Consider the following 72,089-nt stretch of genomic DNA (forward strand, 5'->3'; position numbering starts at 1 on the left):
ATCCAGCCTAATGCTTTGTTTGGTGCAAGACACTGTCAAGTGTGTGTATCCATGCCAATAATGGGCAAAATATGTAGAAAAAAGCATATTGGAGATCTTGAACTATTATAAGCAAACATGTTGCAACATGTGCTAAGCTTTGTGCTGCAGAGTTTTGTTACTTCTACATGGTGAATGGATCTATATGTTCTGAACAGTGGGGGGGGATGGTAGTGATCTGAAGGCCTCTAAACTGAAGACTCCACAAATAATATTTCATAGTTGTTAAGTTTCAAGGTTTTGCAAGGAAGTAGATGTTTCCTTTAATCTTCCTCTCCCCATTACCATTCAGTAGAATGGCAGCCTGCTGGCAACCATTACCAGGTCATATATAGAAATACTTTAGCAGCTGGGCCTAAATCTGCACAGTTCTTTGCCATTCATCCTTGTGTGGCTACTGAGATGCATAGGACTGGATGATGGTGAGAGTGGGGTTGCCATATTCCAGTCCCACAAATCCGGGCAGGCTAATTTGTGTATTATGCAAATTATATGCTAATTATGCAAATTAAGCATAATAATAGTTGCATTATCCAGTTGATTTGTTTTTGTACCTAGTAATTACCAACAAAAACTAAAGGTAAGATGTGAGTTTTTTTTTAATGTACATTTTAAGCCTTAAATGCCTAGGCTCTAGTTTCCAACACAATGGAACATATATTTATGTATTAAGAAGATTTATATCCTGCCCTTCCACTGTTAAAAGCAGAGCTCAGCGCAGCTTACAAATGTAATAAAACCGATAAAAGTATAACTGAAACACTTGGGAATCCCTGGTGTAATGCATTTGCCTATGTTCCTATGCTGCTCTCACCCCTCATATAGGTGCCTGGAATGCACACATGTGGACATACCTCTTTGCAGTTATGGAAAGTGATTCTTAATAATGTGTTATCTGCTGTAGGTCTCCAGACACAAGGTTGCATAGGTGTTTATGGACGTGACCATAAAATATTTTGTGAAGTTCAAGTCTATATGACATCATTTAGTAAATGTGCTTAGGATCGCACCAGTAGCATTTCCAAATATGTACTTTCACACAGATTTTGGTTTTCCATAACACAGTGTTTGTCCAGGCCTTTACACTTGGGGGGGGGCACTACTTGCACACTGTGATGTTCCTAAATTAGTGTAAATGTAAGGGTTAATGGACGCCATTAGCAAAGAAGGATTCAGCACGTAGACCAGAAGGAGGCGCAAGCGCAGAGGATTGTTCTAGGAATGGAAAATTACCAGCTATACAGTTATGTTTTGTGCAACACACTCACCAATGTATCTTTTCTGTTGTCTGTAACCCAATAAAAGAGCTGTGCCTCAACTGTCAGGAGACACAGTTTGGAGGACAAATTCCCCTGTGTCTCTGCTAGCAATAAAAGTCATCTGATGAACCGAACTTGGGCCTAAGACTAAAATTCTTACCTTAACATTTGGCGCCCGAACAGGGACATAAGGTCAAGGGTATTCCCCCTTGTCCTACAGCGGAGTTCTCGGTCAGGGATATTTCCCCTGCACCTTCCTTGGGCCGCACGGTTCCCCGGATCGCTTCACTACTCTGCAGGGAGCGCGCCTTCAGCAGTTGCTGATGCCCGGCTGGGCTAGGGAGGAGGCCGGGGAGCGATGCGGAACCAACGGAGGCCTTCCAGAAGTTCGGTCCAGATCGCTTTAAACCAGTACTGGAGGTGTTCACCATCAGGCGAGTATTAAGGGATCCCTTTCTGTTCTGTCCTGTTTCTGCCTGCCAGCCGATCCCAGTGGATCGAAGGGGGGTCTGATCAACCTCCATTTCTGTTTCTCTGTCAGGAGGTTTGGGAAGGGGGGTTTCTTGTCGTGTGCTTGGTGAGTGTGTGACTGACCGCTCGATTTCCACGTCTGGCCGTTGGACGTACTAGTCCTGGGACGCCTTTGGGTGTCTTGAAAGTCCGGGGGACGTGGGCAGCGAAGCGTGCCTGTAACCTTTACCTCAGCAAGTCGCTTCCCCCAATTCCTATAAGCGACTTGTGTCCTGTGCCCCCTCCCTTCTCTGTGTGTTATCCACTATCCTGAATTGATTAGGTTAGGAAGGTCAGGATGGGGGGAGGCTCTTCAACCCCTTTGGCTCTCATGGTCAAACACTTTCCTGAAGTCTTTGATACCAGTATCTGCAATGTGCAGACCATGAAGACTAAATGTTCCTGGGACTGGCCTAGACTTGGGCCCTTAGTAGACTGGCCAGCAGAGGGCACTTTCTATGGCCCCATCATTTCCCGCCTTTGGAATGTAGTTACAGTAGAAGGCAATCCCGGATGCCCTGAAGATATTCCTTATGTGAAAGGATGGAGGAAAGTGGCAAGTAATCCGCCACCTTGGGCAAAGAAGTGGGTGGAGAACGCCACCACGATTATGTTAACTCAGGTCAAGAAGACTTCTAAGACAGGCCATGAAATAAGCCAGAAGGCCAAGATGCAGCCTGATCTTGATTATACTGTCACCTGGAAACAGAAGGCTGCCTCAGAAGGCCAGGCTGAGAAACCAGAAAAACCTGTTCTACAAAATCAACCTGAAGAATCACCCCCACCATAAGTGTGTCCTTGCCCACCTTCGGCACCGTTAACTCCGTTACCCCTTATAACTGAGACGCCAGAAAAATCCTTGTACCAGCCCTTACCCAGAGAAGAAAGCCAAGGAAGCCCGTTAGAGGAGGGCATTGAGAATCTCCGAAGGTCCGTTCGGCTAATAGAAAAGGAACTAGGGAAACCCAATCCCGAGAGTATTCATGAAAGAAATTCCGAAAGCTCTAGAATCCTGCCTGTTTGTACGGTCCCAGCTATGATCCCTGCCCCAGACCCAATTGATCCCGGCAAAGTAGCCTATAAATCAGTCAATACTTTCACGTATGTGCCATTTAGTTCCTCCGATTTACTTAACTGGAAAAATCATGGACCATCATATGAGGAGGAACCGGAGAAATTTGTGGACATGGTTGAAGGCATAGTGTCAGCCCAGAACCCCACCTGGTCTGATATACAACAGTTACAGGGATATTTGATGACTACTGAGCAAAGAATGCAAATTCAGGTCAACTTAGAAGAGGCTGCAGGCAAGATTGCCAAGCAGGAAGGAGCGAGAGATGAAGATCGAACAATGTATATAGCCAGATATGCTCCGACTGTGAACCCTCGATGGGACCTTTCTAGTGGAGCGGAATGCACCGCTATGCGTCAGTATCAACAAGCCTTTGTGGAGGCAGTGAAGAAAGGGCGAAAGCGAATGATGAACATGCAAAAGATCCACGATGTAGTCCAGGAAAAGGATGAAAGCCCTGGGGCTTTTCTTGAACGACTTTTTAAGGCATACCGGAGATACACCCCCATTGACCCTGAGGATGAAAGGAACCGACAGACAGTGGCGCTGGCCTTCGTGTCCCAATCAGCACCAGACATCAGAAAGAAGTTACAGAAGGCCGAGGGCTTCAAAGGAATGCCCCTCAGCCAGTTGAAGGTTCTAGCAGATAAAGTATTTCTCAATCGAGATGTGGAAGAAAAACGGGAACAAGCGAAACGGATGAAGGAAAAAGCTAATCTTGCAGCTGTCCTGAGGCCCCAGGAGTCACGGGAACAATTCCCACACCCTCGTCCATCTTTAGGACGTAATCAATGTGCATATTGTAAAAAAGAAGGCCATTGGAAAAATGAATGTTCAGAAAGACCCCGGGAACAGTGGAGAAGTTATGGCCGAGGCATTAGACCCGGCAGGGGCCGAGGTCATGAAAGGGGACGAGGAGGGCTCAACCATCAGGCATTATCATCTTCCCAGACGCAGCAGCCTGCTCGGACCATGACTGCAGAGGACTATTATACAGAAGACTGAGGATGCCTACGGGGCATTCTGCCTCCCGACCCCGTACTGGAAATCACTGTGGGAGGCAGGAAAATCAAGGGCCTTCTGGACTCCGGAGCTCAGCGTTCGGTCCTCAACGTGCTGCCTGCTGAGTTGTCCATTAAGAAGAAAACCTGTATACCTGTCATAGGGGCGGGAGGATGAATTCTTCAATCCCCCAGTTGAACTAGTGTATAAACAGCATCACAGTCAATCAGAGATGCTCCTCTGGTTTCTCTAAATTAATTTATAAATTGTGGATGGTAGTAAAGCATTTTACTTCCCCAATGAAAATTCTTTCTGGACATTATCGTCTTTGTTACTGTAATTAGGAGCCCCCCCCCCCAATTTCACGCATTCTCTGTTTTGGGACAGATCTTGTACGAATGAATAAGTCCTTCATCACAGTGAAATCACCTCGCTTTTGTCAGTTATCCCTGTAAGGTAACAGAGCTTAAGAATAAGCTTTGCTGGATCTGTCATGACACCCCAGACCCTTAAATTGCACCTCGGGAAAATGTGTGCTGAAACAAAGACTAAATGGATCCAGATGCTGCCGGTGGCTTTGTTACACATGAGATGTACACCTGGAGCTAACGGTCTCACCCCATATGAACTGGTTTACGGGAGGCCACCACCTTTGCCTGTGGCAGTGGATACCCTGGCACTAAGGGGGGAAATAAACCTGAAGCGCATTTTAAGAGAGTTAAACCGAACCGTCCTAGAGATAGGTCAATACACAGAACAGAGCCCCTTGGGACTCACTACCCCTGTCCACGGATTCCGTCCTAGAGATACAGTATGGGTCAAAAGTTACAAGGAAGATGCATTGGGAAAAGTTTGGGAAGGGCCTTTTATTGTCTTATTAACTACCCCTACTGCCTTAAAGGTTGAAGGGAACCCTACCTGGATCCACTGGAGTCGTGCTAAAATAGCCTCTCCGAAAGGATGGACGATTGCCAACCAGAGAGGCCTAAAGATGACCCTGAGAAGGGATGCCACCACGCGGGACGCGACGGGAGAAGCCTCCTCGGGACCGGCAACCGAGAGAGCGAAATAGCTGGGGGCGCTGCATCCCCTACCGTCCTGGATAGAGTAGTGGGACACCGCCCGAAGATTCAGATTTGCCCAACTTCAACTAGAATGCCCTGTTGTAAATTATCTTATTTGATTATACTGTTCCAGTTTGGGGTTATTCTAATGCTGCTGTTGTTTCCTCCCCACTGTGTAACGGCTACCCTTCCATCCTGCAGGATTTGTATTAAGACTGTTAGGAACCATAACAATATCCAGGACACTCTAGTTTATCAGAGTAAATTCAGTTGCAAAGGGACAGCTGTCACATGCCAGTTTCGTAATGTTAGTTACTCAGCCTGTATTCAGGGAAACCAGACAACTTGTTATGACCCCAAAGAAAGTCCTGACCAATGGTGGCTTCAGGTGAGGGAAGGCACGCAGAGTGGACGAGTACTGTTCCAGACCAGATTAGCAACCCCTAATACTACAGCATGGGTTAAAAATCGAACCTTGTGAGATTTCAAAATGGCCTGACCAATGTGGAAATCATGATTGGGAAAAGTCTTATACGTGGGATGATAAATACATTTGTCCTGAAAAGGGTATCAGTACTGAATGTACAAATCAATGTCCTTATTGGAACTGTGTAGGCTGGGCCACTTGGCAAACTACTGGGATAAGTGCTCACCTGTCCAAAGTCACAGTACAAAGTGACTGCGGGCCCCGGAAATGTAATTACGTAAATTTTACTATTAATAATCCACGGGCCTTTTTGAGTAAATTTGGGCAACACTTTGGGTTACGCATTCATGGAACAGGCAGAGATCCGTTAGGATTGTTCTATCTGAAACTTGTTCAACTAACAGAGACAGGCCATACCTTGCAGCAAACCTTCTTCTCTGATTTCTGGGAGGAGATGAATACTTCTTTCCAGGTACCTGAAGTGGCCAGAAATTTGTTTATTGCTTTTGCAGAAACTGTGGCCACCGCTTTAAACGTCAGTAAATGTTATGTTTGTGGGGGGACTCAGATTGGAGATCACTGGCCCTGGGAAGCTGCCGAATTGAATGTTAGTCAGCTTTATAATACCACCAATATCACAAACCCCCATAGTCAATGGATGTTGAAGGCTACTCTTGTTGGTCGTTGGTGTGTACAAAGGATCTCCCCCGGTGCCCCACAGATAGGTCAGATGCCTTGTGAAACCATGACCATTTTGAATCAGTCTGCAATTAGTTATTGGCCCAATGCCTCTGTGATTCCAGTTAATCTGTTGTGGACAGCAGAGTTAAAGTTAAGGTTAAATTTGTCAGTTATTAATAATAAGTCTTGGAAAGCGTTACCAGGGTTTTACTGGGTTTGTGGGAAATATGCTTATTCAGAATTACCCGAACCCTGGGAGGGAACTTGTACTTTAGGAGAGGTCAGACCATCCTTCTTTCTCATTCCCCTCAGTGCAGGAATTCGGTTAGGACATCCTTTGTATGGTAGGAAAAAGAGGATGACAGTTAAGATTGGTGACTGGAAGGATGATGAGTGGCCCCCTGAAAGGATAGTTCAGTACTATGGACCTGCAACCTGGGCCCAGGATGGGTTATATGGATATAGAACCCCAATCTACATGTTAAATAGAATAATTCGGTTACAGGCAGTGCTTGAACTTATAACAAATGAAACTGCGAGGGCTTTGACTGCTCTGTCTAAAACACAAACCCAACTTAGAAATGCTGTGTACCAAAATAGACTCGCCCTTGACTACCTGTTGGCAACGGAAGGAGGGGTTTGTGGGAAGTTCAATTTGACTAATTGTTGCTTACATATTGATGACAATGGAAAAGTAATAGAAGATATAACAGATAAAATAATTAAGCTTGCACATGTGCCGGTACAAACATGGAAAGGATTTGAGTGGGCAGAAGGGCTGGGTCCGTGGTTCCAATGGATAGGAGGGATACGAGGTATTATTGGAACATTAATTGTAGGAATTCTGATGTGTGTCTTGTTACCCTGTATTCTACCTCTGATAATGCGAGGGTTAAGGAACATGATGGAGAGCATAGTGGACAGGAGAACAGCAGTGCAGCTAATGGCGTTGTATGAATATAGGTCCATACCTACCTGTAAGAATGATACTCCCCAAACCTCTTAGCGAGGTCAGTGAAGTATCAAAGGGGGGGTTGTAAGGGTTAATGGACGCCATTAGCAAAGAAGGATTCAGCACGCAGACCAGAAGGAGGCGCAAGCGCAGAGGATTGTTCTAGGAATGGAAAATTACCAGCTATACAGTTATGTTTTGTGCAACACACTCACCAATGTATCTTTTCTGTTGTCTGTAACCCAATAAAAGAGCTGTGCCTCAACTGTCAGGAGACACAGTTTGGAGGACAAATTCCCCTGTGTCTCTGCTAGCAATAAAAGTCATCTGATGAACTGAACTTGGGCCTGAGACTCAAATTCTTACCTTAACATAAATAGGGTAAGTGCTGTTTGTTTAGAAGATACATGGTAAGTAGAATGAAAGAGGAAGGGGGAGTGAATGGGCAGTAGAATGCTGGATGATTGGCTGAATGTTTAAAATGGCTGACAGTATAAAAGGAAGAATGTCAGGTAAATCTGGGTGAATGTGGTGTGGACGTTGGTGGACGTTGGTGGACTTGAGAGGGTTGTTTTGGTGGGTTTTGAGAGGAGATTGTGTGGAGAGTTGGTGGATGTGAGGAGAGGGTGGAGTTTGGATTAATACTAAGACCAGTACCTCAGGAATAGATGTAACCATATGCTTAAGTGCCTTTTAAAGAAATCTTGTTATCTTTGTTATTTAATAAATATATTTGGTTTACCAAAGGCCTGATCCTTGGCTGGGGTTTCACAGACCAGAAGGGAGGGTAAGGTAAATACCAAGGCTGAAGGGAAACAAATGGTGGCAGCGGTGAAGAGAATAACACCACAAGCAGTCTGAGTAAATCAAAGGGATTGGGACAGCTTTAGCACTCAGTCACAGAGGTAACCAGATAGAGAGACTCAGGCAGAGTCTCTGGGAATACTGGTTATAGGACGTGACTGGTGGTGCTGCCTAGCAGGGGGATCTGTTGAGATCTGTGCTAGAGCGGGGAGAGAAACCATATAAAAGGACAGTCCGGACTGGTGGAGTCCCTGGTGGTGCCTGGAGACAGGCAGTAACCACGAGCAGGTAGGAACCTGACAGGGAGAGCCAGGGAAGGGCATCACACACACACCTTCCATAAGCACATCAAGGTTGGATACACACCTTAACCAAGACACAGACAACAGGGCACTCAAAACAAAAACAAAAAAGTGTGTTTTATTTTCTGAGGAGGAAGCTCTTCCTTGGGAAAATTTATTAGTAGTAGTAGTAGTAGTAGTAGTAGTAGTAGTAGTAGCAGTAGCAGCAGCAGCAGCAGCAGCAGCATGTAAATGCCACCTTTTCTCCAAGGAGCTCAAAGTGCTGCCCTGGGATCCTGCTGGGAGGAAAGGTGGGATATAAATCAAATAATAAATAAAATAAATAATAAAATAAATAAAAGTGGAGTACACAGTTCTAGCCCTTCTCATTTAATCGTCACAACAACCCTGTGAGATTGGTTAGGCAGATGGGCAGCGACTGGCCCAGGATCATCCAGCAAGCTTCATGGCTGAGTAGGGAGTCAAACCCTAGTTTCCCAGGTCTTGGTCCAACACTCTAACCACTATGCCACACTGGCTCTCTATTTTGAAAAGTCACAACCCCCCCCCCATTTCAAAGAAAGCAAGACCTGCAGACAACAGGCGATCCATTTACAGGTCTGACCTGGCCAAGTCCCTGCGCTTCCAAAGGCTGCCTTCACCCAAGACACAAAGAGAGACTTTATTACCACCAGCAGCCTCCTGGGAAGAGCGAGGGGGTTGAATCAGGCAGAGGGGAAAAAAGGAGAAGAAGGGAAACCATGCCTCCAACTTGCTGGGCAGGCCAGAGGAGGGGGAAAGTGGGCGGAAGCTGCAGACTCTTTAAAGCAAAGGTTGCTGCTACTGCTGCTGCTTTGCTCTGGAGGTGACTCCCCCATCCCCGGTTGCTTGGTTGGGGGCTGCGGTCTGCCAAGGCACGGAGCTCAGTGTGCACCTGCGCACACACAGACACAGAGTGTCAGCAGGAAGGGAGCAAAGAAGGGGCAGCTGCGCCAGAACAACGTCACTGCTGCTGGATGCCCCCTCCCCCTGTTGCATGCTTGGGGAGGGGGTGATTATATGCAGGCGCAGTAGTTCCCTCTCTGCGGCTTGGCACCCACCCAAAAAATCTAGGCCACCTAATGGGCCAAGCGGGCGCCAGGTAGCAGGGCTATAATCCAGGTAAAACCCAGCTAACCAGGCAATATGGCAACCCTAGGTGAGAGGCCCAAAGGAAACCTTGCCACTGTATCTGAAAGCTACAGGGAGATACTAGAGACTTTTGTGAACAGGAAGCAGAAGATGACTATGAAGAAGTCATTTCAGGTGCTTCCTAACGCACTCTTCAGGCCTTCTAAAACCACCACCTGAGTGAGGATGAGCATGCTAATTTCCACCTCTCACTGCAGTCCCCATTGCCCTCCATGAATTGGACTCTGAACTTCTGGAATGGGTGGGCCAACATATTTAAAGCCTTCATAATTAATAAGCAAGTGTGGACAAACCGTGAAAGATGATGGGCGTGGTTGGAAGCAAGGATAAAGTGTCTTCTCTGTGGTCTATCATATGTCTGGGCATCGAAAGAGACATTAAAACCTGCCTGTTATCTACATCCCTACTTACTTTCATGGCTGAATTCACAGGATGGGAAGCCCAAAAATGTGCATCCAGAGCTGGCTTTATTACAAGGTGATGTATGGGCTCTTGGTGTTCCTTTTTATAGGACCCCACTCTCTCTTTTTTTGTTCAACTCTTGGGAGTAGTAGTAGTAGTAATAGTAGTAGTAGTGCAATAGAATGAACTCCACCACCACACCTTTCCCATACTATTCCAGTTGGCCCTTGACTGTTTATTCATTTAGGTTTCCCTGCTTATATTAGTACCTAGCCTTCACTGGAGGCTTAATAGCAGTACAACACTGTTTTGAGGGGCATACTAAGAAAATATGCAATGGAAAAGTTGTTGACTTTTCATGGCCTTTCATCTGCAATATTTTGTTGAAAATTTTATTCATTGTGACTGGTTGGTGTTGGTGTTCATAAGAACACGAGAGCCCTGGTCACTCAGACCAAAGACTAGTCTAGTCCAGCATCCAGTTTCCCACAATGGCCAGTCAAATGTCTGTTAGAAGCCCACAGACAGGTCATGAAAACAATAGCACTTTCCTGCTACTGTTGTCCAGCAACTGTTATGCAGAACCATCAGATCCTCAAGATAGCATGCCACCGTAGATTTGTAGAAAGACAACCAGAACTGGGGACCGTATTTCAAATGTGGTCATAGATTTTTATAAAGGTGTTACAATAGTGGCGGTTTTATTTTTGTTCCCTTTCCAAATGATCCCTAACATGAAATTTACCTTTTTCACAGCTGCCACATACTGCATCAATGTTTTCATTGAGCTATCTGATCCCAAGATCCCTTTCCTGGTCAGTCACTGCCAGTTAAGCCCCCATCTGTGTATATGAGAAGTTAATTCCCCCCCCCCAATATGCATCACTTCACTTACATTAAACCACATTGGTCACTTTAATGTCCATTCACCCAGTTTAGAGAGATCCTTTTGGAACTCTTCTCAATCCCTGGGCTTCATTTGGAAGTAAAAATGTATTTTTTTTACTGTCCTGAATAATTTGGTGCCATCAGCAACCTTGGCCATCTCATTGCTAACCCTGAAATCCAGCTCATTTTTTCAACAAGGGAAAAAGCACCTATCTTGGTGCAAATCCTTGGAGAAATCTTACTTCTTAGATTCCTCCATAAATCCCTCCATTTATTCCTACTCTCTGCTTCCTGTTCTGGTGTACAGTTCACTGCATTTCATTTTAACCATCAAAACTATAATAGCTTCTAAGTGTTTTCATGGTTGTTCTGGACCACAAAGATCATTGTTTGCCAGCAATGGGAAAGAGCCACTTTGGCCTCTTCCGTCCATATTTTGATATTATAAGCAACTGACAAGTAGTGTTCATGTTTACAAAGCGTAATAGCCACCTTAGTCCAAATAAAGAGAGGAACTTGCTGCAGCCATTTGATAACTTATCCCACAGTGAGCCTTAATGTGAATCTCCACTGATTCATTGTTCAGTACCAAAGAGTTTGCTGTATAATTCTCTTGTACGCATCCTACTGACTTACTGTAAAATGTACCAATGATTATGCTAGAGCTTTGCTGCAAGACTTTCTCTCACTCCTAAGGTCATGAAACTGGACTACATAACTTTGCCATGAAACACTCAGATTTAGTGAGGAGCACCAGGGGAAGGGGGTATTTCATTGTGCAATTCTGTACTGACTCTCTAATTTACTATGGTGCTCTTAGCAAGTCCTCCAGCTTGACTTTAACAGCCTGCTGATGGAAGCAGCAATGAAGTATCTATATGAAAACTTCCTGAGCACATTGTGGCTTTTTGCCATATTTATTACCAATTCCCCCGATATTCATGGGTCAGATTTTTAAAAGTCATAATTCAACCTGTAGTTTTTAAAGCCCTATAGCTGCATCCTAAATGCACATACTTGGAGGCAAATCTTATTGATCTCAGTGAACTTCCATGATCTGCTTAACTGAATGAGCCTGAGCTGGATCTGATCCTCATGGCATCACTGTAGTACTGTTTCTTACTGCTGTGTATATGTGGCTGCACAGTGTACATGTGAGGTCATGTTATGACATGGAGTCACATGCACTGCCTATGTACACTGCCACTTCAGTTGTGGATTATACGTGCAGCATAATTACGATGTACTCATTGTTTAAGAGTCACAGTGCTATTTTCACAGTAAGATCCCAGGTTAGAGGTGGGGGAAGAGGACTTGCCATCATTGCCATCCCAAGCATTTCCCTTTTGCTGCTGTTGGTCCCCTCTGGAAGAGAGAAGAGGGAACCAGCTGTAAGTTATCTAGCCTAGTGAGAGGACCCCTTCCCTCTGAACTGTATTTAAGCCAAGCTGCTGAGGCTCCTGGGAGTACAGCAAGATAAACACCTGGAGCTCTATTGTCTTCATTTGCTTTTTGCATTGTACTTGTGTATTTAAGTTTAGAGTATTTCTTTTCTAATATTGAATTTATTCTCTGTTTGATAAATTGTTTCCCCCCCATTTGAATTTATTATGTTCTGTAGACTGACTTCTCTCCCCTTCCCCAATATTTTGATATTTTGAATGTTTGCTGTCAGCCACTTTGGGCACAGCTCACTGTGGAAAGGCGGCATATAAATACAATAAACCAATCAATAAAGAAGTGTCTGCTGATATCTGGGAGGAGGGCGAGTGGAGCTTTTTGTTGGATGGCTTTAACAGATGATTAGACAAATTCATGGAGGATAAGGCTATCAGTGGCTACTAGCCATGCTGGATATGTTCTGCTTCCATGGTCGGAGACAGCATGCTTCCAAATATCAGTTGCTAGAAACTGCTTCTGTGCTCAGTTCCTGCATGCAGGCTTCCCATATGCATCTGGTTGGCTACTATGAGAACAGGATGCTGGACTAGATGGGCCACTGGCCCAATCCAGCAGGCTCTTCTTATGTCCTTATTGCTATTTCTAATCTTCAGCCCTGCTCTCATGTCACAGCACAAGCAAAGTTTAAATTCCACTGAACTGAAATAGTTACTTGCAATGGGGCATACAAAGGCATTTGGTTCAGGAATTTCAAGTAAAAAGCTCCACTGTTTAAGTACAAGCCCATGAGCATGGCTGGCTCAAGCAGTATTGCTGCCGCAAGCAAAAAAATCAGTTTTGGTTTTTCTCATCTCACCCTTTATCAGTGGTTCCCAAACTTTTTCCCCATAGACCACTTGAAAATTGCTAATGGACTTGGCAGACCTCTTAATGATTTTTGTGCCTGTTGTAGCAACTGCAGTGCACTGCGCTAGAGACTGTATGATTTTGAATTCCATAGAATTCAAATTGCAGTACAACAAAATGCAATATAAGAAATAAAAGGAGCAATAAAAATACAATTAAAAATCAATATGAATATTTATTGTGGTCATGCCATGGACCACCTGAAGTGAGCTTGCAGACTACTGGTGGTCCATAGACCACAATTTGGGAACCGTGCCCTTTATCAAGTGTGATAAAAGGAAGGACATACACTCCTTCTTGAAGGGCTTTCCTGATTTTCATGCCTTTCTTTTACTCCAACAACAGTGGAGGCAGAGAGAGAAAGGAAGTAGAGAAATTATGGAGCTTGGGACACATACCTGCCCTTTGCTCCTGTTACTGTCGCGGCATGTGGGAGCAACTGCAGTGTGAATTACAACCCCCTGCTTTTAGTCTCTTACCAAAGTTGGATTTTCTAACACTTTGCTGGGCTTGTGCCAGCAGGGCATAAGAGAAGTGGTGTCCTGCTCCTCTGGTGCATTCACTATAGCTGCCCAATTTCCCTGCTTTTTAAAATTTGATAGAAATAGCTGTGGGCTATAGCTACGTCCTTAAACCACAAGGGTTTTTGCCTATTAGTGAATTTAATTACAGTTTTCATAACAATAAAACTTTCGGCGCCATTAGAATCTTGATGCTTACTTCTTACCAATGCATTACAAGACTCCATTCCTACATGCAATGATATTGCTTAAATCCCATTAACTTCAATAGGATTTAAGATGCTAATATGATTACCGTACAGCCCAAAATTTTAAGCATTAACAGGACCTAGTATCAAAGCCAATAAATTATGGCTGTCAATGGATGCATCCATTCATCTCCTCAAAATCTATCTATCTCATACATCTTCAAACACGGAAGCTAAAAAAACCTATATCTGTATAATATATATTTATAAAGAATAATATCTATTGGTCTATGCATAGTTAATGCCAGTGTGGCTAATGGAAGTGAAGAACCATGTGATCCACACTGTTATAACAAATTGCTTTGAGAACCAGCCTATAGCCTTCTGTTCTCCCCTCACTCATCCTCAAAGCAGAATAATCAAGCACACCTATAACATTCTGTACAATATACAAACCATCTCTGACCCAGCCACGTCTTTACCTGCCCCACACCTGATGTCATTTATGAGGTGTGGGGCAGGTGGGCATGGCTTGACCAAAATAGCCTTGTGGGCCAAATGAGGAAGCCTGATGGGCTTAATGGTGGTATATATGAAACACAATCTGTTTGCACGTTAAAATATTTCATCCTCTTGTTGTGACCTCCTTTGGATTCTTTACAACCATTTATTTATTTATATCCCACCCTTCCTCCCCAAACTTGCAGTCATTTATATCAGACTCGTAACCCAGTGGGGATTGCATGAAGCCACCTGTTATATGAACCAGCAGGGCCTATACATATATCTGTTCTGGTACACACAGGGCTTATACCTATACCTGTCCTGATTTGCATGATTGCAAATATCCTACTTCAAGCTGCTATGATGGGGGCAAATTGCAGTAGCCCCATTTATTATTAGAATTCAAACAGATGTGCAGCTTTTTGCATAGAGTACAAGGCCTGGCAGATGGTGAGCCCACTAGTGTCCTTTCTCACTCAAACAAGTGATCACATGGCAGATGCCAAGAAAATAGGCTGAACTATGCCTGTGTGTGTCTCACACTCTGTCTGACCAACACGCTTACAAACATTCTCCTATTAATGCAGGGATGAGGAACCTCTTGTCAGAATCCAACCCATTATTCCTGACCATTGCCATCCTGGCAGGGACTGGTGACAGTTGTTAGAGTATCCCATACCAGTTTGGAAAATAGACATTGCCACTACTTTTATACTGGGGATGTGGGTACCCAACTTTAATCTATCTCACACACCTTTATTCCAAATCATTATAATAATGCGGTGGGAACCTTATATATTATTTTGCATGTTACAGACCATGAAAAGGTTACAAAAACTCAACAACAAATTAATCAAATGTCAAGGGGAAAAAGATGCATAGTACCTGTGGGCATTCATGTTACCCTTAAAAAAAAAGGTCTTTTTTAAAAAAAATGTTGCATTTTACTAGGCTCAAAACCTATGATGATTTCAGAGTAAGTGGGGAACAGCGTCTGTTCTATGGCATGCTGCTGCCCTCTGCCTTGCTTCTGGGGAAGAACCGCTACTGCTCAGGGTGTTCATGACAGACAGCATCAGGAGCCATTCTTTACAAATCAAATCCCATTTTCATAACTCAGGAATCTAAAGCTGTCATTAGACAGAGGGGACTGCAAGTAATGCTGAGCTCTGTATCTTTTTTCTTTCTTTTTCTTTTTTAAATAAAGGCCTGTCTTACTGCATCTCAAAATACATCTCCACAGACATAATAAGCAGGTACAAGGTATCATTACTGTTCACTGCACAACAGCAGACTGGCTGTGCAGTCATCACATAGTCATTCAATACTCTTGCAGCGTGTCCTTGCATTTTGGCACTTGACATCTCTGTTCTTTAGTCTGGCTTTCATCAGTTGCTTTTACCTTTTCTTTTTTTTGTCATTTATTCTAATCTCTCTCTTCTTTCCATCTTCCTCTTCTCCTTTATTTTAATTGCTGGTTCAAATGCCTCCCTGACCCACAAAAGGAACATGGGGGGGGTCATACTGGCTAGCTCTGTGCAGGCCCCTGCAAAGCTTGGAAGCCATACCCTCCACCATCCACTTGGCACATGTGAGAAGTGGCTCTAACATGTGCACATAATCCTCCATGTGAGTGGGGCATCCTGGTCTAGTCATGATTCCCCATGGGTGGAGGATCTCTACACATGTGTACCAGTATGTGCCTGAATCTCCTATTGACACATGCCAAATGCCAAACACATGGCTGCTAGGCAGCCTCACAAACACTTCCTCCACTTGTCAGCATTTGACTCCATGAATACAATAAAATATAAATTGGTTATTGAGACATAAATCAGTTTAGAACAATTTAAGTAGAGAAGGGCTTAATGTGAACAGTTTCATTGCCATCCAAATCCAATAGCTCAAAATCAGTCAGTATTTATACTCAGTAAAACAATATACTTCTGCCTCACTTTTTTATAAACAGCATTGAAACAAATCTCACACAGATACATGCAAATTAAGATCACAACCATAATTTGTTCAAACGTTTCACTGTTAAAAAAATCTTTAAAAACACAGTCCGTTTATTGTTATCTCCTAAAAGTACTGTTTCACTTTCATCACTGTGAGAGTTTTTAGATGCTTCTTCATGCATAGAAATGTTGGGTAGAAACACACTTACTGTTCTGCCGGTTTCAGTGCATCTCCACCTCTCTCCTCTGAAAATGGGGGCATATGACGCTAGTCAAACTTGGTCCCTTTTTACTGTAAAACCTGGTGGGAGCCGCTTGTGTGTGTGTGTTTTTAATTCACTTTGAAGAGATTTCACAACTAATCGGCAGATCAACCCGTTCCCCTTCCAAGTGAAAACGCTTTTCTGTAAGTGACTAGTGTGTTCACAGCTGTTATTAAAAGGAGTGTTTCAAGGACTTAAGAAGCAATAGGACTTGCCTCCAATTAAACAATATGGATTGATGAAAACAATACTTCAGTATCTCAGATTTAAGCCTGATTCATACATGGAAAACTACTTCAGGACCACTTGAAGCTACAGATGAGGAATAACATTTCTGAATGTTCCCCTACATGATAAACTCCTGCAACAAAAAAATCTAGTAAATCTGAGGTAATTGTTCTACATTGGTTTGGTCAATTGCTAAGAAAAGTATCAGCTGCAGAAGATGTGGTTTCCAGTAGGTGATGCTATGATGGATAGCATTTTGCAGCTTAAATAATAAATGCAGAATCATTCATCCCTTGTAGTATCTCCAATGACCTCTTACAAAATGTATCAAACCAACTTTACACTTTAAACCAATCCAGGGCCATAAAATATTTACATTTTTCAATAAAAAAATCATTAGCATCACACAGTGGTAACCTTCCTGCAGTATGCATGTTAGATGAGAAAAGGGAGAGACGATATCTAGTATGTAAACCAAGGCATGCATCTGCAGGTCTTTCATGCTTGCTTATGGATCATTGATCAAATCAGTATTCTCCTTCATAGACACAAAGGCCTGGAGGGAGCCTGCGTTCCTTTCCACTGGCAGGAGTTTCCTGTGAGCAGAGGTCCATTAACACTCCCATGAGTGGAAAGAGACAGTTTTTGCCATTTCTCCTTTCCTGTTGATGCTGCCACCTAAAATCTGCTCCAGATGGTTGGGGGACCTTCTAAGGTGGCGAATGGGAGGACTGGTAAAAATCACCTCCATCTGTGATATCCTTTGATGGATTGCACATCCCTTTGTGAACAGAATGAGTCCTTCTATTTACAGAAGGGAACTCAGGATCCATACCACAGTTTTGCAATTATTGTACTAAGTATAACACTTTTAACCTTTAACCTAAAATAAAGCCTCTCCCTGATTAACAGGGTTTCACTTGGATAGAACTTATCTTTTGTGAATAATTCCCTGTCACTGTATACCAATGTGAAGAAAACATCATTGGATTTACAAGGGTTTTTTATTGATTACTAGTCAGAGGTATCTTCACACTGGAGCTTTCCACAACCTCTGCTCAGCACTTTAGTAAAAAAAACTGGTATTGAAGGAAACAATCCTGGAAAGAGTATGTGCAATGTTGCATAGGATTTCATTCACCAACATTGGCCTTTCCTTGTATATATTGTGCCACCCATAGTCAGATCTTTGGGGCAAAGGAGTAAGTATGGTCCATGTGCCAATGTTGTGCAGCTTTGGGGAACTGAAAAAGCCTTAAGCAAGAGTTCCTACATACACTGCAAAGCTATAGAAAGAGATCTTTCTACTAAGAAACTATCATAATATTTTTCAAGTGTACAAAGTAATTATTTAGGTGTAATCCTTACAACAACCCTGTAAAGTAGGTCAGTGTTGTTATCTCCCATTCTGCAGGTGGGGGTACTGAGGCTGAGAGGGAGCAGCTTTCTTAAGGCTACCTAGTGCTTTCATGGGAGGAGTGGTATTCGAACCAGGGACTTCTGAATTTGTAGCTCAGGTTCTTAGCCATTACACTACACTACACTGACTCTCAAAACATAATGTACATGCTAGATGAAGTATTCCAAAAATTTATTCCTTTCCACATCCAACTCTTCAGTTCCCATCTTGTACTGTTACATGGCAGCAAAATATCAGACAAAGGTGTTGCCTACCGCTTCCCGGATACATTCATCTTCCTGAAGTGCAACAAGAGCCTCTTCCAGTTTCAGAGGGATTGTCGCAGCTTTGAACTGAGCAGTGCTCTGGATCTTCTCTGATGCCTCCTGGAAGCTGAGCCCTCTCCTTACGCCATCTAGACCTGCTGCAATGGTAGCAAAGAGCACCAAGTAAGGATTCGCCATTGCTGAACTGAGCCTGCTTTCGATCCGAGTTAATTTCTCGCCATGACTTTTGATGTTAAATGCACAGCTGTTATCCTTACATGCCCACTTTGCAGTCACAGTCTCCTTTGAATCCTTGCTGTAGGCATTGTAGTGTTTATGACAGCCAATGGTCGGAGCCATCGGGCAGCTGAGAGCTGCAGAATGCACCAATAATCCAGCAAGACAGTTCTTCCCTAGGTCGGTGAACTCAGGGGCTCAAGAACCAAAAGAAAACACATTATTCTGTCCAGTACTATCCCAAAGATAGATAGTATGGGAGAGAATGCCCGAGTTGCAAAATCCATTCTTGGTGAAAAAGCTGGCAGTGTAATTGTACTTTTTGCCCACTTCTTTAATGCCTTTCCAGAAGGTAAAGGCACTGTCAGCTGCACTGAGGCCAAACTCTGGATGAAAAGTGATCTCCATTTGCCCAGGTCCGTGGAAGACGAGAAGCTCTCAATGTTTGCCCCAGCATGATACATCCTGTCAATGAGTTCCTGAATGAAAGATTGGTTGTGGTTATTTAGTATGGCTGCAATGGGGAAATATATTGACTTTGAATTTGCAATTTCAGAAATGCTGTAAATGCAGAACTCATAAGTGAAGGAAGAATATGGTGCAAAGCCATTGTCCTGGAGTTGGCTCAGCTGTTGCTTAGCAATATGCCTGGGTGAAGGCAAGAGAGGTCTGACAGTTACAGTGAAGGAATCGCATATCACCCTTGCAGCTTCTTCAGTCCAAGGATTATGTCACAGTTGAAATTGCTTGCACTTATGTGGTTGATTTCATTATCCTTTGGATTCAGAGTCAGTTCGAGATAACCTCTGGGCATTGCAACACTGTAGATTGCTTTGGCCTAAAGACAGGAAAGAAAAATGTGGGGCTGTGCTTTAGACACTTGAACACTGCAGTTATAATGTATGATTACAACAGTGATAAATGACATGCTTGTATGGATTCAAATTCTGAGAAAGGGTGGTGATGTATCCTACTTTATAGAGGACACTCTTCTGTTTGAAGGCTTCTATTTCAAAAAGTTCCCTATTTGAAAGGCTGTCTGGTTCAAGTCTGGTTTAAAGTTACAGAACCTTAAGAAGGGAGAGCAGGGCCTTGAGGCTCCCCATCAGCAGTTGGCACCTGTCGAGACCCAAGGGACCCAGACAGGCCTGGATCCAGGGCTGGGGGAGCCACAGAATCCCTTCCCAGCTCAGAGTGACTCTGGGGGGGAGTGCACACCCCCAGCTCCACAGATGGGAGATGTCAGATGGGGAGGATGCTCCTGAAGATCTGGGGGGAGGAGACATGCCCAACTGCTCTCCAATTCCCACGGGAATGTTGCTCGCTCACGCAGAGACTCCTCCTTTGCCGAGCATCCCAGGAGAGCCGTTGGAGCAAAACCTCACACGCGGCAACCCCCCCCCCGGAGTCCTTGGCTGGCCCTTCAAACACCTCCCTGCCAGAAATGTCTCCTCCCCCTTCAATGGAGCCAGCACCTGAGGAGTCTATACTATCTGATGAGCAGACGTGTGCACGCCCTCTGTCACCCTGTGAGCGACGCCAAGAAAAGAGGCTTGGTCAGAAGGAGGCGCTGCACAGGAGTCAGAGGTTGCAAGTGAAAACCTTTCCTATATAAGCCCACGCCCCCCTGTTGTGGGTGCTGAGTCAACTTCCCTTACATGCTGCAGAGTAAGCCTGAGTAGTTAGTTAGGGATTACAGTGAGCTAGTTAGTGACCTCTATGAAGGCCTTGCCTTCGATGCTACTTTAATAAAACGAGAATTGATTCCAGTCTCGCCTCTGTTTCATGATTCTAACTCTGGGTAGGACAGCACCAGGGCAACAGACTAAGCAGAAACAATCTACTCCACTATAGTGAGAGATATTGTATTTCTATTTCAGCTACAGAATATTTCTAAATTAGCATCTCTACATATAAATTATAACAAGCAAATATGATTCAAATATGTGTCCTCTTTTGTCCTTTTATTTTGATGATGCATTTCCTCTTTTCTGGTGATGCTTAAGTGGGAGGAAGACTTCAAAAGCAGAGATCTCAGTTTGCCCCATGAAAAAGTTGTGCATTGTGTATTATGAGTCAGAACGTTCCTTTAGGTATATCCAAGGATTTATAAGTGCCCAGTGGGACCTGTAGCATCTTTTCTTTGAATAGATACACACACAGTACATTAGGGGCTGCCAGTGTGTGTGGGGAGTCATAAGGGTTACTGAGCATGTATCACTGATTGCATGGTTTTCCAGATTGTGGTTTACTTCATTAATGCTTCAAAAAACAACCTCTATGGAAGGTGGTAACCAATTTGGACATAAATTGTACAGAAGGCACCTTCAACAGACCACTCTTGATTGACTATGATGGATATCATGATGGAGTATAGGAAGAAGGAGCTAAGTAGGGCAATCTTTAGAGTTTTGTGAACTAAACCCATCACTGTGAATTATACCTAGAACATGATAGGAAGCCTGTAACGCTGGAGCATTTGGCCTCACCACTGCCAAAATGTGGGCCACTGTATCTCTCAGAAGATGAAGCTTTCAAGGGTAGTCCTTGTGCAAAGCGCATTGGGAGTAGGAAAACATAAAATTCAGCTGCAAAGTCTGGAAATAAACATTTAGGAGATAGTGAATATCTATGTGGACTTTTTGGCACACATACAAAATATTTGGAGCATGCAAAACAGTATATGTAACAGCAGACTAGTACCTTGAGGCTTTGAGTTTTGTAGTCCAAGCCACAATCCAGTTAAAACAGGATGCTTTACAAAGGAACATAGCATGCTGCCAATGGCCAAGTCAGGCCATTGGTCCATCTAGCTCAGTATACTAAATGGCAGCAGCTCTCCAGGATTTCATACTGGGACAATCCCAGTCCTACTTGGAGACACGGGAATGAACCTGGTACCTTCCTCATGCAAAACTGATGCCGTGTCACTGAGCTACAACCCTTCCCCCAGTTTGTTTAAAATTATTGGCACTATAATCATACATGTACAATGCAGAACTAACCTGCATTACTTCAGACTAAAGCACTCTGAAGCACATAATTCTGTTCTGCAGGTGACATTAGGTACACATCCTGCAATCAATATCAAAAACATGTCGGTTGCAGAGAGAACAGACAACAAACCAGAGAAGGATGAGGCCTGGAGAGAGGGAGCCCTGTACAAAGGTGCATACCCAGAACCTTTCAAAAGTGATTCTTTTTATTAGCAGTTTCCATCCATAAAAATACAAAACTGTATGCAATATAATAAACATAAAACAGGAGATGTGATTCCATCAGTGAGGCAGATTCCAAATTAAAAATTCACCATAGGTCTGAAATAAAACTGTCCTGTACTTTTTTATAAAAACCAGGAAGTTAAACTTAAGCTGGTTCCCTAGTGTTGGAAGTCTGGAAAGCCTAGGGACATATTTGAAAAAACTCTGCTATGCTTTCTTATGGATGGGGAATCTGCCTGCAGCTCCCAGGCGATGTGTGAGTTCTTATGATGTCCAGTCCACCACATGTGCTCTAACTCAGTAGTTTGCATGGTTGACCTGGGAAGGGGAGGCATAAAGTTTGCTTTCAAAACTAGTTAGGAACATAAGAAGAGCCAAAGGTTCATCTAGCCCAGCACTGTGTTCTCACAGTGGCCAATGAGAAGCCCATAGGAAGCCCACAAGCAGAACCTAAACAGAACAGCATTCTCCTTACCTGCAATTCACAGCAGCTGGTATTCAGAGGCATATTGTCTCTGACAGTGGAGGTGGAACATAACCATCATGACAAGGAGCGATTAATAGCCTTATCCTCCATGAATTTGTCTAACCCTCTTTTAAAGCAATCCAAGTTGGTAGCTATCACTACCTCTTGTGGGCATCAGCTCCATAGTTTAATTATGCACTGTATGACGACGTACTTTTCTTTTGTCTGTCCTGAGTCCTCCAACATTAGATGTCCCCAGTTAGGATTATGAGAGAAGGAGAAAAACTTTTCTCTATCCACTTTCTCAACACCATACATCATTTTAATACTTCAGTTAATCCTGATTTCTTAAACTGAAGACCATCTTCTTGACTTTAATAGATTTTAAAATTCTAGTACACTAGCCAAACTGGATTCATGACCATTTTGAAAATTTGTAGGGTTGTTACCTGATATAAGAAATCTTTGCTAACGCTGTTAACTGCCTTGTCCATCAAAGAGTATTGGAAAGGTGGGATACAATTGTAAATAAATAGCTGATTAATTGTGTGAGTTTTAGACACCTGATGGACAAAAATTTCTTCTATTTTTGTCTTTGAATGTTTATTATGTTTGTCATTAACTGATATATTTTAATTGATTGATTGTTTTATGATGACTTTAAATGTTATAAAATGATTCAGTATTTGATTTTTACTCATGTAGTAATTTGCATTTTTGTTCTGTTGTGAGCCGTTTTGAGCATATTTATATGGACAAGCGGCATACAAATTTCAGTAATAATATCTCCATAATCTTGCAAATGAGAAAAAAACCCCAGTAATTCTGAAGGAAAAAAAAAACTTTGTGTTTACATGATGCACATATGGCATCATTTTAGAAGAGGCATCCCCCCACCTTCTCTGACACAGATGAGGCAATGCAATGGGATCACATGGTGAAGTGCAAGCTATAAAATGCCTATAAATAAATAAATGCATATTGAGAGGGTTCTTGCCACCTGATTTTTTTTTTGCAATGCTAAATTTACAACCTGGCTATCTAATTAATCAGGACATCTTTTTAGTTGATCAAAGTTTTTTAATGGGTCAACCTAATCAATTCATCAAAAATGCCACAGCTTTAGAATTTAGATTCCTGCACCTTAGTAGGCAGCTTGCCCACCTCTGTCCCTGGATGCCTGCCAAATCTCTCCACCTGACCCTCATCCTTCTTATGATGTTCTGTGTCCCCTGAGTCCTGCCCGCCCCTTAGTGCACATCATCATAAGGAAAGCATAACAGCCACTGGGCACAGCCCATGCGTAGGACAGCCAATGACCACAGGGCTATATGTTGACAGGTAGTGTTGGTCAACCCAGCCATGGGTAGAATCCAGTTGGTACCTTTGGGTTCATGGAAGGGTTTTGATCCTGCAGACACCTTTGCAAATAGGGGAAGAGAGGATGTGATTTTGGCTGATTAGTTCTTCCCTCTGCAGGCTCCCACCTGACATTCCACCCAGTTCTGGATGGTATACCAACTCCCTCAAGCTGATTTTGGAGGGTTCTGGGGGCTGCAGTGGGGAAATGGAATTGACAATAATTGCTTCCCCTCTCCTTCTATTAGCAGAGGCATCCACTAGTACAAAAGCCCGTTCCATGAACCCAACAGCACCGGTAGGATTCCACCCTATATCAGGACTTGGGTAACCTTGATTTCAGTTGTACACATGGTAAAGCCTAGCTTTAAACATCTGTGCTCACCTTACGTTCTCACATATTTTTATTTTTAAGAAAGCCAAGTGATTTATACTTTCAAGTTTAATCTGAGCTTAGGTTGGAGATAAATCAAGCATGTTCAGGTTTATGAAAATGGTGATCTGGGGTTCCTACTCTTTGAATTGAGTGACTGGAAAGAAGATGATCTTATTGCCCCATCATCTTTCAAGAGCATTAAACTCCCTGGAAGAGAGTTTGTTTCTGCTAATAACCTAAATGGCATCAGTGAAAGAAAATTGGATCTAAGCCCCTTGCTTTACAACTACAGCAAGACCTAAGAACAAAACTAAGGGGAAATTGCCTTTTGGGCTTCAAAGAAGTTTAGAATGAAAGCAAGATTTTACTAGATTTCCAGTCACACTGGTATATTTTTCATATATTTTTTCACTCAGTGAAACCTGAAATATTCATGACAAGATTATAGCTAAAATGCAGCATATATAAACCATGAATGCTGAGTGCTGCATAAACAATACACCAGAAGGCCCTTAGAGGTCACTATTTTCTATATACCTGCTACCAAATACTTCATAATAATATGACTCATATTTATTGGATCACCAGCATAGCCAATATTATTATTAAGCCGTCATGCATTCAACAGTATTTTCTTATCTGATTTAATAATTGAAAAGGGAATTCTTCAGAACAAAATGATTCCCATGCAATGATTCAGTGCCTTTTATTAGTTGCTCTTGTCATCCTCCTGCAATTTGCTGATGTCAAATAAAACAGAATCACTGCAGATGTAGCAAATGTAAAAAAAAAGATATATCTAGGGAAGGCAAGTCTTGGATGTGGAAAGAACCAACATTGACAAGCTCCCTTAATTAAATTTGCATTTCTTCAGGGCTGAGAAATGACTGCTTTATGGGGGGAGATGAAATAAGCCAAACTCCTTATGGGATACTGATGAACAAAGGAGAAAATACATGTTGTAAACTTGAACTCTTTGTGGAGTAGCAAGTTGTCTCTGTACAACCAGGAAACATAGAAGGCTTGCAAAAAGGGATGTATAAACGTACCCGGAAAAAGCGAGAAGGGATGCTGTTTGATCTTGACACCCCATGAAGGTCTGTTGCTTCAAACCTGACAAAATGTATGTTGTCTCTGTACATCTGTTCTTTAGTGTGTTCAGTCTCAGAGAGAAAATGAAGAGGAATGTGAATGCCAGGGATCTTTACACTGGGGTCTTGGCTGTGCTCTTAAAAAAAATGAAAATACACTTGATCGCTATTAGAATTTTGCCATCAACATATCCATGCTGGCATATCTTTTCAACAGTGCACAATCCAACACAGAGATAGTCACATTTAAGTACATTGATCGCAAGAGTTTGAAGAATACTGAAGCCTCTGTGGTAGAAGTGGCGTGACATGGCTTAAGGCAGAACAAGACACGTTATACAAATATTAATTTAGCAATACACAGAAATCATCTCTGTGTTGATATGTGACTTCCAAATTGGTGAGAGAAGAACTAGGAATATGTTATTTAAGTATGCTAAATGCATTATAAAAATGTGGAGGAGAAGTAGGGAAAATATAGCAAATGGAAAAGTCAGGAAGACAAACTGCAAACCTATTATGCACTACAGATTTCAAATAGGCCTCTGCTGAATTGGTTTCAGGCAACCGGTTTTTAATTCAGTATTGACATTGGCAGTCACTAAGCAGTGGGAAGCAAATGCAACTAGTTATCTGAAGGGGTTCTAATTATGATATAGTCTGGATAAGATAGGGTTGCCATATTGCCCGGTTAGCCGGGTTTTACCCAGATTTTATGCATGCCACCCGGCGCCCGGCTAGCCCCTCAGGTGGCCCGGGTCCTCAGCTTTAATTTTTTAAAAAATTAAGTTTCTAGGTGTTCCGGTTCTTGAGATATGCATAAAAACGTCAGCCCCCCCAACTGTTAAATCTTTCTTTAAACAGAACTGTACAGCACTTCCTAGCTTTAACCCTGCCCGTTCAGGATTGCAGCCAATCAGGGATTGTGTTTCAGTTTCATTGACCTGAGGCAGCCTCTAGAAAACAAAAAGGTGGTTTCACCCCGTTTATCTGAAAATCTCATAAATTGGGTAAGTATATACATTTCAGTTTTTTTTCCTCTTGTGTGCTGGAGTCAGATCTTGGGCAGTGTTTTGAAAACCTTCCCAATGCTTGCTTTTTGTAAAAGCAATGCTAATTCCATATGCCCAGAGTAAATCCCATTGAATTCAATAGGATTTACTTTTGAGTAGACATGGTTATGAATGTGCTCAAAATCAATGGGACTTTGGAGTGAATGTAAAAAAGAATTGTGTTTGTGTTCTAACTCTTTCTGCCCCCTTCTCCAGTCCTATTTTAAAGCAAGTAGGCAGGGCTTACTTAGGTATTACAGTTTTTATTCTGTAGGAAAGTAATACTGATTTTTTTAAAACTAATACTGATTTTTCTGCAATGACCAACTGGTTTGACAATAAACTATTATATGGGCTGTATGTATTTATACATCTGCAGTGTGTGCATGTGTGTGTATGGAGTCTTTCCAACACCCCTGTGAGGTAGGGTTGGAAACCAAGGCAGCTCACAACAAGAAATATTTTATTTATTTTTATTTATTTTATTTATTTTATTTATTTATTTCGTTCGATTTATATACCGCCCGTAGCAAAATAGCTCTCAGGGCGGTGAACAAAACAAGAGTAAAATACAATACATCATAAAGCCATTTAAAATCCAATAACGATAAAAACAAGTATAAACAGTTTCAAAACAGCGTAAAGTGGCATGATTCGGAATTTTGGGTTGTGTGAATGAAGTTGCTTATCACTTGAGGTTGCATTTCTGTCCCTGTTTGAGTAAGCCCCACTGAATACACTGGGACTTGCTTCTGAATAAATAAACCTAGGATTGCACTATAAATATCTTTACAGTTTGTGTAAATAATAAATATATTTGATAGTCATGCTTATATAAATATTTCTTCATTTATCATATTTTTGGTTTTTGGTTAGGAATCCTGACTGGTTGTGAGATGCTCAGTTTTTCGCCTTACTCATAGGAATCTTGTTGTGGTTGGTATGGTATTACATTTAGGAAAGTGTTACTGCCTTCTGTGTTTTTTCCCCCTATTTGCATTTCACTTATCTTTAACCTCACTCCATTACAGCCATAGAAGCAACAGCAGCATATGCAAGATAATTAACTCCCATTAGTGATAAGAACAAGAATTTATAATTATTATTTCAATTAAAACAAGAGGCTTATCAATACTTTGAAGAGGACCAGATATTTATTTTGTTTCTGAGCCCAGGACTGGGTCTTTCATGATGCCCGGGGGGGAGGGAGCAGGAGAGTAGTCGATAAGACAGACATCCTGGCATTGATAATCTAATTAGCAAGGTATGTGTGGGGTTGTTGCACACTTCCAGGCCCAGTTTCATTTTGAGTATGGAGGTGGAACCTGTGTAGATGTGGTTGATCAAAGGGAGAAGAAATTTTGAGTTAAGCAAAGCTCTGCTTGTATAAAACCTAAGAAACATACAGATACTTTGAATGTCTGAGTGCCTGCACCAGTGGAATACTGGAGGAACTTGTAAAACTTGCTGCAACAGTATTTAGAACTGAGCATGTGGTGTGAAAGACTCCTTTTCCTAACGTTTTGGCTTGTTTTTCTCCACCCACCACATCTTTGAAATATATCGTATATGGTTAACCGTACTGCTGCCCTGACTTACTTTATGTTTGTTGCTATTTTGTGTTTTTATTATGTTTTTATATTGATTGTGTATTTTTATTGTTTTTATTATATTTGTAAGCTGTGCTCTGTTTTTAACAGCAAAAGGGCAGGATATAAATTCTCTTAATCAATCAATAAATACTCCATAGTGTTGGAAACTAGAGTCTAGGCATTTAAGGCTGAAAATGTTGCTTTTAAAAAAAAGATTTCTCCCATCTTTCCCCAGCTTTTGGTGGTAATTCCTAGGCACAAAAACAAAACAACTGGACAATCCAAATATTAATAGGCAAATATTTGCATAATATGCAAATAATATGCAAATAATTTGCATAATATGCAAATACTTTACATAATATGCAAATTAACCTGCCCAGATTTGTGTAACTGGAATATGGCAACCCTAGGATAAGATGCAATAATGTAGCTTTCTGGATTCCTGGTGGTGGCATATTCAATCATTTTTTAATCCATTTACACAGATTAGTTCCACGTGATTGATACTACTTTGAAGCCAATTAAACCTGTCACCAAATTTTGCCTAATACATAGTCCAAGGCGAATTTGCAGGGTCCTGCTCAGGCAATGTTTCTTTAGGAATTTAATGGGCATTTATGGAATGTCAATAGGACTAGCTACATGACTTTTGGGAGGAGCACTTCACACAGATCTAGCTCTCCATCAGATATCACCTAAATTTATTTATTTGAATTTATATCCTGAATTTTTGCATAGTGCACCTAAAGGCAGCAAGCAATGTTTGAAGTGGATTGGGAGGGTGCTGTTCAGGCTAAACATCTATTCAAATTTCATTAAGAATAGCTTAAAATCTTAAGAGAGTTCTACTTATTTTCATCTCAGGAAAGTTCTACTCATACCAGAGTGGTGTATAGTTAAATAGAATGTTGAACTAGGACCTGAGGGAATAAAAGCACATCCAACACACATTTAAAGTACATGACTTTCCCCAAAGAATCCTGGGAACTGTGATTTTCATCTCACAGAACTACAAATGCCCAGCACCCACAACAAACCACTGTAACTAGGATTCTTTGGGGGAAGTCATGTGCTTTAAATGTGCATTGGATGCGCTTTAAATGTATGGTGTGGACCTGCCTTAGAGCACAAATCCTTACTCAGCCATGAATTCACTGGGTAGCCTTGGGTGAGACACTGCCTCCCAGCATAACCTACCACAAAGGGTTGTTGCGAGGATAAAATGGTGAGGGGGAGAAGCATGTATACCACCACAAGCTCCTTGGAAAAAAGGTGGGATGTAAATGTAACAATACATATATTTTGGAGGGTGAATAAATACATTTTGGAGGGCCTAAACCAACAATGCAAATATATATAAAAAAATGGAAATGGGTTGCCTTCAAGTCGATTCTGACTTATGGCGACCCTTTGAATAGGGTTTTCATGGTAAGCAGTATTCAGAGGTGGTTTACCATTGCCTTCCTCTGGGGCTGAGAGGTCACCCAGTGAGCTTCATGGCTGTGTAGGGATTCGAACCCTGGTCTCCCAGGTCGTAGTCCAGCACCTTAACCACTATACCACAATATATATATCAAAGACCAAATGAGAGAAAAGCCATTTGCAGCGGAGAATGGCAGAAGGAAGCATCCTTAATCCTGTCCCAGTCAGCTGCTTTTCTGCTGCAATTTCTCCCGGGCATATTTCCCCACCCCCAACCCAGTGTAGTTCAATATGCATTTACTCTTGCAAACATGTATAGGGAATAGCGATGGGGGAGAATATCCACTAAATTTGACTTAGTACTGGATTTTGACTGAATCTGACAGTCCACTATCTTTTTGGACTGGCACTGAATGTTTTGCGGCGGGCTGCGGCTGTAATTGGCACAGATTTTTTGCGGCAGGCTGCAGCTATAATCAGCATGGATTTGTTTTTTTAAAAATTCTCTGCTTTTATGTAATTATCTTCATAATTTCCTCTAAATTGATGCATTTGTAACAGTGTGTAGGTGTGATAAATAGGAAAAAATAAACTACAAGGAACACCGTGATCATTTACATAGGCATTTACAATGAAAATTATGCCATTTTTTCGCAACCAAAAAACCCCAACAACCGCAGATCAAATCAGCAAGTGCCAAAGCAAGTGGGAACAAAAAAAAGTGTGGATTGGGATCAAATGACAGACTATCGGAATACAAGTGGATAGATACTAGGCAGTGAACTCCATCCCTACTAGGGAACCCCTTCCTCTTGCTACTCTTTGCTCCAAACTGCTCAGTCTCAACATGGCTTTTCTCTAAGTATAAAAAGGTTTGCATCTATGCCGGTATTTCAAGTTATTATCATGGCCTAAGAAAATACTACGTGCAAATGTATGCAAACAGAAAAAAAGAAAAGAAAAACGTAATGAGTTAAGGAAAGAGGTAAGCACACCTTCTGCCATTTCTCTGCTGAAGATTACTCTCTGGCAAAGCATCTTTTTTTGTAATAAAAGCTGTAACCAGAGTTTCATGACACATATCTGCAAAAGAGTCATTCTTAAATTAAATCTACATTTGTATCAACTGCTGCTTTTTAAGAATTTGACTTACAAAAGCAAGAAATGCAAGAACCAGTTGAATCATCTAGTTGAATCACGTAATTTTGTTGTTGTTATGTGCCTCCAAGTCGACTACGACTTATGGAGACCCTATGAATCAGTAACCTCCAAGAGCATCTGTCATGAACCACCCTGTTCAGGTCTTGTATCAAATTACAGGAAAACAGATTTCGGCTGAACATCAGGAAAAACTTCCTAACGGTTAGAGCAGTACGACAATGGAACCAATTACCTAGGGAGGTGGTGGACTCTCCAACACTGGAGGCATTCAAGAGGCAGCTGGACAGTCACCTGTCAGGTATGCTTTAAATTGGATTCCTGCATTGAGCAGGGGGATTGGACTCTTAAGACCTTATAGGCCCCTTCCAACTCAACGATTGTATTGTTCTGTGATTCTATGATTCTATGACCCCTTGTGGAAACAGCTTAGTGATGCCCTCCACTCAGGGCCAGCCCTTCCATTAAGTACAGTGAGTCAAGCAGCAGGTGCTGGTGGGGAGAGTGGGGGGGGGGTAATATTGGCAGTCCCACCCAAACCATTGCTTTCCAATTGTAAAACAGCTTTTGAACTGTAAAACTACAAATGATAACACAATACACACATCATCTACTATATATTTTGGAAAGTTGTTTGTCTGCCCTCTATGCATTTGGACATCCCTTAAGATATCATAATCAAATTTTGCATGATGGTTTTTGAGATCAAACAGGTTTTCATCTATGTCTAGATACAACTGGATGTCATTTTGAATTAAGATGGCAGACTGAACCTTTCAAAATTACATTAAATTTAGACTTTTTTTCAGGATGAAATGATGGAGCAGGTTTTTATCTATGTTTGGATACAATTGGATGCCATTTTGAATCAAGATGGCAGTCTGAATCTTTCAAAACTGCATGTATTTTAACCACTGATTTAAAACCTGCACTTTTGTTTATTTCTTAAAATTCTCAAGTGCCCGGCACTTTCCACTAGTGTAATTATAATTTGGTCCTTAAGGGAAGTGTAACCCTGTTCAGAACCTATAACATACTCCCATCCAATTCAGCAGAATTCCCCACCAACAGTACTTCCATCTTCTCTAAATTAAGCTTCATCTTCAGTACTGCCTCCAGACAGTGGTTTGGTGTTGTGCATTGCCTCCCTGGGATTATTTGATGGAAACTTAAGGTAGATCTGAATGTCAACAACATAATGTTGACACTTTAGACCAAACCTTCTACAGCTTCACCCAGAAGCCTTATGTAGCTGTTAAATGTGTGGCATTCCAGATAATGCTCAACATTAATTAACATCACATAGACCCATCATAGATCACACACTCCAAAGACTCTGGGTTACAGTAGGGCCCCACTCATACAGCAGGTTACGTTCCGGACCCCCGCTGTAAAGCGAAAACCACTGTAAAGCAGATCCCATTGACTTACATTGACCAAAATGGCGCATGGTGGCAAAAAAACGCTGTAAAAGCGGACAAGCGCTGCAAAGGGGGGGCCTTTCTACAATTCACAACTGATGTATTAGCGGAACGCTGTAAAGCAAAGCGCTGTAAAGTGGGGCCCTACTGTATTAAACTATTTGATAATAAATAGTGTTAAGAGTAATAATGTCATGAAAAATAGCTCAACAAGCTTGCAGTTAGCCCAAATTATACAATAGATAGCAGCTTTATACCAAAATCAGACTACTGGTCCATCTAGCTCAGTACTGCTTACACCAGGGGTGGGAACGTCAGGCCTAGAGACGAAAGGAGGCCCTCAGAAATTCTGTTTGGCCCTTGGGACTTTCCCCAAGCCACACACCCTCCACAGCCACACCCTCTCTCCTCAGGCCATACCCCTCACTGCCCTTTCTTCACACCCTTCCTGTTTTGACTGGCTGGAATGTTTCCTTGAACTCTAATAGTGCTTGTTACTTGCCTTGATGGCGGACAGACAGGGGCTTGTGTGTATATAAGCTACTGTACTTTTCAAAGCCTCTGGCCCAGCCCACCACTGGCATCTGGACCCTGGATGGTTGCCCAGAAGGGAATGTGGTCTTGGAGCTGAAAAACATTTTCCATCCCTCTTCTCCACTGATAGGTAATAGCTCTCCAGTGATTCAGACAGGAGTCTTTCCTGGGGTTTTTCTCTACGCATTTATTTGTTATTAACTGCTGTTATTTTGTCATGTTTGAGATTGGCTTTGACTTGCTTTGACTTGTTGGCTATTATTGTGGTATTTGCTTATTATTTATTTGCACTCATTTTATTGTGCCTTGCCCTTGAATACCATGAAGGAAGGCAGCAACACGCAAATCCAAATGATCAAAAACAAAAACAATGGAAAACAATATTTCTGTTGAGTTGAAATAACCCCATCCTTTAATGGCATAATGAGGGCAAAGACTTGACTTCCTTACCAGGCATGGGCTCAAATTTAGTTCCTGGAGCACTACCCACATTTGGGGAAGGTGTTTGTTGTCTCCCAAGAAGATGATCCGTATAATCACTTTTGGATGGATCTAACCCAGCAGAGCTGCGAACCAGTGGTGGCTTTCCTACTAATCCTGCTCTATGCTTATGCTCAGAGTGAGTTTTCTGGTCACCTTCTCTGAAATGAGGATGAAAAGTTTCCATGTAGCTCCTTTGTTTTTCAGCAGACTTCAGCAAAAGGGTGTGGGAAATGGTACTGCTGGGTTCCTGGCTCTGGTACTCAGCAGTGTACTCTCTCCCAACAGGTTTTTCAACTCTTGCACAGTTTCCTGGAAAATTCCAAAGCCCAGAACAAAAGAGTCTTTGCTGTCTTCTTTTTCCTGGGTTGCTAAATGATTATTTGTATCCCGTTTCTCTGTCACTTGGAATTTCCACTCCTCCTCCTGTGCTGTGCCAGGTTTCTGTTTATCATTTCCTGTTTTTGAATTCCCCCTGTTTCTCGGTGTATCTAGACAAACACTTCTCTCACCATCTAAGTTTGTTCCTAGTGCCTGGGTTTCCTTGCTTGAGGTTTCTGTTGACCCATGAGCTACTGAACTACTTTCATAGTTCCTGTTGTAGGTCTTCTGTTGTATGATGTTCTTTGGGAGGGTTCTCATTTGCTTCTTGCGTTGCTGGGAAGTATGGTGGTTTCTGAATAAATTCATCTGTACATGGCTTGAGAAGATGACCAACTTTTCTTTGATGAGACAGTTAATCAGAAGGGTTTTTGGGATGAGGAGTGTCCATTATTTCACATCCTGCTGTGGGGATCTGCTTCCCAGTGACTTTGACTCCTCTTTTTCTCCTTAAACCACACATATGTTTGCCATTTCTTCATTTTCATTCCCAGCAATGCTCTGCAATCATCAGCAAATATCAACAATATGCCCCAGTCAAATTACATATGCAGCCATTTTTAATTTAAACTTTATACATTTGATATATATATGAAATGGATTTATTCCATAAAGCCAGGTCCAATACACATCATAACACTTCCACTGCAAATAGATTTAGATTATAACCTCTTCAAAACTCACTCTTCTGTTAAATGTTTAATAGAATCCACACCAAAAAAGAACCCATGCAAGCTATATCTCTTCATGTTTTCTTATCATTAATCTAGCAAATTATGGGCAATCTAGCCATTCACTGCACCAGTAGGACAAGATGAATAGGACATCAAGGGAGCCAACATTTTTTACGAAGATGGTGCATCATGGAAGGGCTCCAGGGAAAAGCAACCCCCACTGCCTCTGTGATTTTATAACATATTTTTCTTAGGCGGGAGGAATACCTTTCTTCCTTTGTGCAAACATCTGTTCAGATTTTCCAGCACCAAGAAAACATGTTCTTATGAACTAGTAGAAAGCCCATAAGGTATGTTGAATTTTAAAAAATAGAATGGTACAGCCCAGCAAACAACAGATGAGAATTGCCTTGCAGGATCAGACCAAGTTCCATCTAGCCCAGCAATCTATCTCCAACAGGGGCCTGTTCAGATGCACCCCTCCCCAACACAGACCAAATGTATGGGGGGGATGGGACTGTGCTGCACCACCCAAATGCTGATTTATTTATTAAATTTGTATCCTGTCTTTCTTCCCAGAGGAGCCCAGGGAAGCTGGGAAATACCTGGGAAAACAAGAATGTTTTAAAATTTCTCCTGAAAGTCAGTAATGAGGCAGAGAGATACACTTCAACAGGGAGGGCATTCCATGAATGGAGAACCACCACCAAGAAGGCCCTGTCACAGGTGAATTGTAACCAGGCACTGGCCAGAGGCAGCACTACCAACAGGGCCTCTCCTGCTGATTGTAGGGCCTGAGATGATTGATACTGGGGAAGTTGCTCCTTAAGTACTTGGGTCCCAAGCCATTTAGGGCTTTGTACACTAGCACCTTGAATGTGGCTCAGTAGCTCACTGGCAGCCAATGCAGACTTTCAGGACCAGTGACAGCTTAGCACTGGCTGCCAGTGTCTTCTGGACATGCCCCCAGCAGCTCATCATTAATGAGAAAGGGCTCCAAACTTCTCATGATAGATAATTTGTTTTATGACAGCTTTAAATGTTATAATGTTCATGTGATCAAACTGAGTTATTTGTTAGATTGTTATATTTTGAAATGATTTAGTATTTGATTATTGATGTAGTGATTTGCATTTTTGCTGTTCTGTTGTGAGCTGCTTTGAGCATATTTATATGGAGAAGCTGCATACACATTTAATAAATAAATAAAGTGCATGCAGCTAATTGTTCTGGGGTCCCCAATTGTGCAGAAGAGAGCTGTGCATGTAGAACTCATTCATGTTGTATGCCCAGCTGCCAGAAGGGTATGACAAGTAGGCACATCAGTGCTGGGGATAGAGCTACAAGGTAGAATCAAGCTCCCTCATTAAGGACACACGTTTACTTGTGTCAGATGATAAGGAAGAAAGGAAGTAGGGGAAGAAGAATATGACCATCTCTTGTCCCTGCCCTCTGGCTCCCAACAGTTTCCATCTGTCTGGGAAGCCCTATAGCTGTGGCAGAACAAGAGGGAGGCATGACAGCAGTTGAGAGGACACTGGGCAGCTCAGCATCATCTCCAGCCCGTGGAGTTTAAAAAAGTGAAAGGCACCACCCTCTTTGTGATTGATTGATTGTTCCTGGAACGTTATTGTTCTTTAAGGGAGATTCTCCCTGTTAGATGGTGAGCATTAAGTATGTTGGTGGCTGCAATGGACTCCGCACAGAGTTACAGTGTGTTGGTGGGGAAGGGCTTAATCTCCCCAGGGGAGAGCTGGGGAGCGGGTGGTTATATTGCCCCCCCCGGCAAGAGATGAGGTAGAAATTAATGTTTCTTTTTGTTTTTCTGCTGTGATTTTTCTGTACATGATTATTGATTGTTGACTGAGTGTATTGAAGTAAGCAATGAATGGATGGAGTGATGTGGCAGGTGTGAGGAGAATGTGATTGTTGAATGATTAGGTATGCAGGGAACGTGTTTTTAAATTGCTATTGTATAGTATGAATGTACATGTGAATGATTTTGGTTATTGTATTATCACATGAGGGCTTTTTTTTTTGTAATATGGTTACGGTCTGAAGGCATATGGTATGAGGCCACCACATTGCTGAAGCTAAGGAGGTCTGGATCTAGTCAGTGCCTGGTTGGGAGACCGCCTGGGAACTACATGTTCCGCCTTGGATTCTATGACGAAAGAAAGGTGGGGTATAAATGTAATTAATAAATAATACTTTGAAAGATTTTCTAGCTATATACTGTAATTATGTTGCATTTTGATGCTGTATCTTGACGTGCCTTGAAGTTTTGTATACCATTCACTTTTGTGGTTTTTATTTTTTACTTATAACTATTTATTTACTTATGTATTTATGTACCTTGTTTTGAGATATTTATTGTGGCTTCATTATGTTACTTAAAATGTGGAATTATTATTATTAGCATAGTAGTAACAGCAGTAGTAATGGTGTTGTTTAAGACTGAATATGGAATTTATATTTTTATATATATTAGTTTTTGTTGGGATATATAAACTACTTAGAGCCGTGGTTCTCATCTGTGGACCATCAGTGGTCCACAAGCTTCATCCAAGTGATCCATGGCACGTCCACATTAAATATCCACACTACTTTTTTTTGTAAAAAAAAAGTAGGTGTTGGTACTCACATCTTGATAAAAGTGCTGTGAGTACCAGCACACAATGGCTACCATAAGCAGCAAAAGAAGAGGGGACAGTACTCTGTACCGGTGAGTACTGTCACACACACAAAATAAAAGAAGCAATAAAAATACATTAAAATCATACATCCACTAGAACAGCATATTTACAATTACTACAACAGGTAGAAAATCATTAAATGGTCCACCAAGACCATAAGCAATTTTCAAGTGGTCCGTGGAAAACACTGCTTGGGAATCATTGACTTAGAAATTTCTGTTGAAATATGAAATGGTATACAAGTTAAACCAATTAATAATGTTCAGTCTACATCTTATGAATGACTACCCCTCAGGAGTCATTCAGGCACCTCTCTTGTGAAAGTTATCTATCTCACACGCGATGGCCTTCCTTTCTTGGTAGCCAAACAACAAGCACTGACCACACCTTATTATAATTAAAGCTTTCTTGATAAAGGAGGTCCACTAGGAAAGTTAACTTCTTTGAAATTTCCCCCTTTTCAGGATTCTCATCTGAAAAGTAGTGTTTTAAATATATTGGCTTCTTGAGTCTTTTAGGTAATTGTGAAATCTGCAGACTATACCAACTGGTGTTTTAATCCATCCAAAGGTTTAATTTAAGTTCTCCCTATCAAAAAGGAGATGAAATTCCCAGAGCTGAACATAAAGAAAATATAAATGACCCACTAAGGAAAACCAAAACATGAATGGAAAACATTCATCAATATTTCATCTCTCAGAGAAACTGGAAATCCTCCATCAGATCTTCAGAAAAAAAATTGCAAGACAGACAGACCTTCCCTAAAAAGCACTGTCTGGAAAGCAAAGGACTTTAGGGAGCATTAAAACACACACACACACACACAAACGGTTTATGCTGCAAGGTGAAGAAATAAACAGAACTAATGGCAGCCATTAGGAGAGGCAGTTAGTTAGATCTGAACACTGGACATTAGCAATATATGCACTGAGATGTCTTTTTGTGTGTGTCCAGATAGTTTAAGGTGATCTGATACTAAGCTGGCCTACAAATGCAGCGGATTGTGGTGGCCAAGTTCTGTGGTGATAAATTAGGGGTGGCTAAGCTGTGGCCCATGGACCCCATCTGCCCTCCTCCAAGACACTCCTATTTATTTTTTAGAGTGAAAAAGAAAATAAGTTTCAGTTGTAATGTTTTGACTACTCGTATGGGTCCCTTGCTATGATGCTATGATGACCAACAACCCATCCCGCCCAAATTAAAATATTAAAAATTTAAAAAATATTTTTTACTGTCAGCTCCCATAGGTACCCCACTGTGATACTGTAATGCCAAAAGGTTTGTGGTCCCACAAAATCTGTCCAGCATTTAAAATATATATTTAATTACTTTTAAATATTTTTTACTGACCACTCCAATGGGCTCCTGCTGTTTTTGTGCCCCCTCAAATCTGCCCTTTTAAAAAAAATTGGCCACACCCACTTTGACATCCAACCCTCAGAGAGTTCACTATGGATCAATGTGATCCTTGGCCCAAAAAGGTTAAGCCATCCCTGTGGAAGATGAACAGTACCACTACAGTATGCAAGAGGAAGAAACACGTTTTAATGCTCCCCTCAATTAAAAAAAGTCCCTGCAAGTAGAAAAATTGCATTGACAGGGAGTAGAATGGACTAGAACAGCCTTTCCCAACTAGTGGGCCACCAGATGTTGTTGGACCACAACTCCCATCAGCCTCAGCCAGCATTGCCAATGGTCAGGAAAGATGGGAATTGTGGTCCAACATCAGGTGGCCCAATAGTTGGGAAAGGCTGGACTGGAACATTCATTTATGATGTGCTGGTTTTTCACTTGCAAGGGAGGGTGTTGTTGTTTTTAACATGGATTGAACTTTTTTTAAAAAATGACACCCTTTCCTGCAATCTGAAGTGGTACAGTCCACTTGACCACCTCAGGACTTTGCAACATCAATTTAATGCCTAAGGGCCAGGGACACTGAGTGGGAAAGTGATCCAAAACAACATGTCAGTCTCTGGGCTAGAGATGGGTCAGAGGGGCAGTCCTGTTGAACCCCAGGTGCTGGGAGAGGTGCTGGGAGAGGCAGTATTGTGGTTCCTCTGTAGAAAGCTACTGCTGGAGCAGCCAAGTGGTGAGAACCTTGTAAGCCGCCTGGAGGGCCTTTTGGCTGAAAGGCGGGGTATAAATAAACATTAACATAACATAACATAACCTCCCCGCGTCTTTTCCATGTTCCCAACTAGAGGCCCAGGCTTCTGCTTAATGTGTGTTGGGGATTGGGTAGAAATTCAGTTCAGTTTGCATTTAAAGCCGAATCTATCAAATTCACACTTTCCAAAACAATCAGAACTGAAACACAGCCATACTTTGAAATTTGCACTTATCCAAATTTTGCAATGTAGTTCTCCAACAAAACATTATTTACAAGACTGTACCTATTAGGGGAAAGTACATAAAAATTAATACATTAGTGAAAATAACACTAATAACATAATGATTATAACAACAATAATATAATGAATATTGCAAAAATGTGTACATTAGTCAAAACCATACAGAAATGTGTTCACTGGGAGCAATTCACACTAAAGTGCTGAAGAATTTTCATGATTTTTCATTTTTAAAAAATTACAAATTGCTACAGAAATGTGGAGAATAAAGATTAGAAAAATGAGAAACAGAGAAAACCAAAATTGACAGATCCTTCCATCCCTATTGTGGGTACACTGTTCTACCAGACTGAGATCTTTGCATCCTCAGTGATTCCCAGAAGGTGGGGTCATCTCCGTGGAGTTTTTCTGCCTCAGGACATGCTTCTGGTATACAGTAATGTATGTAAGATCCCAGTCTGGCCCTCAGTGTGTTTAGATGCTGTATTTTCAAAAGATTTGCCCCAGAAGTGCTTTAATATTGTGGCAAACCTTGTGGGTTCCTTAAGTCTGATGCAACAGGAATTACTATTTATTTACACCTCCCAAACCAGGAACAAGGGTGGCCAAGGAAGATCTCATTCTGGCACTGTTGCAGACCTTGTATAGGTGCCAACAAGTCATCTGTGTTAATTTGCTGCTTGCTTTTCTGCAGCCACAACCAGACAAGGACAGAGTGTTGATGCGCTCCTATGAATGTTCACTCAGAAGCATTTTCCATAGTGTCCAATGGGTCTTACTCTTTAGTAAGCATTTTAGGATTGCAGCTGTAAGGGTTGGGTGCATCTCAATGTGCAGCCATTGATACACTAAAATGTGGATTTTACTAACACAGATGTATCATATTACTAAATATTATATAATTCAAAAACTTGAGGGATAATTTTATCCCATATGTGCCCTCTTCACCACTTCAATCTGCAGAGCTGGCACTTTTACAAGTGCCGCTTAATATCCATTGCTCTAGGTGGGTGAGTGCTGGGGGAATGGCAAAAATCAGCTCTTCCCCACACTCATCTTCCACCAGCAGGAGCCTCTGCTGGATCAGAGTTCCTTCTGTGAACAAAAGGAGCCTTTTCATTTATAAAAAGTCAAATCAGGATCCATCCAGAATGTTGATGTGGACTGCAAACTGAATTCTTCCTGAGAAATAGTTTTTTTTCTAATACAACACAGGCCTAGGTATAATCCTGCACTTTTTAAGGCCCAGTGATTTCAGTGGGAGAGTTTATCAAATGCTTATTCTCTCACACACTGAAATAGTTAGAAGTGGATGGCTTATGCCCCATATTTGTCCACTGAACCACAGACAATTGAATTCCCTTCCAAACATGTGTACTGCACATGAACAGTTAACTTTCCAACTTAGCACAGTCAACCAGCTGACTTTGGGGGCTTTAGTGAAACATCCAACTTCAAAGGAAAAATGTTTCTGCTTGCTAGGCACTCAACACATCAAAGATCCCAAACTTTGCCTTTCTAGCAGTTCCAGATCCAAGACATAAAGCAATGATGTTTGGCGTCTGATTAAGCTCTTATCCAACACTGCATGCTCAGCCTTCTTTCTTGAAAGCAATAAGTTTTTGTTTCTTTATTTCCTTACTCATTGAGAGTATTTCCCATCATTCCAACACAGTATTTTTCATGGTGCCAACCAATACAATGAAAATTGTTTTTATCAGCACCTTTCATGATCAAAACATGCACAAATGGGTTATGCGTATTGTATTACCATCATTCACAATCCAACTATGTTTTACCTGGCAAGCTGGGTCTTCTTTGTTCATCTCCTGAACATATTGGTTCAAGCTCCCATTCAGTGTGGCTAAGAAAAGAGAAATGCATCCAGTATTTATTGATGGGTCTACAATAGATGTGTCTACAGTAAACATGAGCTAGCACATTGACTACAACCCTTGGTCCTCATTTACAAATCTTTATAAAATTGCATCCAAATGTCACAGTCCTATATGGGTCTACTCATAGTATGTCCCATTGGGTTCAATGGGGCTTACTCCCAGGTAAGTGGGTATTACAGAACTGCAGTCTAAATAACCTTTTGATCACTGTTATATTGAAATGTGTTCTTAAATACTTCTACTGCTGGTGTACTAAGAATTGTTGTTGCTGTTGTTATGTGCCTCCAAGTCGACTACGACTTATAGCGACCCTATGAATCAGTGACCTCCAACAGCATCTGTCATGAACCACCCTGTTCAGATCTTGTAAGTTCAGGTCTGTGGCTTCCTTGATGGAATCAATCCATCTGTTGCTTGGCCTTCCTCTTTTTCTACTCCCTGCTGTTTTTCCAAGGATTACTATCTTTTCTAATGAATCATGTCTTCTCATTATGTGTCCAAAGTATGATAACCTCAGCTTCATCATATTAGCTTCTAGTAACAGTTCTGGTTTAATTTGTTCTAACACCCAATTATTTGTCTTTTTTTCAGTCCATGGTATCCGCAAAGCTCTTCTCCAACACCACATTTCAAATGAGTTGATTTTTCTCTTACCTGCTTTTTTCACTGTCCAACTTTCACATCCATACTTAGAGATCGGTAATACCATGGTCTGAATGATCCTGACTTTAGTGTTCAGTGATACATCTTTACATTTGAGGACCTTTTCTAGTTCTCTCACAGCTGCCCTCCCCAGTCCTAGCCTTCTTCTGATTTCTTGACTATTGTCTCCATTTTGGTTAATGATTGTGCCAAGGTATTGATAATCCTTGACAAGTTCAATGTCCTCATTGTCAACTTTAAAGTTGCATAAATCTTCTGTTGTCATTACTTTAGTCTTTTTGACATTCAGCTGTAGTCCTGCTTTTGTGCTTTCCTCTTTAACTTTCATCAGCATTTGTTTCAAATCATTACTGGTTTCTGCTAGTAGTATGGTATTGTCTGCATATCTTAAATTATTGATGTTTCTCCCTCCAATTTTCACACCTTCATCTTGGTCCAATCCTGCTTTCCATATGGTATGTTCTGCGTACAGATTAAATAAATAGGGTTATAAAATACACCCCTGTCTCACACCCTTTCCAATGGGGAACCAATCGGTTTCTCCATATTCTGTCCTTACAGTAGCCTCTTGTGCAGAGTATAGGTTGCGCATCAGGACAATCAGATGCTGTGGCACCCCCATTTCTTTTAAAGCATTCCATAGTTTTTCATGATCTACACAGTCAAAGGCTTTGCTGTAATCTATAAAGCACAGGGTGATTTTCTTCTGAAATTCCTTGGTCCGTTCCATTATCCAACGTATGTTTGCGATATGATGCCAGGTGTCTCTTCTCTTTCTAAATCCAGCTTGGACGTCTGGCATTTCTCGCTCCATATATGGTAAGAGCTTTTGTTGTAGAATCTTGAGCATTACTTGCATGGGATATTAAGGCAATAGTTCGATAATTACTGCATTCCCTGGGATCCCCTTTCTTTGGAATTGGGATGTATATGGAACGCTTCCAGTCTGTGGGCCATTGTTTAGTTTTCCATATTTCTTGACACATTTTAGTCAAAATCAGGACTGATTCAGTCTCAGTAGTGTTATGAGGTGTCAAATATTGGGAATTTTTAATCTTTGATTCATCTCAGTGAACCAGAGTTTGAAAAGGCCTGCAACAGCAAAGATTCCTGGGAAACAGCCCCTCTGTGACCTCTGAGTACATATCTTGCAATGCCTGAAGGTATAGACTTCCTGACTCATGGAAATTTGGGATTTGTCACCCAGTAAGAATAGGTGCTCCTTTCAAACAAAGGAAATGTTTATGATAATCTAGGCCATCACGAGGAAACAGAATAGCTCCTTTCAAACTAGGAGGTGTTGTGCATTTCTAAGCCTCTGGAGAAGACAGGATAAACTCCTGTCAAACAAAGAAACTGTTTTACACAAGGATTATGATAATCTTAACCTTGAGGAATCATCAGGAATCTACAGCAGGAGATCACACCTATTATCTGGGAACTGATCAGGAAATGAGTGGGTTCCCACCTTCCTGATCAGATTTACATTGGGTTTACTTTGGGGTCAGTTTTAGTTAGGAAAAAAAGATATAAAACATGAGGAGAAGGGGAGGGTGTGTCTCTTCTGGAGGGCTCCAGCTGCTGCTTCACTTACCAACGTACTCTAGCATCTTTGGGACAAATTGCAGAACTTCAGAGCTAAGGATTGGGTGAGATCTTTCAAATCTAGCGCTGGTTACACAAGGGCAGAGCTTTTGGCTCATTGGACTAGATACAAAAGGTCTCTCTCAGTTTTAGGCTTGCAGCAACTCTCCAGGAAAGGTATATGCAACTATCTGGGCCTTTTTCTTTCCTTTTTTCTTTCTTTCTGTGTGGGTGAGCTTAATGTGAAAGTGTTTATAGGGCTAGTCTCTTTGCTTTAGTCTATCCAGTGTTGCTGAATAAATGAATGAATGAATAATAGTTAGAAAACTACTCATTATTAACTGCAATTGTAAACTGCAATGTTTTTCCTTGTTCCTTCTCTTAATAAAACCACTCTTTATTTTACTTGCAGTGTATGTGTTATTGAGTTAAGGGTAAAATTATACATGTTCTGGGGGTGACGTGCGGCTAACCCCAGCAAAAGATCCTGCTGCTCTCTTTTGGGGAATTTGGATTTCTAGTGAGCTCTGCTCATGAGGAAGTTCAAGGTTCCTTTGTAACAGTAGCATGTAGCAACTCTATTGGTATGCCATCTATGTCTGGTGATTTGTTTCTTCCAAGAATTTTAAGAGCTGCTTTCACCTCACATTCTAAAATTTCTGGTTCTTCATTATATGGTTCCTCCGTGAATGAATCTGTCATCCTGGCATCTCTTTTATAGAGTTCTTCAGTGTATTGCTTCCATCTTCCTTTTATTTCATCTCGGTCAGTCAGTGTGTTTCCCTGTTGATTAACCAACATCCCTACTCTTGGTTTAAATTTGCCTTTCATTTCTCTAATCTTTTGGAACAGGTCTCTTGTTCTACCCTTTTTGTTGTCCTCTTCTATTTCTATACAGTTACTAGTGCAATAGTTCTCTTTGTCCCTACGTACTAGTTGTTGTATTGTTGCATTTAGGGTTCTGACTGTGTTTCTATCTCCTTTTGCTTTTGCTTTCCTTGTCTCTTTAACTATTTTAAGAGTTTCTTCAGTCATCCATTGAGGTCTTTCTCTCTTTTTAACTAGAGGTATTGTCTTTTTGCATTCTTCTCTGATAACGTCTCTGACTTCATTCCATAGTTCTTCTGGTTCTCTGTCAACTAAGTTTAAAGCCTCAAACCGGTTCCTTATTTGATTTTTATATGCTTCTGGGATGTTATTTAAATTGTATTTTGGCATTATGATTGCTTTGTTCTTCTTCTTTAGCTTTACTCTGATTTTCGATACGACCATTTCATGATCTGTACCGCAGTCTGCTCCTGGTCTTATTTTTGCAGAAAGTATGGAACTTCTCCATCTTCTGCTACCAATTATATAATCAATTTGATTCCTATACAGTAGGGCCCCGCTTACCAAACATATCATATGGAAAGCGGGATTGGACCAAGATGAAGGAGGTGTGAAAATTGGAGGGAGAAATATCAATAATTGAAGATATGAAGGCGATACAATACTCTTCGCAGAAACCAGTAATGATTTGAAATGAATGCTGCTGAAAGTTAAAGAGGAAAGCACAGCTGAACATCAAAAAGACTAAAGTAATGACAACAGAAGATTTATGTAACTTTAAAGGTGACAATGAGGACATTGAACTTGTCAAGGATTATCAATACCTTGGCACAGTCATTAACCAAAATGGAGACAATAGTCAAGAAATCAGAAGAAGGCTAGGACTGGGGAGGGCAGCTATGAAAGAACTAGAAAAGGTCCCCAAATGCAAAGATGTATCACTGAACACTAAAGTCAGGATCATTCAGACCACGGTATTCCCGATCTCTATATATGGATGTGAAAGTTGGACAGTGAAAAAAGTGGATAAGAGAAAAATCAACTCATTTGAAATGTGTTATTGGAGGAGAGCTTTGCACATACCATGGACTGTGAAAAAGACAGATAATTGGGTGTTAGAACAAATTAAACCAGAACTGTTACTAGAAGCTAAAATGATGAAATTGAGGTTATCATACTTTGGACACATAATGAGAAGACATGATTCACTAGAAAAGACAATAATGCTGGGAAAAACAGAAGGGAGTAGAAAAAGAGGAAGGCCAAACGAAATTGATTCCATCAAGGAAGCCACAGACCTGAATGTACAAGATCTGAACAGGGTGGTTTACGACAGATGCTATTGGAGGTTGCTGATTCATAGGGTCACCATAAGTCGTAATCAACTTGAAGGCACATAACAACAAAAATTCATGACCCAGCTTTTATTGATTAGTAATTTTTAAGGACAAATTGATAGTTCTCCAGTAAAACCACCATTTTGGTTTTATCTGTTTTATGCTGTGTTCACTTAATGTTTTGAGAGCTCACAGAAGAAAAATGGTATAAGAATGCACAACAAAGCTTCCCAGTGGTCTCTTGTCTAGGCATGTGCTAAACCAGGAATAGTCAAGATGAGGCCCTCCAGGCCAGCTAATAGTCAGGGATAACGGGAGCTGTAGTCCAGCAACATCTGATGGGCATCATAATTCTTCTGTGATAAAGACTTGCTGCTGTGTTCCATCTAAGAGGCTCTGTAGTGCTCAGTTAGTATGAAGAAATTGCACAGGTTCAGGTCCAAACTGAAACTGACATTATTCCACAATTAATAATTATTTCCAAAGGCATAGCCATTGCAATTTTTTTAAAAAAAGGAAATCGCAACCACAATCTGCCACCACATGTGACGCCCTTCCCTGGCTCTCCCTGTCAGGTTCCTACCTGCTCGTGGCTACTGCCTGTCACTAGGCACCACCAGGGACTCCACCAGTCCGGACTGTCCTTTTTTATGGTTTCTCTCTCCGCTCTAGCACAGACCTCACCAGATCCCCCTGCTAGGCAGCACCACCAGTCACGTCCTATAACCAGTATTCCCAGAGACTCTGCCTGAGTCACTCTATCAGGTTACCTCTGTAACTGTGTGCTTAAGCTGTCCCCAATCCCTTTGATCTTTATATATAAAACATACGATCCTGGTTTGCTCTGAATACTTGTGGTGTTATATTCTTCCCTTCACTGCTGCCACCAATTGTTACAGTTTCCCTTCAGCCTTGGTAAGCACCTTGCCCTCCCCTCTGGTCTGTATATTCCCCAGCCAAGGATCAGGCCTCCGGTAAACCAGAATAGTGTTTATTAAATATTAGAAATAACAAGATTACTTTATAAAGGCACATAAGCATATGGTTTCATCTATTCCTGTGATACTTGTCTTAGTATTAATCCGAACTCCACACTTTCCTCACATCCACCAACTCTCCACACAATCTCCTCTCAAAAACCCCACCAAACACCTCTCAAACAACCCACCAACGTCCACCAAACACCTCTCAAACAACCCACTAATGTCCACCCAGATTCAACTGTCATCCTTCCATTTATACTCTCAGCCATTCAAACACTCAGCCAATCATCCAGCATTCTACTGCTCATTTACTCCCCCCTCCTCTTTCACTCCACTTACCACATATCTTCTATACAAACAGTACTTACCATATATACATTAATACAGGAACATCACAAGCTCACAGAAGAAAAATGGTATAAGAATGCACAACAAAGCTTCCCAGTGGTCTCTTGTCTAGGCATCTGCTAAACCAGGAATAGTCAAGATGAGGCCCTCCAGGCCAGCTAATAGTCAGGGATAACGGGAGCTGTAGTCCAACAACATCTGATGGGCATCATAATTCTTCTGTGATAAAGAGTTGCTGCTGTGTTCCATCTAAGAGGCTCTGTAGTGCTCAGTTAGTATGAAGAAATTGCACAGGTTCAGGTCCAAACTGAAACTGACATTATTCCACAATTAATAATTATTTCCAAAGGCATAGCCATTGCCATTTTTTTAAAAAAAGGAAATCGCAACCACAATCTGGATTAGGACCATGGTGTGGGAGGAGGGGTCTATGCTAATTTAGATCCTTTCCCTCCCCTATCTATCAGCCAATTGAATGATAACTATCTTAAAACCAGCAAGTCTTCATTTTGTATACTTACATCCTAATCCGGCTAGTTGAAATCCTGATGTTGGAAGCTGCTTTGGGCACCTTCTGACTGTCAGTAATTTTCAAGAGGGATTCCAGCATATAGTGGGAAATTTACATTTGTGTCATTAAAGTAGATTAAAGTACTCTGTCAGACTGGCACAAAAAATCTACATTTTTTAAATACAGACAGACATTTTGCAGTTCAGAAAGTGATGGAGAAATGCACCAAAAAGTGTGAAATGAACAAAGGGAAAATGTATAAACACCCCACAAGCAAATCAGGATGAATGCTCATTGTCATATTACTGCCCTTCAAACAAGTCAGAATGAATGCTCAATAAAGGCTGGAATATAACCTGTGCATAAGCTTTGTGCAAACTAATCAGGATGAATACTCAATAAATAAGTTATCCGTAGGAGCCTATGTGTGTATCCATAGCTAGATGGAGAAATGTATACTGAAATAGATGGTGTACCACAGTTCCCCTTCATGGTTCAACAGTCAGGGATCCATGCAAAAAGCCCTTTAATTACACCCACATGTATATACATCATTTAGGAAGAGGATGGGTCTAGATTCAGCCCTCCCTCTTCAGCCAATCAGCTATTTACCAGTTTCAAATTGTTTAAAGAGCTATGCACATGAACCCTCTGACTGCTCCATGTGATCTCTGTTGGTTTGGAGCCTAACTGTTGCCTGCTTCTATTTACATGGGTTTACCCCATATCTGCAAAGATAGGGAGGAACCCAGAGAGAAATGTCCCTCACTATAAGGATTAATTTGGTAGTGGTGGTGGACACAGAATACTGAGCAGCTGACTGAGTTAATTCTGAGTTTTCCACAGACAAGTTCAGTCTGTCCCATACTCCAGTCATCATCTTTCTTCTTGCTCAGAGAATTCACACCACAGAATGTGGGCTGCCAACAAACCGGGGGGGGGACTTTACCTGACCTTCTCCTATGCCTTTAAAAGAAGCTTGGTATAAAGGTATACCTTTCAAGGTATATCACAAAGCATCATTAGCTGTAATATCTATATCTGCAGATCAAAAGTACAAGGAAGAAGCTGGTGGCACTGAATTGTGGACTTCATTGTCAATAAAGTATGGATTCAAGAAATACAATAAGCCCTCCAATGTGTGTTTCAAACATGAATATTATACTTACATTTACACATGAAGGAAATTGTGAGTGTCCTTGCACATGTGTGTGGCTGCGATTGATGGGAATTGTAATCCAAACCATCTAGAGGTCACCAGGCTAGTGAAGGTTTGCCCAGTAAGAGTGATTCTCTCTCTCTCCTTAATTCTATCTGTCTTCCTATCAACTCAGGTGTCAGTCTGTTAGATCTTGATACCAGAGCACATAAGTGAACTTTGAAAACAAAAGAACAAAGGGCAAATAAAGGAAAATGTAAGGGAATCCTGTTCATAGATATGAATCAATGGAGTCATTTCACACATTTGTCTATAAGACCTCAAAGTGCTGAGTTGTTGCTATATAAATATTAAAAAACAGCTATTAGTCAAATGAATGCTACTGAACTGAACAAAAAACCCCTCTCCTGTTTAAAAAAATATGTCATACACATTGCAATACACTAGGTGGCACCATCTCCACACCTTAAATACTCATTTCCAAAATGTATGGATGTTGAATATGAAACAAAAACAGGAATGTTCTGTGATTCATATAATGTTCACATTAGTGGTGGCCTCTCAGAATCGGTGTCTGTGCATATTGGCCCTTTTTTCCTGAATAACTGAATCAGCTCCATGAGATAAAACGATCTGCTTTCAGATTAAAAAGGAATGCTATACGTGGATCCTGTCTTCTTAGGAAAATGTGTGAAAATCAGAGCTAAAAGATAAAGAGCCCCAGAAAAAACCTACACTCACAAGATGCAAATACTTTTCTTGGGCTAACTGTATGCTCTTCCACCCAGGCCTGTAGTTAGGAGGGGGCAAATGGAGTGCCTCCCTCCCGGAGCTGTGCTTCACCCTCCCCTAGGATTTTGGGGTGTTTTTTTTTAATTTGTGACATACTATGACAACCTCCATTTAGAGAATGATAGCTTGGTGTAAGAATAGGAGTAATTTAAGAACAGGATCCTCTGAAAACTTCAGTGAATAAGGCAGAGTGAGTGCACTACAAAAGCCTCATCTGGAAGATCCCCTACAAGTCTGCTCACTCAAGATTTTCCCTGAGGGTACATTTTTCATTATCACAGTCACCCTATAATTACTTAAGTGATCCTGTAAAAACCAGCCTGTATAGTAACATGACCCTTGAAGAGTTAAGCATTAGAACTTTCTATTATGGGCTAGAGTTAGACTCCACCCCTTGAACTTTCTTTTGCTATGCTTTTCAGTTTCAGTTGTGCTGCCTACCCAGCCAGCAACAAAGAATCATATTGTTTGCCTGTAGTAAGAAGTAAGAGCTTATTTATTCTGCACTTGTTATAATGAGCAGGATTTGGTGCCTATTGCTAAACGGTGAAATAAAGAGATACCCTTTACTTTTTTAAAGACCTATACTCACAATCATAGTGGCTAATTTTTCCTTCTTCTTGAATATTTGATGGCAAAAGATGAACACAATCCTAGAAGAATAACAATATTGCTGTGTACAGTACAGTTAGCTCGCTGACTGGCTGGACACCTAGGCTGTAACTCAGGCCTAATTTCTGATTTTCCCAATATGTGCAACTCAGTATGAGGCATTTTCAGCATTTCTCAACAGAAAAATCAACCCATTAACCATTAAAAATAAAAATTCACAATTAGTTTCCAGTTTACTTAGTTCATCATTTACATAGCAGCCAGTCAAAAAGATTTCCCCTGATTGTCCAACAGGAAGGAAAATGTAAAGGTCAGGAACAAGATCAGAAGGAGGGCCTCTCCAGGAGGAGTTAACAAACACACTCTATAGTATTAAATTTCTCTCTGCCCTTCCTTAAACCTGTAGTATGGCTAAGTTTATTTTTCAGGTGGAATCTAAAACTGAGATACCTAATGCAGCATGGATAAGGAATTGGTTGAGAAGCAGAAAGCAGAGAGTAGGAATAAACGGACAGTTCTCCCAATGGAGGGCTGTAGAAAGTGGAGTCCCTCAAGGATCGGTATTGGGACCTGTACTTTTCAACTTGTTCATTAATGACCTAGAATTAGGAGTGAGCAGTGAAGTGGCCAAGTTTGCTGACGACACTAAATTGTTCAGGGTTGTTAAAACAAAAAGGGATTGCGAAGAGCTCCAAAAAGACCTCTCCAAACTGAGTGAATGGGCAGAAAAATGGCAAATGCAATTCAATATAAACAAGTGTAAAATTATGCATATTGGAGCAAAAAATCTGAATTTCACATATACACTCATGGGGTCTGAACTGGCGATGACTGACCAGGAGAGAGACCTCGGGGTTGTAGTGGACAGCATGATGAAAATGTCGACCCAGTGTGCGGCAGCTGTGAAAAAGGCAAATTCCATGCTAGCGATAATTAGGAAAGGTATTGAAAATAAAACAGCCGATATCATAATGCCGTTGTATAAATCTATGGTGCGGCCGCATTTGGAATACTGTGTTCAGTTCTGGTCACCTCATCTCAAAAAGGATATTATAGAGTTGGAAAAGGTTCAGAAGAGGGCAACCAGAATGATCAAGGGGATGGAGCGACTCCCTTACGAGGAAAGGTTGCAGCATTTGGGGCTTTTTAGTTTAGAGAAAAGGCGGGTTAGAGGAGACATGATAGAAGTGTATAAAATTATGCATGGCATTGAGAAAGTGGATAGAGAAAAGTTCTTCTCCCTCTCTCATAATACAAGAACTCGGGAACATTCAAAGAAGCTGAATGTTGGAAGATTCAGGACAGACAAAAGGAAGTACTTCTTTACTCAGCGCATAGTTAAACTATGGAATTTGCTCCCACAAGATGCAGTAATGGCCACCAGCTTGGATGGCTTTAAAAGAAGATTAGACAAATTCATGGAGGACAGGGCTATCAATGGCTACTAGCCGTGATGGCTGTGCTCTGCCACCCTAGTCAGAGGCAGCATGCTTTTGAAAACCAGTTGCCGGAAGCCTCAGGAGGGGAGAGTGTTCTTGTACTCGGGTCCTGCTTGTGGGCTTCCCCCAGGCACCTGGTTGGCCACTGTGAGAACAGGATGCTGGACTAGATGGGCCACTGGCCTGATCCAGCAGGCTCTTCTTATGTTCTTATCAAATCCAAGCTCTGGACCTCACTGTCGTTGCCAAAAAAGTTCAGTTCATGAAGAATCATCAGAACACAGGGACAGGCCTCAGGTGAAAGGAGACTGTAGCAATATGCAAAGTCAAGCTTTTGAATCCGGTATTCCTGGGGAATCTCCCAAAAAGGGTGAGACAATTCAACAGATTAAATATCATTCATGTAAGTTAACTCACTCTCTGGATGGAGAAGGAGTAACAGGGAAAGTCACTGCCTTTCCCTTCCCATGGCCTGGCCCTCATGTCCTCTCCACTAGTGGCGGCAGGATTGGTTGGTGCTATGTGCCTCTCCCCTCAATGCCCCATCTCGAATTGTTGCTGCCACACCTAACAAGGACGGCTGGCTACAGGGCTGCTTCCACCAGCAATATTTTATTATAATAATTGTAGTATACACCACCATAGTACAGAGTGCATTAACACCACATACAAGCAGAAGTGTAAATTGTCTTATAGAATACATATCCATGCTGTTATTGGTACAGTCATCTATCAATAAAATATATTATTTCTGCTAAATCATTAACTATACAGTCTCATATCATCATCACCTCCCCTAGAAAGTTAATACTAAAATGGTATATTCTGATTAGACCATTATTCAAAACCATTTTTGTAGAAATCCTTTATTCTCTTTAGCATGTTACTTTCCATTCACAGAAGCACAGTTTGAGCATCACCATATATAAGGCATTCTACATACTGTTTAACTGATCAACTGTACAATAGCCCACAACCTTTCCCCATTTGCTATCTCCATTCAGGCAGCAGTGACTAAATTGACTATAATTTCCTGATGTTCTTTTTTTTATACCACATCACCTAGGTATCCTAAAAGGTATCTTATTGGTGGAAAGGAATGACAAGATGTTCAGTTATAACAAAAATGACTTCTGCTATTTGTTTTCCATAATCCTGGATCCTTATCACACTTTCAACCCACATTAACGTCATTAAGTGGTAAGGGTTTGGCATCATTGGACACATAAGAAGGACCCCGCTGGATCAGGCCAAAGGCCCATCTAGTTCAACATCTTGTTCTCACAGTGGCTGACCAGATGCCTATGGGGAAGTTCACAAGCAGGGCCTGAATGCAATCGCACTCTCCCTCCTTGTGATTCCCAGCAACTGGTATTCAGAAGTGTACTGCCTGTGACAGTGAAGGGAGAACATAACCATTGTGTGTGGTAGCCATTGATGCCTTATTCTCCATGATTGTGTCTTTTTGTTAGTCATACAAAGAGGGAAACCAAGCAGAGAGGGGCTGATTTTGGCCTCTGCTCCTGCAGTCCATGCATTAGTAGAGACATCAAAGCCGGGGGGGGGGGGAAATGAAAAAAAGAAAAACCATAAAAAAACTGTCCCCCCCCTTCCCCCCCCCATGGAAACATTGAAACATTCTGGGCTATGGCTTGTCAAAGGGTTTAGAAGCTTGTTTGGATCAAGACAAACCTTCAAGTATTCCTTGAGTCTTGGTGTCCCCCTCCCCCATTTCTCAACTCTTTCTATAGAAATGAGGGCTTTATGTCGGCTTCACACTGTGGAGGACTGGAAGAGTCATAATAATGTTCAGAATGCATAGTAATTTTCTGTTTTTACTGTAATGTTGATGCTTTCTCCTGTTTTTATTGTATGTGCTTTTTGTCTGCTCCTCATAAACTGGCAAAGTCAAAGAGATGCTAGCGAGGTTCCTTAGTTCAGCAGCTTGCAGCTCCATTTGTAACCAAAAAAATTAAAAAGTAAATTCAATTTGTAATTATTGTCTGAATGAACTGTACTATAAGTATACCAAACATAATACATTTTATGTTCCTAAAGTAAGCAAGGGATTTTCAACCTGTAAAGGACACTAAAAAAAATAAGTCTACCTATATTATATTTTTGTAAGAGTCATGTTACCCATAAATGCTTACAGGTGAGGCAGTGAGCAGGCCCAGTGGCAGCAGCAAGCAAGGCTGGAGCCGTGGCAGAGGACCTGCAGTGGTGGTGAGTCCCAGAGTGGAGGCAGCAAGCAAGGCTGGAGCTGCAGCAGTGAGTGAAGCCTGCAGTGGTGACAAGCCCTGCAGCAGTGGTGACAAGCCCTGCAGCAGTGGTGACAAGCCCTACAGTAGTGGTGACAAGCCCTGCAGCAGTGGTGAGCAGGGTTGCAAGGTCAGAAGCATCCCAAATCCTGATATTTCAGGAGCGGGCTCTAGTGATGTCATGGGGGCAGGCTGTAGTGATGCCATGGGGTGGGCCCTAGGGATATCATAGGGGCAGGCCCTAGTGATGTCATTAAGCATAATACATTAAGGATCAACGCCAGTTGCTTCGAGCATACCACTCAAAAAAGATTCTCTGATTGGAAAATAAGATAGAAATCTTAGCTAAATGAGGGTGTTTTCAGGTCCACCTGAAGTGACGGGATTATTCCTTCTCACCTGCTTAGAGAGCCTGGATAAAGAACATTTAATCTAGTCTACTTGCTTCTGGCAAGAAGGGTTGAAATGCCTTCAGGCCAGGCCAATCACCAGAAGGCCATTGTAGGAAGAAAGCCTACTGTTCTGGAGATATTAGATGGGAGCACTCAAGTTGGATGCCCCTGAAGGCTGCATTTCTAAACACACTATGGGCCTAAGCACCATAAAACTTTACAGGATTTACTTCTCAGTAGATATTGTTAGGATTGTGCTGTTTTTAAAGCTTGACTAGGGATCCTCAGCAACACTATCCATATCAAAGCAAGGTTGGCAACCTCCTGCCTGGAATGCCTTCCTGCCTTTTAACGTGGCCACTATAAACCTCTTTACAAACTTGATCCTTCACTGCAGAGAGAGGTTTGAGAAATGAGTAAGAGTTAAGAAGATTCTCTACTCTTTCCTAGGGTTGCCAGGTTTATGGCCTGAGACTGATCCTGTATCTTTAGGAGAAGAGCAAGTCAGACAAGTGCAAGTGTTCTTGCCACATTGTAATGAGAAAAACCACAAGGTGGAATTCTCCCTTCCCCCTGCAGGAAGAAGAGACCATCGCCCAAGGGAAGGAGTGGCTGCTGCTGCTGCTGCTGCTGCTGTGCTGCTGCTGCTGCTGCTGCTGCTGCTGTGGGACCACCACCTCCACCTCCACCACCCTTCCCTGAGGGACTTCTGCCTGGCAGGACCAGGCCCCAGGTACCCAGCCAGCCAGGACTGATTCTTACCACCTGTCCCTCTCTGGAGGGATACATAAGCCGGCTGGCTGAGGTGGCCTGGGAGACCCAGTGCCTGCAGGAGGAAGAGACCATCACCCCAAGGGAAGGAGAGGCTGCTGCTCTTGTTGCTTTCTTTCTGGGTGCTTATATGAATGCATGTTGTGAGAGTGTGTATTTTATGTATTTGAGTTTTTTGTATTTTTCTTTTTGTATTTATAGTTTATAATGTGCCTGGGGAAGAGATCTTTCCATTTAGCGGGGAGACATGAGGGGGCCCCAATTGCCGTAGTGACGGGCAGAGGGAGGTATGGTGTTATGAGAAGGATGTGCCAGGTAAGGGGAACGCGGCCCAGACATGTTGTGGCTGTGCCTTGTTCCGGTCCTTCTCATACCCGCAGGGTTGTTGGTTGTCCTCTCAGCCAACTCTCAGATCTCCAGCTGCTGCTTTTTAATGCCAGATCGGTTCATAATAAAAAAACCCCTCGTCCATGATTTGATTATGGACGAGGCAGCCGATCTGGCATGCATAACCGAGACCTGGGTGGGCGAACAGGGAGGAGTTAGTCTCTCCCAGATCTGCCCTCCGGGGTATTTGGTTCAGCATCATGGTAGATCTGAGGGTCGGGGAGGTGGGGTTGCTGTGGTCTATAAGAGTTCCATCTCACTCACCAAGCACCATGTCCATACAACTACTGGTCTGGAATGTTTGCACCTTGTGTTGCGCCAGAGGGACAGACTAGGAATCCTTCTGGTGTACCGCCCACCTTGCTGCCCAGTGGCTTCTTTAACTGAGTTGACGGAAGTGGTCTCGGAGGTATTGTTGAGATCCCCTAGACTATTAGTACTGGGGGATGTCAACATTCATGCCGAGGCTACTTTGTCTGGGGCGGCTCAGGACTTCATGGACTCCATGACAACCATGGGGCTGTCCCAGTATGTTAGTGGCCCAACACATATATCGGGGCATACACTCGACCTTATTTTTGTTACTGGACATAGGGATAGTGATCTGGATGTGGGGAGTTTTACATCTCTCCCTTTGTCATGGACAGATCACTGCTTGCTGAAGTTTAGACTTTCAGCGACCTTTTCCCTCTGCAAGGGTGGGGGACCTATTAAATTGGTCCGCCCCCGGAGACTAATGAATCCTGAAGGTTTTCAAAGGGCTCTGGGGGATTTTCCGGCTGATAGGACCGGCGCTCCTGTTGAAGCCCTGGTTAATCTGTGGAATGCGGAGATGGCCCGGGCTGTCGACACAATCGCTCCTGCGCGCCTTCTCCTTTGCAGAGCTCATTCAGCTCCTTGGTATACTCCAGAGTTGAGGGAGATGAAGCAAGATAGGAGGCGGCTTGAGCGGAGATGGAGACGAACTCCTGATGAATGCAACTATACACTGGTTTGTGCTTTCACCAAGCGGTATATAGGAGCGGTGAGGGCGGCGAAAAAACAATATTTCGCCGCCACTATTAAGGCATCTCTCTCCCGCCCAGCGGAGCTTTTTAGAGTTGTCCGAGGGCTACTCCATCTAGGCCTTCAGGACACTGTAGATACTTCGGTGGCCCGCTGCAATGAGTTTGCTGAGCACTTCCAGCATTCTTACACATTCGTCGGGACCTAGACTCTCATTTTATAGCAGTTAACCCTAGTGAGGTGTCTGGTGCACAGTCTTATCATGTTTTGTTGGATGAGTTTCAGTCGGTTCAGTTCGAGGACGTGGACAAGGTGCTTGGACAGGTACGTGCAACCACTTCGGTACTAGATCCTTGCCCCTCTTGGCTAATAAAAACTGGCAAGGAGGGAACAGTTGGCTGGGCCAGGGAAGTGATAAATGCCTCCTTGCGAGAGGGAGTGGTCCCTGGCTGTCTGAAGGAGGCAGCAGTGAGACCACTCCTGAAAAAGCCTTCCCTGGACCCAGAGGACTTCAGCAGCTACAGACCAGTGGCAAATGTTCCATATCTCGGCAAGATCTTGGAACGAGTGGTTGCTGACCAGCTCCAGGCACTATTGGATGAAACCGATTATCTAGATCCATTTCAATCGGGTTTCAGGCCTGGTTTCGGCACTGAGACGGCCTTGGTCGCCCTGTTTGATGATCTATGTCGGGAGAGAGACAGAGGGAGTGTAACTCTGTTGATTCTCCTTGATCTCTCAGCGGCTTTTGATACCATCGACCATGGTATCCTTCTGGAGAGGCTTGCGGAGTTGGGAGTTGGAGGCACTGCGTGGCAGTGGTTCCGCTCCTACTTGGCAGGCCGTCTCCAGAAGATAGTGCTTGGGGAACATTGCTCGACACCGTGGGTACTCCAATGTGGGGTCCCGCAGGGTTCGGTTTTGTCTCCCATGCTTTTTAACATCTATATGAAGCCGTTGGGTGCGGTCATCAGGAGTTTTGGAGTGCGTTGTCACCAGTACGCTGATGACACGCAGCTCTACTTCTCCTTTTCATCTTCCTCAGGTGAGGCGGTCAATGTGCTGAACCGTTGCCTGGACGCGACAATGGACTGGATGAGAACTAACAAACTGAGACTCAATCCTGATAAGACTGAGATGCTGTTGGTGGATGGTTTTTCCAATCAGATGGTGGATACATATCCTGTCCTGGATGGGGTTACACTCCCCCTAAAGGAACAGGTTCATAGTCTGGGAGTCGTTCTAGACTCTTCCCTGTCACTTGAGGCTCATGTAGCCTCTGTGGCATGGAATGCGTTCTACCAACTTCGATTGGTAGCCCAGCTACGTCCCTACCTGAGTAAGGAGGATCTTACATCAGTAGTACATGCTCTGGTAACCTCACGTTTGGATTACTGTAATGCGCTCTACGTAGGGCTACCTCTGAAGACGGTTCGGAAGCTACAGCTGGTGCAAAATGCGGCGGCCAGACTGCTAACAAGAACGAAGCGGTCTGAGCATATAACACCTGTTTTGGCCCGCTTGCACTGGCTTCCAATACGCTTCCGGGCCAAATTCAAAGTGTTGGTATTAACCTATAAAGCCTTATATGGCGCGGGACCTCGATATCTGTCAGAACGCCTCTCCCGCTATGAACCGGCTCGTACACTACGGTCTGCTATGAAGGCCCTCCTCTGGGTCCCGACTCATAGGGAGGCCTGGAGGGCAGTGACAAGATCAAGGGCCTTCTCAGTGGTGGCCCCCGAACTATGGAATAGTCTCCCCGAGGAGGTTCGCCTGGCGCCGACACTATCATCCTTTCGGCGCCAGGTTAAAACCTTTCTCTACTCTGAGGCATTTTAATTTTTTGTTAATGATTGTAATGTTTGTAATTTGATTTTAGCCTTTGCTGTTTTTAGATTGTGAAATTTGATTTTAGACTGATGTTTTTGTATTATATTGTATTTTATTGTATCTATGTTCACCGCCCAGAGAGCTATTGCTAGTCGGCCGGTATATAAGTTTTAAAAATAAATAAATAATAATAATTAAAGATACAGAAGAACTCTTGGTTGCCAGGCCTGGCCTCCAGTGAGTGATAATTGACAGAGAGGAAACACACATGGTTCGGTCTACCTTCGTAGGCAGTAGATTGGGAACAACAGCAATTGAAACCACACTTCCCAGTATGTGAATTCTCTTTTACCACCATTGGGCAAGAAATAAACCATCATGCAAATAACAAAGTTCATCATCAGTGGGTTTAAAGGGGTTGAGCAGACCACATGGAACCAGTGTTGCTTCTACGGATGTAAGGGAGCAAGGTCAGAGGTAAATGAAACACAAACAGAAAAACAAAAACAAAAGACAATGATGATTTCCTGATTTGCTACCAGGCCAAGTTCCAGGTGTGCTTTCCATGTAATAGGTTCCACATAGTACTTGTTCTGCTCTTGTAAGAAATTGATTCTTAAGTGTGGATCAAAGATCCTTTAGCTTTTAAACTTCTGTTTCCTTTAGGCAGGCCCCTCATTGCACTCATTTTGGCACTTTTGTTTTGTTTAGGCAAGCCTACCCAGGCATGTGGAAGCTATTTTTTTTGTCTGTTTTTAACTCATTGTTGGTTTTACTATTTTGAATGTTTTTAAATACCTGTCTTAAACTGTTTTTACCAATAATTCATTGTTTTAAATCCTTCTGTAAACCGCTGTGAGGGTTTTTTTTTTTTTTTACAATCAAACAGTATATAAATGTTGTACATAAAATACATAAATACATTTCGGAGTCACGGTGGTCCTTGAGTCTCTTTCCTCTTTTAGGCACAAAGGAATCTGCCTTAAACCAAGTCAGGCCATTTGGTACCATCTAGCTCAATACTGATGACGTGGACTAGCATTGGCCAGGATTTCAGGCAATAGTCTCTTCCAGAGATTGAATTTTGGACCTTTGCATTCAAAGCATGTATCCTACCACTGAGCTACAGCCCTGTTTAAAAAAGTATCTTTTTCAATTGTTGTTTTCAATTCACTAATGAATTCACTTTTGAATTCACTAATGAATAATATTAGGGCAGATCACACCATGAATTTAAAGCACATTTAGCATACATTTGAAGCACATGAATCCCACCACAGAATCATGGGAACTGTAATTTGTTAAGGGTGGTAGGAACCACAACTGTGAGGGGGAAACTTCCCAGGATTGGTGAGGGGGAGACGACGTCATATGCTTTAAATGTGACTTGGATGTGCTTTAAAAGTATTATATGGATCTGCATTACTTCATAAACCTTGCCTGCATATAAATCATTTTAATTAAATTTTAAAATTGAAATAAGCTACAAAGTTTATTGCGTGACCATGGGCTACACACCATCGCTCAGCCTAATCTGCCCCTCAGGGTGAAAAAACAGAGGGGGACCATGACCACCCCAAGGAAGAAGGACACCCTTAAAATGTAGAGTAAATAATAATTTATAAATAATAATTTACAACCATAGTGTTATATGAGACACACATCAAGACATAGGATGAAGAAATATTTATATAAACATGAATGTCAAAGGTGTTTATTATTTACACAACCTGTAAAAGATATTTATAGTGCAATCTTATGCATGTTTACTCAGAAGCAAGTCCCAGTGTATTCAATGGGGCTTACTCAGACAGGGAAACATGTGCAGGACTGCAGTTCAGTGATAAGGAACTTTACTCACCCAATCCAAAATTCAGAAATGCCACTTTAAGCTGTTTTGCAACTGTTTTACACTTGTTTTATTGTTATTGGATTCTAAATGGCTTTATTTCTTGTTGTCAGCTACCTTGGTTTCCAACCCTACCTCACAGGGTTGTTGGAAATATATCATATATGCACACACTGGAGATGTAAAAATACATACACCCCATATAATAGTTTATTGTCAAAGCCAGTTGGCCATTGCAGACTTTTTAAAAAAAAGGTATTAGTTTTCTGCCAAATAAAAGGAGTGACATGTAAGTAAGCCCTGCCTAACTGCTTTAAAAAAAAAAAAAGATCAGAGGGGGAGGGAAAGATTTACAACACAATCCTTGTCTATGTTCACTCAAGAGTCCCATTGATTTTCAGCACAGTCCTAACCATGTATATTGAAAAGTAAGTCCTACTGAATTCAATGGGGTTAACATAGGTATGTGGAATTAGCGTTGCAGGAGAGGAGCCCCAAAAACCAGAGTCTCCAGGCAAAAACCAGAGACCTGGCAACACTAGCAGCAAGGCCTAGAGTGGTGGGGGGCCTGAAGTGACAGTGAGGCCCAGAGTGGTGGCAGCAAGTGAGGCTGGAGTGGCAGCAGCAAGTCCAGGGCAGCAGCAAGGCCTGCAATGGCAACAAGGTCAGCAATGGTGGTGAGGTCCAGAGTGGCAAGGCCCAGAGTTCGCCTCACCAGGTCAGTGGGATGCCAGCCAGCCAGGGGAGGGGAGATCTGGTAGCAACTGGGATGGGGGGGAGAAGGGGGAGGTGAGTTCTGGTGACCACTTGGGTTGGGGGGAAGAAGGAGAGGGGACTTGTGGCAACCCCTGGAGTGGTGGTGGGGAGAAGAGGGAGGGGAGCTCTGGCAACTCCTGGGGTGATGGGGGAGAAGGGGGAGAGGTATTCTAGAGACCCCTGAGATGGGGAAAGGGGAAGGGAGAGGAGGTCTGACAACACCTGAGGGGAATGGTGGAGAGCTTCAGCAAACTGTAGGGGGAGAGGAGCTTTGGTGACCCAGGGGAAGGGGGGTGGCAATGGTAGGCAGGTACAGTAGGGCCCCACTAAAAGTGAAACCCACCGAAAAGCGGAACTCCATCAATAAAATGGCACCCGACGCCTGAAAAAATGCAGTAAAAGCGGAACAAGCGCCATATGAGTGGGGCCTTACTCTAATTCTGGCCCGCTTGCATTGGCTGCCTATATGTTTCCGGGCCCGGTCCAAGGTGCTAGTTCTGACCTATAAAGCCTTACATGGTGCGGGACCATGATACCTGATGGAACGCCTCTCCCGATATGAACCTACCCGTACGCTACGCTCAGCATCGAAGACCCTCCTCCGGGTGCCTACTCAGAGGGAGGCTTGAAGAGTGGTGACAAGAAAGAGGGCCTTCTCAGTAGTGGCCCCCAAATTATGGAATAGTCTTCCTGACGAGGTACGCCTGGCGCCGACATTACTATCTTTTCGGCGCCAGGTTAAAACTTTCCTCTTTTCCCAGGCATTTTAGTATGTGTAAAAATGTTGATGTTTTAAATTTGAATTTTAAGCTTTTAAAAACTGTTTTAAATATATGTTTTATTGTATTTTGATGCTGATTGTTGTGAACCGCCCAGGGAGCTTCAGCTATGGGCGGTATATAAATTTAATGAAATGAAATGAAATGAAATAATTGAAAACTGCCGTATTAGTAGAACACCAAAAAGCGGGGCCCTGCTGTATAGTGATTGGTAGGCAGGGTTGGCGAGCGGAGAGAGCAGGGGCAGAGCTCTTTGTATTGCATTTTTTCCATTTCCCCCCAAATTTGTTTTTTTCCAAGAAGGGGGGGCAGGTTTTGTCCATCTCTGTCCTTTAGTGTGACTGTCTAGGCGAGGAAGACTTCACACATTTAATTCTACTGCAAGTTCTGGAATTCTTTGTTGTTCAGTAAAGTATGCTATAAGACTCACAGACAGGGTTTTTTGCAGAGAGAAGGAAACCTGAAGCAAAAGAGTTAAGCAGAGCAGAGCAGAGCGCCAGGTTTGCCAAGGTCAGCAGCTGGCTGGCAAGAAGATAAGAAGGGACTCTTGCAGAAGCTCAGGTGTGGGGGAAAAGTCGTTTGTTGAGAGAACTGTGTCTAATGTCTTTTGCTAGTAAAGACTCTTACAAGAAACTTGCCTGGCCTCGCTTATTTACTGTTCTATGCGACACTTGGATTTCTTCCTTCTATGATCTCTATACGCACGCACCGACAGGGGTTATGGGCCCAGCTTATCATACAAAGTAAGGGGTTCAAGAGTCGTTGACGTGACGTTGTTGCAGAGAGAAAAAGAAAGTGCAAGAAAGAGGCAAGTAAGAGTGGACAACATGGCTGTAAACCTGTCATCCGGGATGCCGATGGAGAGACTGAATGCTGTAAACTACTCCAGCTGGAAATGGAGAATGAGAGCAGTTCTGATTAAAGAAGATTTGAATGATGTCGTAGAAAATCCCCCTCCGGCAGCTCCTTCAGCAGCGTGGACGAAGAAAGATGAGAAAGTGAAGGCTTTTATTACTCTGGGGCTGTCTGATTCTCAACTGTTGCTGGTGAGTAATGAGCCGACAGCTAATCAAATGTGGGAGAAGCTAAGAGCCGCTCATGTGCAGCAAACCGCAGAGAGCTGGCTTTGTTTAGCACGGAAGCTTTATCAGATGCGTTTTACAGATGAAGTGACTATGACAGAGCATCTGGCTGAATTTCGTAGATTATTTGCTGAACTGCAAGATAGAGGAGTGCATCATAGTGACATTCAGATGGTCTATATACTGTTATCTTCTTTGGATCGAAAATGGGATGTTATGGTCTCGAGCTTAGAAACTTTACCAGACGGAACCTTATCTTTGGACTTTGTAGAACAGAAACTTCAACAAGAATGGAATAGGAGACAAGAAAGTAAGAAGACTGAGTTAAAAGCGACTGTGGCTGTACAACAACAACAATACCACAGAAACAGGCAAGATAATAAAATATGTTATTTTTGTGGGTCCCGAGGACATATACAGAGACATTGTTTAAGTAAGAAGAGAAATAACAGGGACTTTGGACGTCAGAGAACAAGCGTGAACTTTATTACCAAGGAGGACAATAAACTAATTAACTCTAAGTGGCTTCTCGACAGTGGAGCATCTAATTGCCTGATCACAGACTCTAGTTTATTTTACACTTCAAAGCCAGTGCAGGAGAAGATTTATCTGGCTGACGGATCGACTCAGGACGCAATTGCAAGAGGCACGCTCAGGTTAAGTAATTTGGGAACTATATTGACAGATGTGTTATTAGTTTCTGGTTTAAAATATAACAGTCTATCAGTGAGAAAACTAGCTCAAATAGGTTGTAAAATTACATTTGAAGGGAATAGATGTTTTGTGAGAAAAGATGGTGAAATCTGTATGCAAGGGAAGTTACAGAACCAAATGTTTATGGTAGAGAGCAAGCTTGATGAACCAAAATATGTCAAAAATGGTGCATTCATAAGACAGGTACATGATATTAAACAAGCTGCTGTGAAGAAATGTGCTGTAGAACAACCATCCCAGGAGGCCGTTTCAGCCTCAATCAATACATCAGGAGATCCCTCTAATTTGGCTGATATTGCTCAATTACCTCGTGCTGAGCAAGAAAAGTGGAAGGCTGCAATGCAAGAAGAACTAAATGCCATAAAGAAAAACCAAACATGGTCACTATGTACATTGCCAGAAGGAAAAAAGGCTGTGGGATGTAGATGGATATTTAAGAGGAAAAGGAATAGTGCAGGTATAGTCACAAGATATAGAGCCCGCTTAGTAGCGAAGGGCTACACACAGATTTATGGCACTGACTATGATAACGTGTTCGCGCCTGTAGTAAAATTCGAATCAATCAGGCTGTTACTAAAGATTGCTGCTATAAGTCAAATGCAGGTGTTCCACTATGATATTAGCACTACCTTTCTTCATGGAGTGTTAACAGAAGACATTTACATGGAACAGCCAGCAGGGTTCACTGAAACACCAGGCTTAGTTTGTAAACTCCATAAATCATTGTATGGCTTGCGTCAAAGTGCAAGGTGCTGGAACACGCGATTGGATGAAGTGTTAAAAGATATGGGTTTTTCCAGATGTGTTGCTGATACGTGCGTGTATGTGAAAAGCATAAATGGCAAGAAAACGTATTGTGCTATTTATGTTGATGACATTCTGTTTTTTTGCCCGGGAGAAGCAGAAGAAAGACAGTTCTTTGACAGCTTACAACAGCAAGTGGACACAAAGCGCCTAGGGCCAGTTGCACAATATCTAGGAACAGAAATAATACGCACTACTGATGGTGGTTTTGCCCTATTGCAGACAGGGAAGATAGATAGTCTGCTAGAGACTTGTGGCATGAGTGAATGCAATTCTGTGAGTACACCAATGACAGTTTCATTCCAGCAAGAAGAATGCAACAAAGCATATGAAAGGCCAGATTTTTACAGACATGTTATAGGGAAACTGCAATTCCTTGTAAAGGTATCTAGACCAGATATATGCAATGCAGTGGGCATTTTATGTAGAAAAGTTGAAAAACCATCAGAACATGATTGGCTTGGGGTCAAAAGAGTGCTAAGATACCTGAAAGGCACAAGAACAAAGGGATTAATGCTGTCAGCACAGAAACAAGGAGGCATAGACTGTTATGTAGATGCAGATCATGCTGGAGACCTAGCCAGTCGAAAATCTACAACAGGCATTATAATTAGATTGCATGGCTCAGTACTGGATTGGTGCAGCAGAAAGCAAAATATTGTAGCAACATCCAGTGCTGAGGCTGAATATGTGGGACTGTCTGCAGCTTGTAATGAAATCCAATGGTTTACACAACTTGCTCAAGAAGTGCATGTGAATACTAGTTTTCCCATAACAGTATTCGAGGATAACCAGACCTGTATCGCATTGGCAACCTCGGAAGCTAACACAAAAAGAACGAAGCATATCAGTGTGCGATATTTCCACATTCGTGAGTGTATACAACAGGGAGTCATTAGGCTGCAATACTGTGACACAAGGCATATGTTAGCAGACATACTGACGAAACCACTCAGTGAAGATAAGTATCAATCTCTAGTACAGATGCTAAACGTGCGTGATATAAATGACTCTGTAAAACATGTGTGAATAAAGAAAAAAACTGAAATGGAAATGTAAATAGATGCTGTAAGGAAACAAAAACCATGTACTAATATGTATTGAAATGAAAGTTAATATTGTAGAAATGTATTGTAGAAACAATGAAGTTTTGTAATCTGTGAGTCTCAGGTGGGGGCTGTTGTTCAGTAAAGCATGCTATGAGACTCACAGACAGGGTTTTTTGCAGAGAGAAGGAAACCTGAAGCAAAAGAGTTAAGCAGAGCAGAGCAGAGCGCCAGGTTTGCCAAGGTCAGCAGCTGGCTGGCAAGAAGATAAGAAGGGACTCTTGCAGAAGCTCAGGTGTGGGGGAAAAGTCGTTTGTTGAGAGAACTGTGTCTAATGTCTTTTGCTAGTAAAGACTCTTACAAGAAACTTGCCTGGCCTGGCTTATTTACTGTTCTATGCGACTCTTGGATTTCTTCCTTGTATGATCTCTATACGCACGCACCGACATTCTTTCCCCTTAAAGATTAGACAGACACTGTCTCTGTTGTCTTTTCAACACTTGCTGAAAAACTTCCTCTTTCAACAAGCCTTTTAAGTAGAGACTTTATCCCAGTCTGTATCTGTGTTGGAATTATTTTTAAGGTGTTTGTAAAGATTTTTTTTTTAAAAAGTTTTTTAAGGGGCTTTTAGATGTTTTGTTTTTAAGATGTTTTATAGATGTTTTTAGTGTTTTGTCATTTGTTTGCTGCCTTCAGCTCTTTCTGCGCAATAGGTCAGCCATGATATAAATAAATTTATATTTATATAAATTATATATTAAAATTATATAATCATCATCTTCATCATCCATGTGCAATCATTGTTCTATGATCTGGGGAAGTCTCTGTATGAAAACTTTCTCTCCTCAGACACCCATGTTAATATGTGGATTGGTTGGTGAAGCAGGTCTGAAGGGAGCCACACACTGCGGGGGTCAAAAGTGTGGCCCTCTCTCCCACTTGGCCTCTATGCACTATTAACACATTTAGAAGGACAAGGAAATGAGCAGCAGCACTAGGAGTGAAGAGGGGTCAGGCCTTTCCATGGAAGAAGATCCACAGAAAGGGCATCTTGCCCTCCCCTCCCCAAAAGATGCTGAAGCCAGCACTGGATAGGGAGGCATTAGTGAGATCCACAAACCCCCCTCCCTAACTCTCCCCTCTCCAATTTTAGCTGAACCATGCCTGCCATGTAGCCTTCTAAAACACTGAGGGGGCTGTGGTGATATCCCCTTAAGAAGTTTGTTATGTTTTTCAGGGAAACTTTGGGGAAAGTTTATGCAAGAGAGCGGAGGCTGCTAGCAAGGAACAGGAACATGATAAATAACAAAACTGCCCTCTGGTTCTTAAATAAATGAAACAACATTATACTGAAGAAATCTGCTATCTGCCTTCACTGGTGCCTCTGAGAGGACTTCACAGTCCAAATCAGGGGGGGGGCGCTGACTGAGGGGGTTGGGCTGGAGAAGGCCTTTACTTGCCCTTCCTGGCAATCCAAAGGCTCTGCCTATTACCATTCATCAAAGTGGTAGGAGGTATGCTAATTAACTAATCAAATATAAGTACTAATCATTTTAAATACTTTGCTGAGCATGTGAAAAGTGTGAGCCTACAAAGCCCAGAAGCAGCGTGTGGATAAATTCCTACACACTAAACAGCAATTATCAAAAATTATGCAAAAGATCCTAACTTTGTAATGATGTAATCATGAAAGATCTACTATGCAGCTGCCAGATTTCTTCTGAGTTTATTAAAAGTGCTTTAAAGTGGAGAGGGTGTGAACCTTCTCATTTGCATGATGTGCTTAAGGCTGAATCTGCTCAATGTGAGGCCATTTTGCTTCCACGCTCAGTTTCTTGATCTGGACAAGAAAGCAGGATACAGGCCTTCTAATTATAGCTGGGGTTTGTGTGAAATGGTCTAACTGCAGTCAAGTTTTCTTTTTAAACACACACACACACACCCCTCAGTCCTGAAAATTGGTGTTAGGGAATCTTGAAGTCCCTGATTCAATTTTATAACATCACTAAACGGCTTAAGGCAAGACACCATCTCTCTGCCCCTGTGGTTTAAGCGATGTTTAAATGGTTATTTTCTTATACCTCACTTTGTAAGTGGCTTACAAAGAAAAAATAAAACATACAGTGTACAAAATTTAAAACATAAAATTAAAACATCTGAAAAATGCATTAGAGCAGCATTCATGGTGTAAAGGCCTCCTGAAATTAAAAAAAAAATGACCTGACGTTGGAAACTTAGCAGGGATTATGCCTGCTCCGTTTCTTTTGGGAGAGAGTTCCATCAAGTTGGGCCTACTGCACTGAAGTCACGACTCCTCATTGACAAGAGAGTCATGCTTCTGGACATCTAGTCTCAGTGATGGGTGTCCTTAAGGTATACTGGGCCTAAGCTATTCAGGGCTTTGTACACTAAATTTCTTTACCCGGCCTTCATCATAAGGTCTAGGGCAGGTTACAACAATACAATACAATTAGATTTAATGTTACTGTTTATGTTGTTTTGTAAATTCCCCTGTGTTTTGATCTGGAGAAAGGGTGGAGTATAAAGGCTCTGATTGATAAATAAATAAGTAAGTAAATGTCATCCGTTGTTCTGTGACTTTTGCCTCTTGCCGCACCTACTACTGGCATGTGACCGCGGAAGGCTGCCCATGAAAGAATCCAGCTCCTGAGCTGAAAAGGGTTCTCTACCCCTGCTTTAAAGCATATTGGCATATTCTGCTGCAATCTGTGCTCCCTTTGCACATCTGGCGCTCTCCCCTCCACTGAAGTGGAAGGACAAGCCTTTGCAAGCAACATACATAGAAGACCTTCCAGACCTGCAAGCCATGCTGGATTAGAGTAACTCAAATTTATTTATTTATTTATTTATTTTAATTTAATTTAATTTATATACCGCCCTAAGCCCAAGGGCTCTCTGGGCGGTGTACATAAAATAAAGGAATCAGGAATATATAAATACAATAAAACAATAGAATCAAACCAACAAAGGTAAACAAAAATAATCAAACAGTAGCAAAATACAACAATACATATAATAATACGCATTAAAATGCCTGGGAATATAAAAAGGTTTTCACCTGGCGCCGAAAAGATAGCAGCGTCGGCGCCAGGCGCACCTCATTGGAAAGACCATTCCATAGTTCGGGAGCCACAACCGAAAAGACCCTATTTCTAGTCACCACCCTCCGAGCTTCTCGATGGGATGGTACTCGGAGGAGGGCCTTAGATGTTGAGCGCAGTGTACGGGTAGTTTCATATTGGGAGAGGCGCTCCACCAGGTATTGCGGTCCCATGCCGTGTAAGGCTTTATAGGTCAAAACCAGCACTTTGAATTTAGCCCGGAAACAAATAGGAAGCCAGTGCAGACGAACCAGAACGGGTGTAATATGAGCGGACCTTCTTGTCCGTGTCAACAATCTGGCCGCTGCATTCTGGACTAACTGTAGTTTCCGAACTGTCTTCAAGGGCAGCCCAACGTAGAGCGCATTGCAGTAGTCCAATCTAGAAGTTACCAGAGCATGAACGACTGAGGCAAGGTCGTCACTGTCCAGATAGGGACGTAGCTGGGCTACCAATCGGAGATGGTAGAAAGCATTCCTTGCCACTGAGGCTACCTGAGCCTCAGGAGACAAGGAAGAGTCGATAAGAACTCCCAAGCTACGAACCTGTTCTTTCAAGGGGAGTGTAACCCCGTCCAGAACAGGGTGAACATCCACCATCTGGGCAGAGAAGGCACTCACTAACAGCGTCTTGGTCTTGTCTGGATTAAGCTTCAGTCTGTTAGCTCCCATCCAATCCATTATCGCGGCCAGGCAACGGTTTAGTACGTTAACAGCCTCACCTGAGGAAGATGAAAAGGAGAAATAGAGTTGCGTCATATGAGCTACCATGTGCCGAGACAGCAGAAGGTCATTTAAGATCAGTTGCTGAAGTTCTCATAGGTGAGCCCCCCCTTGCCCTGGAACTGCAACCTGACTGTCATGCTTGAGTGGCAACTGCAACCTGACCCTCATGCTGGAGTGGCAATAGCCACCAGTGCTAATTTCCTGGTGCTCCTTTCATGCAAGGGATGTTTGGGGTGCATGAATGGAGTAGAGCCACTATTAGCTTTCAGTTTCTTAAGTTTTAACCTATAAAACTCTAAATAGCTTGAGTCCAGGTTACCTGAAATATCACCTTCTTCTGCATATATCAGCCTGAACCTTAGGATCCTCTTCAGAGGCCCTGCTGTGAGGGTCCCTGCCAATTGAAGTGAGGCAGGTGGCTACCAAGGGAAAGCCTTTTTGGTGGTGGCATCCTTCCAAGGAAGACCCTACCCGGAAAGGCTCACTTAGTGCCTTCTCAGTGGTCTTTCTGGTACCATGGAAAGACCTTATTCACACCAACAATTTTTTAAATGACCCTTGAGCTATTATGGCTAAGGGGTTTTTAATCAGACTGGCAAACTTATTATGCTAGCGGTAGTCAACATGGTTTCCTCCCAAGTTTTTGGACTCCAACTACCATAATCTCTGACAATTGGCCCTGCTGGCTAGGGCTGGAGGGAACCACATTGGCTACTGATTATTTCTCTTCCAAGGAATGTTTTCCCCCCACTATATTTTATTGCTATATTGTTGGTTTTAGTGATTTTATATTATTTATTAACATTATTATGTTTTTATATTATTTATTAAAATTGTTAGTGTGTTTTTAATCCTGTCTTGTTCATAAGCCAGCCAGGAAATATTTATTGATGGGTGGCCATGTCAGTTTATTACATGAATAAATGTGAATCATAAAGCACTGGGTGGACACAAGGCTGCTCTTAGAAATTAAGAAGGAACTTTTGTTTTGTTTTGCTCTTTTAAATGTTCAATAACTTTCAGTGAGATGTCAGGGTGATGTCACATGCCTCCTCCCCCCATGCCAGCATAGATATACACGACACACATGAGAAAAATGGCATGAGAGAGATAATTTACCACTTCAACAAAATTCAATGGCACATTTCCCTCTTTCTCTCCTGCCCCGAAATGCATACCACGCTGGCCCTTTATTAGAAGCCTTAACAGCTATTTCACAACTGAAGATACTTGGCCACAAAGTGGCAATCTTTCCTTCCCTCTCTATGCACACAAGTTCTGCCAAGTGGGATTTCATCCTGTTTAAGCCAGTAAAACATACAGAAGAACAGTTTGTCCTCAGCTTGGAATAATGTTATACTAAAACTCTTGCCATTTATTGGTCTCCAAGCTGCTGTGCTTCCTTTCAAAGCAGCAAGGTACAGCAAAGATGCCCCTCTCTAAGAAGGAATACAATACCTGAGAATGAGGGTAGACAAGGATTGCCAGAAGAATAGCCACCTGATGAGGTACACAAATTATATTCAAAGCTTAAAGTCTTGACTGGGGCTTCCCAAAGTGTGATCTGTGGAACACTAGTGGTTCATTCAGGTGATCTGTGGTGGTAACTCTGCAGAGAGGTGTTGCTACATGTGTGTGAAAAAAGACAGGCACAGCCAAAGGTTCAACGGGTGGGGGAAAGAGGGCGATCCCTCCCCCTGGAATTCTAAATGTAATAGTGGGTGTTATGGGTTGCCAATGACATGTAGTAACAATTCATGAACCTTGCCCCCACTCCTCCCAGAAATATTGGGCTGCTCCATCAGTAAACAGACTAGTCACCAGATCAAAGAGTTTCCATTAGCCACACCTGGAGGGGGAATGGGTTTATTGGCCGATCAGCTGCGAAATCTCTTAAAAGAGGTGGAGATGCAGTGGGACAGGCAGAACAGTGAGTGTGTTTCTACCTTTAGAATCTGACAGAATGCCTGGAAGGTGAGCAGGACAGACTGGAAGTGAAGGGAAGGAGGAAGCTCTTCCTTCCTCAAACGAATGAAGCTGTAGCTGTTGGCAAGATGGGGAAATGTCCCAAGCAGGCAAAATAGTCAATGTATGGGCAGAAGCAGGATGAATGCTGAATCTGATCTAAGTGTTTCCATTAGCCACACCTGGAGGGGGAATGGGTTGATCTGCCGATCAGTTGTGAAATTTCTTAGGTTTTTTTTATAAAAACAAAAAAACAGGTATCTCCTACCAGGTTTTACCAGAAAAAAGTGTGGGGTTTGAGTAGTGTTGTGTGCCCCAGTTTTCAGAAGAGAGTGGTAGAGACGTACTGGAACAGGTAGAACACTGAGTGTGTTTCAACCCTTTGACTCAAGCTGACAAATATTACACAGAGGGGAAGGGAGGGGTGAAGGAAGGGGAGGGCGAGGGAGGGCAGGTTTGATCATTTACATGCTTTTTGAGTTCAGTGCAATTTATTCCTGTGCAATCATGTTTAGAATAGGTGAAACTGACCTGGGGGAGGAGCAGGGAGGGGAGGAGGGAGGAAGGCAGGAAGGGGAGGGGGAGGGGGAGAGGAGAAGATTGGATGGTGGGCACTGGGCAGAGGGGAAGCCCCTTTCCTTTCCTTTCCAAAAGGAAAACGGTGTGAACATTATCATTCTTCTTCAGGGTTTTCCCCACCTTTTTATTCTAAAGCAGGCTCATGTAGCCTCCTGCACAAATTTAAACCAAAGCTATCCTGGCCACATCCACACCAGACCTTTATTTCACTTTAGACAGTCATGGTTTCTCCCAAAGAGTCCTGGGAAGTGTAGTTAGTGAAGGGTGCTGAGAGTTGCTAGGACAGCCTTTCCCAACCATTGTGCCTCCAGGTGTTGTTGGACCACAATTCCCATCTTTCCTGACCATTGGCAGTGCTGGCTCAGGCTGATGGGAGTTGTAGTCCAACAACATCTGGAGGCACACTGGTTGGGAAAGGCTGTGCTAGGAGATGTCCTGTTCCCCTCACCGACCTTCAATCAGATCAGCTGACCGTTAAATCACTCTGGCCACTGGAGCTCCGTCAGGGGAATAAGAGTCTCCTCTCAGCACCCTTCACAAACTACACTTCCCAGCATTCTTTGGGGGAAGCCATGACTGTCTAAAGTGAAATAAAGGTCTGGTGTGGGTGTGGCCCCGATTAGGAAAGAACAGCAGCTGTGAGTCTGGCTTTTAGACCGCTGACCGTTCGTTCTTACTGAGCATGCCTGGCTTTATCATTGAGTTCAATGCTAAATTTCTTAAATTAATTAAAGATCAGCCAGGCATTTTTTTGACTTTTAAACTTTAGAAGATGATGGTTGGAGTATGGAGCAAGGTCGGTAATAGGATTACAGGTACTCTGTGAACATGGATGATTTTTAATTAATTTCAACAAAATATGAGACCACTGACAGGAAAAAGTCTAAAAAGGGGTCTGGCTTTTTTCTCTCTTTTTACACTTTGAACTCTCTCTTTTTACACTTTGAACTCTCTCTTTTTACACTTTGAACTCTTGATTCTTTCTGTTTTGTGTATTGCCATGAAAACTTAAAGGATTGTTGAGCAAGCGTTTCTGTGTTCAGGACTATAAATTTTGTAAGGTTTTGTTTTGAAATGAGCTTATGGGAAGGATCAGAATGCCATGGGGGTATTTTCAATTTAACATTGCGGAATGCAAAAAATCCATG

At 42.3% G+C, this 72,089-nt stretch overlaps 1 protein-coding gene across 1 annotated transcript; it reads right to left on the reverse strand.

Moving 5' to 3' along the window:
- Positions 1-18,110: 18,110 nt before the first annotated feature.
- On the reverse strand, positions 18,111-33,308 carry LGSN (lengsin, lens protein with glutamine synthetase domain). The gene is given in 6 exon segments (XM_061626063.1): positions 18,111-18,865; positions 18,868-19,170; positions 19,173-19,281; positions 24,915-25,086; positions 32,576-32,867; positions 32,870-33,308. Coding segments are annotated over 6 exon segments (2,070 nt in total).
- Positions 33,309-72,089: the final 38,781 nt, after the last annotated feature.

The sequence above is a fragment of the Rhineura floridana genome, chromosome 4, assembly GCF_030035675.1.
Source record: "Rhineura floridana isolate rRhiFlo1 chromosome 4, rRhiFlo1.hap2, whole genome shotgun sequence".
Classification (NCBI taxonomy): Eukaryota; Metazoa; Chordata; class Lepidosauria; order Squamata; family Rhineuridae; genus Rhineura; species Rhineura floridana.